Source organism: Nicotiana tabacum, chromosome 17 (assembly GCF_000715075.1).
Source record: "Nicotiana tabacum cultivar K326 chromosome 17, ASM71507v2, whole genome shotgun sequence".
Classification (NCBI taxonomy): domain Eukaryota; kingdom Viridiplantae; phylum Streptophyta; class Magnoliopsida; order Solanales; family Solanaceae; genus Nicotiana; species Nicotiana tabacum.
The window spans coordinates 89,049,923-89,122,011 of NC_134096.1; the positions used below are offsets into that span (position 1 = coordinate 89,049,923).

The window sequence follows — 72,089 nt, forward strand, 5'->3', positions numbered from 1 at the left end:
CTGCATCAAACTTCCGCTGAGTCCGTGGAAGCCCAACAACGAAATCCATAGTGATCCGCTACCATTTCCACTCCGGAATCTCTAACTTCTGAAGTAACCCACCTGGTCGTTGATGCTCATACTTCACCTGCTGGCAATTTAGGCACCGAGCTAAATACTCCACTATGTCCTTCTTCATTCTCCTTCACAAGTAATGCAGTCTCAAGTCCTGTTACATCTTTGTGGCACCCGGATGAATAGAATACCGCGAACTATGAGCCTCCTGGAGAATCAACTCATGCAAACCATCTACATTGGGCACACATAGCCTGCCTTGCATCCTCAATGCACCATCATTCCCAATAGTGACCTCCTTAGCATCACCGTGCTGGACCGTGTCCTTAAGGACAAGCAGATGGGGGTCCTCATACTGACGCTCCCTGATACGATCATAAAGAGAAGACCAAGAGACCATACAAGCCAATATTCGACTCGGCTCAGAAATATCCAATCTAACAAACTTGCTAGCTAAGGCCTGAACATACAATGCCAGTGGCCTCTCTGCTGCTGGAAGATATGCTAAGCTCCCAAACTCTCCGCCCGGCGACTCAAGGCATCAGCCACCACATTGGCCTTCCCGGGATGGTACAAAATGGTGATATCATAGTCCTTAATAAGCTTTAACCACCTCTGCTGACGCAAGTTAAGATCCTTTTGTTTAAACAGATGCTGCAAACTCCGATGATCAGTGTAAATCTCACAATGGACCCCGTACAAATAGTGCCTCCAAATCTTCAAGGCATGAACAATAGCTGCTAACTCAAGGTCATGGGCAGGATAGTTCTTCTTATGAGGCTTCAACTGACGCAAAGCATAAGCAATCACTCTACCCTCCTGCATCAGAACACACCCAATGTCGATCCACGAGGCATCATAATACACTGTGTAAGAACCAGAAACTGATGGTAGAACTAGAACTGGAGCCGTGGTCAAAGCAGTCTTGAGCTTCTGAAAGCTCTCCTCGCACTCCCCTGACCACCTGAAAGGAGCACCTTTTGTGTCAATTTAGTCAAGGGCGATGCAATAGATGAGAAGCCCTCCACGAAACGGCGGTAATAACCAGCCAAAACGAGAAAACTCTGAATCTCCGTGGCTGAGGATGGTCTGGGCCAACTCTGAACCGCCTCTATCTTCTTCGGGTCTACCTGAATACCCTCACTGAACACCACATGTCCCAAGAACGCCATTGAACTGACCCAAAACTCACACTTGGAGAACTTTGCATAAAGCTTCTATTCCCTCAATCGCTGTAACACAATCCTTAGATGCTGAGCATGCTCCTCCTGGCTACGAGATTACACCATGATTCATCAATGAATACAATAACAAACGAGTCAAGATAAGGCTGAAAAACACTGTTCATCAAATGCATGAACGCTGCTGGGGCGTTGGTCAGCCCAAAAGACATCACAAGGAACTCGACCATATCGGGTCCTGAAAGTTGTCTTTAGAATATCTAAGTCACGAATCTTCAGCTGGTGATACCCTGACCTCAAATCAATCTTGGAGAACACCCTCGCACCCTAAAGCTGGTCAAACAGATCATCAATACGCGGCAATGGATACTTGCTCTTGATTGGGACCTTATTCAACTGTCTGTAATCAATGCACATTCTCATAGTACCATCCTTCTTCTTCACAAATAGAACTGGTAAACCCCAAGGTGAACGCTAGGCCGAATAAACCCCTTATTAAGGAGTTCTTGAAGCTGCTCCTTTAATTCTTTCAACTCTATCGGTGCCATACGATATGGAGGAATAGTAATGGGCTGAGTGCCCGACACTAAATCAATACCAAAATCAATATTCCTGTCAAACGGCATGCCCGGCAGGTCTGCAGGAAACACATCCGGGAAATATCGTACCACCGGAATAGAATCAATAGCAGGGGCCTCTGTACTAACATCCCTCACAAAGGCCAGATAAGATAAACAACCTTTCTCAGAGAGAATAGAGGGGGACTCCAAGGTCTGCGGATGCAGCAGATGTACCTTGAAGTCTCCGTACAACAGCAAGCACTCTCAGCTAGTAGCGGGGTTGATAAGAAGTACATGGATCTGCACACAAAAATATATGTAGAAGAGTAGCATGCGTACACCACAATGGTACCCATTAAGTGCCAAGCCTAACCTCGGTCGAGTAGTGATGAGGTCAGGTTAGGCCCATTAGTATATAATAAATAAAGCAGGAGAATATACAGTATAATAAGAGACTAAAATTTAAAAAAAAGAAACACAGCATGGCAATAGTACAACATACATGGGTAAACAGCAGGGGATCTCCCGAGATACCGTCTCGTAGTTCCAAAATAAATATACAGGGAGAACTCCCGAGGTACCACCTCGTAGTCTCAAAAGTAAATATGCAGGGAGAACTCCCGAGGTACCACCTCGTAGTCTCAAAAGTAAATGTGCAGGGAGAACTCCCGAGGAACCGCCTCGTAGTCTCAAAAGTAAATGTGCAGCGAGAAACCCCGAGGAACCGCCTCGTAGTCTCAAAAGTAAATGTGCAGGGAGAACTCCCGAGGAATCGCCTCGTAGTCTCAACAGTAAATGTGCAGGAAAAACTCCCGAGGAAACGCCTCGTAGTCTCAAAAGTAAATGTGCAGGGAGAACTCCATAAACACACAGCTCAAACTGATAAATACAATAGTTAACAGCAAGATTTCTAAAGTTATACTGATAAAGAACAAGGAAAAATATGAATCAACTAGGCATGCTTCACAGAGTTCAAATAAGCAGTTAAAGCACGTAGACATGCGATATTAGACTAAACAAGATAACTACACATATTGGAATAGCTCAATTAAGAATGAAAAAATAGACTAATACTCATTTAAACTGTATAACTCAAATTAAAGGAAAAACAAGTTACTACTCCGTAAAATAAATTTGGTTTTACAACAAATAGCCCGTGTACGTACTTTTCACCTCACGTACACGACACTCACATATCACAACAATACCAAATTCTAAGAGGATTTCCCCCATGCAAGATTAGGTAAGCCACTTACCTCGAACCAAGCTCAATCAATCGGTCACAATGCCTTTTCCACGAATATCCGACTCTGAATGGCCCAAAACTAGCCAAAATCAATTACATTCCATAGATACAACTATAAGAAATTAATCTAATTAATGAAATCAAAGCTAAAGCAAGAATTTTTGAAAGTCGCCCCAAAAAGTCGATCCGGGCCCACGTCTCAGAATTGGGTAAAAGTCACAAAATATGAACACCCATTAGCTCATGAGTCTAACCATATCAAATTTACTAAAATCCAGCACCAAATGGCCCTTCAAATTCCTAAATTCACTCTCCAAATCCCTTGCCTCAAACCCCCAAATTTCACCTCAAAAACACACCAACTAGGTGGAAAATCAGTGGGGAAACATCATTATTGAAGAAAAATGAATACAAGAAGCTTACCTTAGTAATCTCTTCAAAAACCCTCTCAAGAACCTCCAAAGTCCGAGCTCAAAATGATGAAAATGGCCAAAATCTCGAAGTCACGCTTAAGTAGGTTCTGCCCAGGCATTTCCACACCTGCGGAGCCTGGGCTCGCACCTGCGCGTCCGCTTGTGCAAACAAATGAGCGCTTCTGCGCAAACCACTTACTCCCATCTGCCTCCGCACCTGCGACCTATGATCCGCATCTGCGCTATCGCAGGTGCGGGAAAAACATCGCACTTGCGGACTCTGCTGATCCTCCTCACTTCCGCACCTGCGCTCCTCCTTCCGCACATACGGATCCGCACCTGCGGATACCCCACCGTAGGTACGATTACACCAGAAGCTTGAAAGTTTCAGCAACTCACACAAAGTCCAATTTCAATCCGTTAAGCATCCGAAACTCACCCGAGGCCCACGGGACCTCAACCAAACATACCAACAAGTCCTATAACACCATACAAACTTAGTCGAGCCCTCAAATCACATCAAACATGCTAAAAACACGAATCACCCTCCGATTCAAACTTAATGAACTTGAAACTTTAAATTTCTACAACCGATGCCAAAACCTATCAAATCACGTTCGATTGACCTCAAATTTTGTACACAAGTCATAATTGACATTACGGACCTACTCCAACCTCCGGAATTGGAATCTGACCCCGATATCAAAAAGTCCACTACCAGTCAAAATCTCCAAAAATTCGACTTTCGCCAATTCAAGCCTAAATCAGCTACAGACCTCCAATTCACAGTCCGGACACGCTCCTAAGTCCAAAATCACCCAACGGAGCTAACGTAACCGACGAAACTCTATTCCGGAGTCATCTTTGCACAGTTTCGATTACGGTCAAAATCTTAAGACTTAAGTTTCCGTTTTAGGGACTAAGTATCCCAAATCACTATGAAACTACAACAAACCTTCCCGGTAAGACTCATAAGAAGAAAAAGATACGGGGAAGCAGTAAATAGGGGATCGGGGCTAATACACTCAAAAAGACCGGTCGGTTCTTTACATCCTCCCCCTCTTAAAATAATCGTTCGTCCTCGAACGAGCATAGAGACATATCTAAAGTGGTGAAAAGATGAGGATAGCGGCTGCGCATATCATGCTCGGTCTCCCAAGTCGCCTCCTCGACCGGCTGACCCCTCCACTGAACCTTCACGGAAGCAATGTCCTTTGACCTCAGCTTTTGAACCTGCCTGTCAAAAAGAGCCACTAGCTCCTCAACATAAGATAGATATTTGTCCAACTGGACTGAGCTGAAATCCAACACATGAGATGGATCACCGTGATACTTTCGAAGCATAGAAACATAGAATACCGAATGAACTCCTGCTAGACTGGGAGGCAAGGCAAACTCATAAGCAACCTCCCCAACATGTCGCAACACCTCAAATGGGCTGATAAACCTTGGGCTCAACTTGCCCTTCTTTCTGAACCTCATAACACCCTTCATAGGCGAAACCTGGAGCAAGACCCGCTCTCCAACCATGAATGCAACATCGCAAACCTTCCGATCCGCATAACTCGTCTGTTTGGATTGGGTTGTGTGAAGTCGATCCTGAATAACCTTAACCTTTTCCAAAGCATCCTGAACCAAGTCTGTACCCAATAATCTAGCCTCGTCCGGCTCGAACCAACCCACTAGAGACCGACACCGCCTACCATGCAGAGCCTCATACGGTGTCATCTGGATGCTCGACTGATAACTGTTGTTATAAACAAACTCCGTAAGTGGCAAGAACTGATCCCAAGAACCTCCAAAATCTATCACACAAGCGCAGAGCATATCCTCCAGTATCTGAATAGTGCGCTCGGACTGTCCGTCCGTCTGAGGGTGAAATGCTTTGCTCAGCTCAACCCGAGTACCCAACTCTTGCTGTACAACCATCCATAACGGTGATGTAAACTGCGTATCCCGGTCAGAGATGATAGATACCGGTACGCCATGAAGCCTGACAATCTCGCGGATATAAATTCGAGCCAACTGCTCGGAAGAATAGGTAGTCATTATAGGAATGAAATGAGCTGTCTTGGTCAACCTATCCATAATCACCCAAACTGCATCAAACCTCCGCTGAGTCCGTGGGAATCCAACAACGAAATCCAGTGATTCTCTCCTATTTCCACTATGGAATCTCTAACTTCTGAAGCAATCCACCTGGCTGCTAATGCTCATACTTCACCTGCTGGCAATTTAGACAGCGAGCCACATACTCCACTATGTCTTTCTTCATCCTCCTCCACCAGTAATGCTGCCTTAAGTCCTGATACATCTTCGCGGCACCCGGATGAATGGAGTACCGCGAATTATGAGCCTCCTGAAGAATCAACTCTCGCAAAACATCTACATTGGGCACACATAACCTGCCATGCATCCTCAATGCACCATCATCCCCAATAGTGACCTCCTTTGCATCACCGTGCTGGACCGTGTCCTTAAGGACAAGTAGATGGGGGTCATCATACTGACGCTCCCTGATGCGATCATAAAGAGAAGACCGAGAGACCACACAAGCCAATACTCGACTCGGCTCAGAAATATCCAATCTAAACAAATTGGCTGGCTAAGGCCTGAACATCCAACGCCAATGGCCTCTCTGCTACTGATAGATATGCTAAGCTCCCAAAACTCTCCGCCCGGCTACTCAAAGCATTAACCACTATATTGTCCTTCCCGGGATGGTACAAAATGGTGATATCATAATCCTTAAGCAACTCCAACCACCTCCGCTAACGCAAGTTAAGATCCTTCTGTTTGAACAAATGCTGCAAACTCCGGTGATCGGTGTAAATCTCATAAGGGACACCATACAAATAGTACCGCCAAATCTTCAAGGCATGAACAATAGCTGCTAACTCAAGGTCGTGGAAAGGATAGTTCTTTTCATACACCTTCAGCTATCTGGATGCGTAGGCAATCACCCTACCGTCCCACATCAACACTGCACCGAGACCAATCCGTGATGCATTATAATATACAGTATAAGACCCCAAACCTGTAGGCAATACCAATATTAGAGATGTAGTCAAAGCTGTCTTGAGCTTCTGAAAGCTCTCTTCACACTCCTCTGTCCACCTGAACGGAGCACCCTTCTGGGTGAGTCTGGTCATAAGTGCTACAATAGATGAGAATCCCTCTACAAAACGACGGTAATACCCCGCCAAACCAAGAAAACTCCAGATCTCCGTAGCTGATGACGGTCTAGGCCAACTCTACACTACTTCCACCTTCTTCGGATCCACCTGGATCCCATCACTCGATACTATATGACCCAAGAATGCCACTGAGTCTAGCCAAAACTCACACTTTAAAAATTTCACATATAACTTCTTTTCTCTCAGGGTCTGAAGCACAGTCATCAGGTGCTGCTCATGATCCTCCCAAGTCCGGGAGTACACCAGAATGTCGTCAATAAACACAATGACGAACGAGTCAAGATAAGGCCGGAACACACTGTGCATCAAGTGCATAAAAGCTACTGGGGCATTGGTCAGCCCAAAAGACATCACAAGGAACTCGTAGTGACCATACCTAGTCCTGAAGGCAGTCTTCGGGATATCTGGCTCCCGAATCTTCAACAGATGATAGCCTGAATGTAAGTCAATCTTGGAAAATACTCTGGCACCCTATAACTGATCAAACATGCCATCAATACGAGGCAAAGGATACCTGTTCTTCACTGTAACTTTGTTTAACTGGCGATAATCAATGCACATACGCATAGAACCATCCTTTTTCTTCACAAACAAGACATGAGCACCCCAAGGTGACACACTGGGCCGAATGAAGCCCTTATTAAGCAACTCATGTAACTGCTCTTTCAATTCCTTCAATTCAGGAGGAGCCATACGATATGGAGGAATAAAGATGGGCTGAGTGCCCTGCAACAAATCAATGCCAAAATCAATATCTCTATCGGGCGGCATGCCCGGAAGATCAGCTGGAAACACATCTGGAAAATCCCTCACTACCGGGACTGACTCAACTGTAGGGGTATCAATACTGAAATCTCTCACATAAGCTAGATACGCGTCATACCCCTTCTCAACCATTCGTTGAGCTTTAAGAAATGGAATAACTCTATTGGGAGAATATTTTAAGGTACCTCTCCACTCTAATCGCGAAAATCCTAGCATAGCTAGCGTCACAGTTTTAGCGTGACAATCAAGAATAGCATAATAGGGCGACAACCAGTCCATGCCCAAGATAACATCAAAGTCTACCATGCTGAGTAATAATAAATCGGCTCTGGTCTCAAAACCACCTAAAGCAATCAAACACGACCGATACACGCGGTTCACAACAAGAGAATTTCCCACAGGAGTAAACACATAAATAGGGGAACTCAAGGAATCTCGAGATACGCCCAAATACGGGGAAAATAAGAGGACACATAGGAATATATAGAGCCTGAATCAAATAAGACTGACGCGTCTCTATGACAGATCGAAACAATAACTGTAATGACAGAGTCAGAAGCAACTGCATCTGTACGAGCATGAAGAGCATAATATCTGGCCTGGCCTCCCCCTCTAGGGCAACCTCGACCTCCCCGACCTCCACCTCGAGCTGGCTGAGCAGGTGGGGCGGTAGCTGGTGCTGGAATCATAGCTTGAGGACCCGGTGGAGCACGCTGTGCCTGAGAAGTCTGTAGAGGTGCACCCCTCCTAAGTCTGGGAAATCCCTCACCATATGGCGAGTGTTGCCACACTCAAAACAAGCTCTCGGAGGGCGTGACTATTGTGACTGGATCGGGCCAAGTATGCTGGACTGGCCGCTAAAAGCACCCCAAGCAGGAGGCACACTAGATACTGTCGGTGCATAATAAGTCTCCTGGGGCCTAGCAGGGACCGGAATACCACTGGCGGTTGGAAGAGCTGAATGAATAGGGCAACTCCCATAACCCCTACAATGTTGAACTGCAGCTGGGGCACGAGTACCGCTGTAAGTGCCAGACTCTCGAGACCTCTTGGCCTCCCTCTCCTCTCTATCCCGGGCAAGCATGCCCTCCAATCTCCTGTCAATACTCACAACCAACTGGTAAGAAATATCCATCTCCAGCTCCTTGACCATACTAATCCTGATACTGGGGTGGAGTCCCTCAATAAACCGACGAACCCTCTCTCGAACTGTGGAAACCAAGGCTGGTGCATGTCAGGCCAAATCACTGAAGCAAACTGCATACTCTGATACAGTTATAGCACCCTGGCGCAACTGCTCAAACTCCGCGCGCCATGTGTCCCTGAGGCTCTGAGGGACATACTTTCTCAAAAACATGTCAGAGAACTGAGTCCATGTAAGTAAAGCTGCCTCATTCGGACTATTCAACTCATAAGTAAGCCATCACTGATAGGCTGCTCCTCTAAGCTAGAAGGTGGTAAAAGAAACCCCACTCATCTCTGCTATGCCCATAGTACGGAGAATACGATGACACTCCTCCAGAAAACCCTGAGCATTATCTGTAGCCAATCTGCTGAAGGTATGTGGGTGGTACTTCTTGTACCTCTCAAGTCTGAGTTGCTCCGTCTCAGAAATGGCTGTCTTAGTCTCGTGCTTAATCGGAGCTACCGGCTGCATCGGTATAATCTCTGGAACCTGGTCGGCCTGAACCCTCTACTTTGGAGTATCGGCGATGGGAGTCTGTGCTCCTCCCTCGGCCTGAGATATGGCAGGAGCAAGTGGAATCAATACAGCCTGAGCTAAGGTGCTGAACATGCTCAGAAACTGGGCTAGAGTCTCCTGGAGGGCTGGTGCACCAACAGGTACCTCAGGTGCCTGCCCTCTAGCTGGAGCTACGAGGGGCTCCTTTGTAGCAGCTCGTGCGGGTGCTCTGGTTACACTGCGTGGACGTCCTCGGACTCTACCCCAGCCCCGGCCTCTCGCGGCTCTAGCAGGGGGCGCGGGTGCCTGGTAAACAAATCCGCCTGTACATGTCCTCACCATCTGTGAGAGAATAGAATACAGAAGTTTAGAGTTTCGTAGTCAACAATTTCGCACGACAAGGAATCAAAGAAGTAAAAATTTTCCTAATAGTTCCATAGCCTCCCAAAGATAAGTACAGACGTCTCTGTACCGATCCGCGAGACTCTAATAAACCGGCCTGTGATCACAACACCTATGAACCTAGAGCTCTGATACCAACTTGTCACGACCCAAACTCCCTCCGTATAACGTTGTGATGGCACCTAGTCTCTACGACTAGGTAAGCCTAACAAATTGCAAAAAATAACAAAACGAAAGTAAAACATGGCAACTAACAGCAGTGGATAACTAAATAACAAGTAACAATGTCACTCGACATGTACAATAACCAATACTCTATAAATATACATTCTTCCCAAAATCCAGAACATCATAAGTCACAAGCAATGGAAGGAAACTAGTATCTCTATACACCAGAGTCTAACAAAAGATGTACGGAAGGTAAATGACATAGGAGAGTATAGAGGGGGACTCAAAGGTCTGCGGACACGGCAGATATACCTTGAAGTCTCTGTACAACAGCAAGCACTCTCAGCTAGTAGCGGGGCTGATAAGAAGTACCTTGATCTGCACACAAAAACATGTGCAGAAGAGTAGCATGAGTACACCACAACGGTACCCAGTAAGTGCCAAGCCTAACCTCGATCGAGTAGTGACGAGGTCAGGTCAGGCCCACTAGTATATAATAAATAAAGCAGGAGAATATGCAGTATAATAAGAGACTAGAATTTAATAAAAGGAAACACAACAGGGCAACAGTACAACACACATGGGTAAACAGTAGGGGATCTCCCGAGATACCATCTTGTAGTCCCAAAATAAATATACAGGGAGAACTCCCGAGGTTCCGCCTCGTAGTCTCAAAAGTAAATATGCAGGGAGAACTCCCGAGGTACCGCCTCACAGTCTCAAAAGTAAATGTGCAGGGAGAACTCCCGAGGAACCGACTCATACTCTCAAAAGTAAATGTGCAGGAAGAACTCCCAAGGAACCGCCTCATAGTCTCAAAAGTAAATGTGCAGGGAGAACTCCCGAGAAACCGCCTCGTAGTCTCAAAAGTAAACACACAGCTCAAACTGATAAATACAACAGTTAACAACAAGATTTCTACAGTTATACTGATAAAGAACAAGGAAAAACAGGAATCAACTAGACATGCTTCACAGAGTTCAAAAAGGCAGTTAAAGCACGTAAACATGCAATATTAGACTCAATAGGATAACTACGCATATTGGAATAGCTCAATTAAGAATGAAAAACAAACTAAGACTCATTTAAATAGTATAACTCAAATTAAAGGAAAAACAGGTTACTACTCAGTAAAATAAATCGGGTTTTACAACAAATAGCTCGTGTACGTACTCTTCACCTCACGTACATGGCGCTCACATATCACAACAATACAAAATCCTAAGGGGATTTCCCCCACACAAGGTTAGGCAAGCTACTTACCTCGAACCTAGCTATCAATCGGTAACAATGCTTTTTCCACAAATACCCGACTCTGAATGGCCCAAATCTAGCCAAAATCAATTACATACCACAAATACAACTATAAGAAATTAATCTAATTAATGAAATCAAAGCTAAAGTAAGAATTTAGAAAATCATCCCAAAAAGTCAACCCGGGCCCACGTCTCGGAATCGGGTAAAAGTCACAAAATATGAACACACATTCGCTCACGAGTCTAACCATATTAAATTTACTAAAATCCGACACCAAATGGCCCTTCAAATCCCCCAAATTCACTCTCCAAATCCCTAGCCTCAAACTCCCAAATTTCACCTCAAAAACACACCAACAAGGTGGAAAATCAGCGGGGAAATATTATTATTGAAGAAATATGAATACAAGAAGCTTACCTCAGTAATCTCTTCAAAAACCCTCTCAAGAACCTCCAAAGTCCGAGATCAAAATGATGAAAATGGCCAAAATCTCGAAGTATCGCTTAAGTAGGTTCTGCCCAGGCATTTCCGCACCAGCAGAGCCTGGGCTTGCACCTGCGCCTCCGCTTGTGTGGTAAAATGAGCGCTTCTGCACAAACCACTTACTCCCATCTGCCTCCGCACCTGTGACCTATGATCCACATCTGCACTACCGCAGGTGCGAGAAAAATATCGCATCTGCGGACTCTGATGATCCTCCTCACTTCCGCACCTGCGCTCCTCTTTCCGCACATACGGATCCATACCTGCTGACACCCCACCACAGGTGTGATTACACCAGAAGCTTGAAAGCTTCAGCAACTCACACAAGTCCAATTTCGATCCGTTAAGCATCCGAAACTCACCCGAGACCCCCGGGACCTCAACCAAACATATCCAAGTCCTATAACACCATACAAACTTAGTCGAGTCCTCAAATCATATCAAACAATGCTAAAAATACGAATCATCCTCCGATTCAAACTTAATGAACTTGAAACTTTAAATTTCTACAATCGATGCCGAAACCTATGAAATCACGTCCGACTGACCTCAAATTTTGTACACAAGTCATAATTAACATTACGGACCTACTCCAACCTCCAAAATTAGAATCCGACCCCGATATCAAAAAGTACACTGCCGGTCAAAATCTCTAAAAATTCGACTTTCGCCAATTCAAGCCTAAATTAGCTACGGACCTCCAATTCACAGTCCGGATACGCTCCTAAGTCCAAAATCACCCAACGGAGCTAACGGAACTGATGAAACTCTATTCCGAAGTTGTCTTTACATAGTTCTAACTACGGTCAAAATCTTAAGACTTAAGCTTCCGTTTTAGGGACTAAGTGTCCCAAATCACTCTGAAACCACAACAAAACCTCCCGGCAAGTCTCATAAGCAGAAAAAGATAAGGGAGAAGCAGTAAATAGGGGATCGGGACTAATACAATCAAAACGACTGGTCGGGTCATTACAGGTTCGAAAGTTGAGATCAAAGAATATAGCTTTAATGAAAGTACAGAGGAGAGGCCAGCCAGTCGGAGAAGCTACATGGGAGACTGAGCGGGAGATGCAGAGAAAATATCCACACCTATTTGAGGCTCCAGGTATGATTCTAAACCCGTTCGAGGATAAAAATTTGTTTAAGAGGGGAAGAATGTAACGACCCGGCCGGTCGTTTTGAGTATTACAGCCCTGTTTCCCCATTTACTTCTCAATTTATGCTTTATAGTTGTTATATGACTTGCCGGGATCATTGTTTCGGGTCCGGTGAGGTCTTGGAATGAATGGGAACACTTAATTTCAAAGTTTAAAACTTAAGTTGAAAAGGTTGATTGGATGTCGACCTATATGTAAACGATTCCGGAATAATTTTTTGATGATTCCAATAGCTCCGTATAGTAATTTTGAACTTAGAAACGTGCCCGAAATTTTTTTTTGGAAGTCCGTATTTAAATTAGGCTTGAAATGGCTAAAATAGAAATTTAAGTTTGGAAGTTTGACCGGGGAGTTGACTTTTTGATATCGGAGTCAGAATCCAGTTTTGAAAATTTTCATAGCTCCGTTATTTCATATATGACTTATGTGCAAAATTTGAGGTCAATCGAAATTGAATTGATAGGTTTATCGAATGTAGAAGTTGGAATTCATTAGTTTTCGTTAAGATTGAATTGGGGTGTGATTTGTGATTTTAGCGTTGTTTGTTGTGATTTGAGGTTTCGACTAAGTTAGTATGATGTTTTAGGATTTGTTGGTGTATTTTTTTGAGGTCCCCGGGGCCTCGGGTGAGTTTCGGATGGTTAAATCGAAATTTGGACTTAAACAGCTGACGGAATTTTTTGATGCTTGTATCTAGTTTCCTTCATTGCGTTCGCGAGGGGAGTCTCGCATTCACGAAGAGAAAATTTGGTCTGGCCCATTTTTTGCTACGTGTTCGCGACTGAGGGCACGCGCTCGCGAAGGGTCGAGGGGCAAAGCTACGCGTTCGCGATCGAGGCCTCGCGTTCGCGAAAGGGAAAGCCGATTTGGGGGAAATTGGTCTTTGCGTTCGCGAGACCAGGCTCGCGCTCGCGAAGAAGGAAATCCGGGCAACAAAATTTGTGCTTCGCGAAAGCGAGTAAGCCTACGCGTTTTCGAAGAAGAAACGCCTGGACATAATCTTTAAGTTCTAAAAATTGGACTTCGTCCCATTTTTCATTTTTGACAAATTGGAGCTCGGGAAGAGGCGATTTTCTGGAGATTTTCAAGAAAAATAACGGGATAAGTATTCTTAACTCAATATTGATTAAATTACCCGAATCCATGGTTGTTTTTAACATTTAATTGGTGAATTAAGTTGGAAAAGTTAGAAAACCCTCTTGGTTTAATTTGAAGATTTGAGGGTCGAGTTGATGTCAGAATTTAGTAAAATTTATATGGTTGGACTCGTGGTTGAAGGGGCGTTCATATTTTGTAATTTTTGTCGGGTTCCGAGACGTGGGCCCCACGAACGATTTTTGAGTGCAATTTCAGATTTTGTTGGAAAATTAGTATTTTCATATGGAATTAATTCCTATAATTTGTATTGACTTAATCGAATTATTTGTGACTAGATTTGAGGCGTTCGGAGGCTGATTCACGAGGCAAGGGTATAACAGAGTAAAGAATAACACGGTTTGAGGTAAGTAATACTTCTAAACTTGATTCTGAGGGTATGAATCCCCGACTTTGGTGTTATATAAATTGTTTGGAGGTGACGCACACGATAGGTGACGAGTGTGTGGATGTGCTCCATAGAAATTGTGACTTGAATAAATCATGTGAAGTTGTAAAAATTAAAGAATCGTGTTATTATTCGCATATTCTCCACGTGCTAGGAATTGAGCTGAGACTCGTATTAAAGATCGTGGTTAGGCTACATGCCGATATTTTGGGACCCACATGGTGGTGTTGCTGTTAAATTTAATTATTTTAAAAATATATATTTCATACTCAGTCATGTTCATAAATGTGAGGATATTTATGAGATCGGGGTTGTTCGCCTGCAGCCCTGCAGCAGGCCATATTGGCTTTATATATATATATATATATATATATATATATATATATATATATATATATATATATATATATATTATTATTATTATATGGATCGGGGCTGCCCGCCTGCAGTAGGCCTTATAGGCTTTATTATTATATGGATCGGGGCTGCCCGCCTGCAGCAGGCCATATCGGCTTTATATCATGCTTGGGCTGAATGAGCCCCTTCGGAGTCTGTACCCCCCCACAGTGAGCGTAGATGATTTATATACGGGATGGACTTCCCAAGGCATGGACTTGCCTTACTTATTTATATTTGTGATGAATTTTCCTGGACATGGATCTTGTCTGAACCATTTACATTTGGGGATAAATTACCCCACGGCTGGATTAGCCTTATACGTTACTAAGTGACTGACTGTCAGTCAATGTATATATATATATATATATATATATATATATATATATATATATATATATATATATATATATATATATATATATATACACACACACACATACCTGGGCTAGATTGGTCATAAACACTACCGAGTGACTGAATGATTTGTGATCGTGAGTACACAAGGTTTTCTACTGAGATTTTATATTCATCATATCATGCATTATTGATCTATCTTACTTGTACTGAGCTTAACTGTTGAACTTGAAGAATGCCTACATTTCTGTACCGTTATTTCTATACTGGACTGTACCTGCGGAGCTCGTCACTACTTTCAGCCCAAAGGTTAGTCTTTTTACTTATTGAGTTGGTTGTACTCATACTACACACTGCACCTCGTGTGCAGATCCAGGTGCTTACGGACATGACGACTGTTAGATTTTAGAGTGCTATCAATCGGAGACTATCAAGGTAGATGTCTGGCGTCCGCTGACCTTGACTCCCTTCCTTTTTGTTATTGTACTGTTCTATATGTCGGACAATGTTTTTATCAGTCAGACTTTGTATTCATTTAGATGCTTATGTACTCAGTGACACCGGATTTTGGGAGTGTTTTATGTCTGTATTAATGAGATTTTGTATTGAATTTAAATATTATATTTTTAAACTTAAAAGATATTGTGTTTCATTGGCATTGTCGGCTTGCCTAGTATTGAGATAGGCGCCATTACGACAGGTGATATTTTTGGATCGTGACAGGTCTCCACTAGGAACTCTCAAAACATTTGTAATTATCAAAATAAATTAGCATGGAACCTATAGGCCTCACAATATCTATTCTTGAAAATTTGGCAAGTATTGCCCCTTTTTAAACCTCTAATACATGTAACACGTTATTCAATTCACCGATACGCATAAAGCTTTCTATATATTAGAAGAGCTGGTTTTCGACATGGCTGCTTACCTGTCTTTTAATTTTTGTTTAAGGGCATTTTGGACCTTTAACAGAATCTAATAAAACGTATCCTTTAAATCCAAAGCTAAAGGCCACCGCATCAGTTCTCGCACCCAATCACTTTATAACGAAACACGTGTTTGTCATTTTCAGTTAAGATATGTGTAATTTGAGATTGACACTAAGCAATAAGCACGAACAGACTTACCAATGCACTTTACATGCTTACTGTCATGGGCGGCTTTCCAACCATGCCCCATGACCCCTTAGACGCGCCCCGTGGCATCCTGGCCAGCTTTCCAACGCCCGTCGTCACGGTCGGCCCCGTGGTCTCGGCAGCTCCAAGTGACAAGCGCGCACGTGCCTCTGTCGCCCCACTGATAGCCATCGCCAGCGCCCAGCCACAGGCAGATGCCAACAGCGCCGCACGCGCAGACCCTGATGCGAAAGACAAAGTTGCTGCCAACGGACTTGTTTCTGCTTTGTAGAAGACTAAGTCCTTTTCATTGTAAATATAGAGTAGTTTTACTGCATTTTCTTTAAGTGTGATTTTTCAGCTTTTATAGGCCTAGTGATGTAACTTTGGTTTATTTTTTTTAAGCATTATTAAGGGGGACCAAGCAATCAAACTTTCAAGCAAGCAAACAATTCTCTGTACTGGTGTCTCTCCCCCCCGACACCGTATTCTTTTTCTGTAATAGCTTTCATTCAATGCAATCAAGCTTTCTTTCATTCTCAATTCTCTTTTCTGCTCTCTCTTTCAATTGATCACGACATTGGTTTTCCCGTACGGCACTGACAATCTAGTCTAGCGTACGGAGGGGACCTCAGTTAGCGGACAGCAATCGCACTGACATCGGTTGCTTAGCCTTACGTCGCCCTTCCAAGGAACATCAGGAAGGCGCCGCGTAACAGTTGGTATCAGAGCCTAGGCTCGACATCGGACGAGGGATTACATTGCAATTACCACCATTTCTGACCATGGTGAATTATGGGGATCGCATCGCGACCCTTGAGGGAACGGTTGACGCATTACGGCCCATCGTGGAAATGGTGCCCGACCTAAAGACCAGCCTAGTGCAAAGGTTGGACTACCTAGACCGCAGACTGATCCAGGCCAAAGTTGACATAGAAAACATCAGTCGCGACTCTGAAGGAGACCGACAAACGACAGCCACAGAGGCAGCCGAAATATTTGGTAAATTTGAGGTCCTCCAACAGGAGCGCGCCGAGGATTTAGCCAACGGGCACAAGAGGCAGACAGGGTGACTGCCATGCAACAAACTATAGACAACTTGACAGGCCAGCTCAACGTTGTCAATGCTGCTTTACAAGGCCTGCTTCGAGGAGGTGGAAACCAAATCGGGGGTATTGTGAACCTTGCCCCTGTGGCCCAAAAACTGAAAATTCCTGAGCCAAAGCCATACAGTGGAGCTCGAAATGCCAAAGAAGTGGAAAAACTTCATCTTCAACATCGAGCAATACTTCGATGCCGTGGGGGGCCTAGAAGAAGCTAAGAAGGTAGCAACTGCTGCCATGTATCTTCAGGGCGATGCCAAACTCTAGTGGCGGGTGAAATACGAAGCCATCAAAGGCTGGTGAAGATACCCTCGAGACATGGGCAGAACTAAAGGCAGCCATACGCTTACAGTTCTTCCCCGAAAATATTGAGTACAATGCTAGGAGAAAGCTACGGGAGCTCCGCCAGACCAAATCAGTGCGGGATTACGTGCGGGAATTCTCTGCGCTCATGCTGAACATCCGCGACATGGGGGACAAAGACAAAATTTTCACCTTCCTAGAAGGGTTGAAACCTTATGCCCGTATGGAGTTTCAAAGACAAAGGGTAGACACGTTACCTAAGGCAATCCAAGCAGCAGAGTGCCTTGGGGATTATCAAGTGGAAGCCCGGAAGGGCAGGCCTCAACAGCCTGTCCGAGGAGGATACAAAGGAGGCCAGCCAAACACTGGTGGCCCTAATAGAAGTAGAGGAGACCGGAGTGCAACCAAATCTAAGGCTCCCTCCTCAAGCAGTACTAGTGTTGTATCTAATAACAATGATCGGGGGAGGAAACCCCCCTCAGGATGCCGTCATTGCGGTGGACCACATTGGAACAATGAATGCCCACATGCACAAATGAACGCCCATCAAGCTTTTGAGGATGGGACGGATGACGATGCCGATGATGCGGACCAGACCGAACCAGTTGGTGCATTCAATGCCATTGTTGGCTCTATTTCTGAGCCTCTAGCGGGAACCAGTGCTGGTATCCGTAAGAAGAAGGACCACTGTCCAATCGCCAAGAAAGGGAAAAAGAAGGCGAACGAAAGGACTCCTCCTCATCAAGAGAGGACCTTAATGTTCGTTGACATGAAGGTAAATGGCAAGCCTATTCGGGCGATGATAGACACGGGTGCTACCCACAACTACTTAGCCTCGACTCAGGTGGAGCGCCTTGGCCTAGTTGTAGAAAAGGGGAAAGGTCATGTCAAGGCTATCAACTCACCACCTCAGCCAGTGGGTGGAATAGCCAAAGAAGTACCGGTAAAACTTGGCCCTTATGAAGGAAAGTTCAACCTGCGCGTGGTGATTATAAATGACTTCGAGTTGATAGTGGGGTTGGAATTCCTAAGACAAACCAATACCATGCCCGCACCATATACAGACTTGCTACTGATGATGGGAGAAAACGGAGCTAAGCCCTGCATTATTCCGTGTATTCCCATGAAGATGGCCGCCGAGAACATCTCGGCCTTGCAGTTGAAGAAGGGGGTAAAAAGACATGAACCCACATTCCTGGCTACCCTCTGCATGGAAGATATAGAACGCTCCTCGGGTCCTATTCCTGCACCCGTGAAGGAGCTGCTTCTGAAATTTGAAGACATCATGCCACAAGACATGACAAAGCATCTTTCGCCTAGGAGAACTGTGGACCATGAGATTGAGTTGGTGCCGGGTGCGAAGCCACCTGCCCGGGCGTCATACAGAATGTCACAACCCGAACTCACCGAGCTTCAGAGATAATTGACGGAAATGCTAGACACAGGGATCATCGTGCCCTCTAAGTCCCCATACGGGTCCCCTGTGCTATTCCAAAAGAAACATGATGGTAGTTTATGACTCTGCGTGGATTACCGGGCTCTAAACAAAATCACTGTGAAAAACAAGTACCCTATCCCGCTAATGGCAGACTTGTTTGATAGACTGGGTGGTGCGACGGTATTCACCAAAATAGACCTGAGGACAGGTTATTGGCAAGTTCGTATTGCAGAGGGTGATGAGCACAAGACGACTTGTGTGACAAGATATGCGTCGTACGACTTCCTGGTTATGCCCTTTGGCTTGACTAACGCGCCAGCCACATTTTTCACCTTGATGAATCAAGTCTTCCGAGAATACATTGATGAATTCGTCGTGGTTTATTTGGATGACATTGTGGTATATAGCCAGACACTGGAAGAACACCTGGAGCATTTACGGAAGGTCCTAGCCCGATTGCGGGAGCACGAATTATATGCGAAGCTATCCAAGTGCTCCTTTGCTCAGAAATAAATTGACTTCCTCGGACATGTCATCGAGGAAGGGCAGATCAAGATGGACAAGCAGAAGATTCAGGCCATCACAGAATGGCCGCCTCCTAAGGATATCCACGCCTTGAGGTCGTTCCTTGGCCTATGCAACTTCTATCGGTGTTTTGTGAAAAGTTACTTCCTCATTGCAGTGCCGCTGACAGAACTTCTCAAGAAGGTCACACCGTGGGATTGGGGCCCCAAGCGGGCAGAGGCTTTCGACGCATTGAAGATGGCTATGTCTAGTAGCCCAGTCTTGGCCCTCCCTGACTTGGCCAAGCCATTCGAAGTACATACGGATGCCTCCGACTATGCACTTGGTGGAGTATTGCTACAAGAAGGGCATCCCGTAGCATACGAGAGCCGGAAGCTGAAGGATGCAGAGCGGCGCTATGCCGCCCATGAGAAAGAATTATTGGCTGTCGTTCATTGCTTATGCCTTTGGAGGCATTATCTACTGGGATCCCCATTCGTGGTCAAGATAGACAACACAGTGGTTAGCCATTTCATGACCCAACCAAAGCTGAATGGTCAACAGGTAAGATGGCAGGAACTCCTAGCGGAATTTTACTTCAACCTAGAGTACCGAAGTGGGAGGACCAATCATGTTGCTGATGCACTCAGCCAGAGAGCTGATCTAGCATCGGTGTGTCTACTCGCAGCCCTAAAGGGAAGCGAAGTAACCACCACCATAAAAGACCAAATACAGGATCTACTCATCAAGGATCCTGCTGCACAATATTTGGTTGATTTGGTAGAACAGGGCAAGACTCGCCAGTTCTACACCGAAGATGGTTTCCTGAAAGTGAAAGAGAACCGACTTTATGTTCCTAAAGGAGGAGATCTGCGAAGGGCCCTTCTGGCGGAATGCCACGATAGTTTGTGGGCCGGTCATCCCGGTGAGGAACGCACCATGGCATTGCTTCGCCGTGCATATTATTGGCCTCAAATGGTCGATGGCGTCGCTCAGTATGTGAAGACTTGTCTAGTATGCCAGAAGGATAAGTCAGACCGTTTGACGCAGGCAGGGCTCTTGGAACCACTAGCTATCCCAAAAAGACCTTGGGAAAGCGTTTCCCTGGACTTCATCACCGGATTGCCCAAGGTCGGAGATCTCACAACTATCTTGGTTGTGGTGGATCGGTTTTCCAAGTATGCTACCTTTATAGCAACCCCACAATATATATCAGCAGAAGATACAGCTCGACTAGAGGAATATCTCCGGCACTTTGTGACCGGATCGCAGAAGAACTGGGTGAAGCTTCTGGATGCTGCTCAACTGTGTTTCAATTCACAAAAAAGCTCAAGTACCAACAAAAGCGCTTTTGAAATTGTTACCGGATAGCAACCGCTACTCCCACACTCAGTGAACGCCCCAAATATGTCAAAATCTCCTTGAGCTGCTAGCTTCTCAAAAGAATGGAAGCAAAATTTGGAGATAGTACTGAGCTATCTTGTCAAAGCCCAAAAGCGGATGAAGAGGCATGCTGATCAGAATCGCCGCTTTGTTGAATACCAAGTGGGAGACAAAGTGATGGTCAAAATCCCAAAGCGGTACTTGTTTGCAGGGGTTCATGACCCCCGCCTATTGCAAAAATATATTGGACCCTTATCCATTGAAAAGCGCATTGGAAAAGTTGCATACCGGGTGGATACCCCAGCTTGGTGGAAAATCCATCCTGTTTTCCATGTCAGTCTCCTGAAACCTTTTCCGGAAGATAAGGAGGATCCTTCATGAAGCCAACTCACAATACCAAGTATTCGAGGTTCCAATTCAACCGGGAAAAGGCGTGCTAAAGCTATTCTGGATGATCGAGTGATTCACGCCTCAAGAAAAGATCACCAGGAGTTCTTGGTGAAATGGCAGGGATGTGATGCAGAGGAGAATACTTGGGAGAGGGGAACAAACCTCAAAGCCTAAAAGAGCCTGATTGATGATTACCTTGCAAGGAAGACGCCGAGGACGTCACCAACTCAGGTGGGGGAGAATGTCATGGGCGGCTTTCTAACCATGCCCCATGACCCCTTGGACGCGCCCCGTGGCGTCCTGGCCAGCTTCCCAACGCTTGTCGCCACGGTCGGCCCCGTAGTCTCGGCAGCTCCAAGTGATAAGCGCGCATGTGCCTCTGTCGCCCCACCGATAGCCATCGCCAGCGCCCAGCCACAGGCAGATGCCAACAGCGCCGCACGTGCAGACCTGATGCTAAAGACAAAGTTGCTGCCAACGGACTTGTTTCTGCTTTGTAGAAGACTAAGTCCTTTTCATTGTAAATATAGAGTAGTTTTACTGCATTTTCTTTAAGTGTGATTTTCCAGCTTTTATAGGCCTAGTGATGTAACTTTGGTTTATTTTTTTTTAAGCATTATTAAGGGGGATCAAGCAATCAAACTTTCAAGCAAGCAAACAATTCTCTGTACTGGTATCTTTCCCCTCCGATACCGTGTTCTTTTTCTGTAATAGCTTTCATTCAATGCAATCAAGCTTTCTTTCATTCTCAATTCTCTTTTCCGCTCTCTCTTTCAATTGATCACGACATTGGTTTTTCCGTATGACACTGACAATCTAGTCTAGCGTACGGAGGGGACCTCAGTTGGCGGACAGCAATCGCACTGATATCGGTTGCTTAGCCTTACGTCGCCCTTCCAAGAAATATCATGAAGGCGCCGTGTAACAGCTTACCAATGCACTTTTGCCCTGAAAAGAGTACGTGTCTCTTCCATTTGCTTCTAAAGCATGCTGATTCCACGTGTCTTTAATCCAACACAGACAATATATTACCTTTACCTAATATTGCAACTTTTTCCTGCTTTCTCTGGTTCATCGCTTTCTTGCTATCTCTCTTGGGTCCATTTCTATTATTTTGCTGGAATTTTTTTTGAGTATCTGATTTGCGTTTATCGGCATATTTTGCATGTCTTCTTCGACTTCTTTTTCTAGGTTTTGTGAGTTTGCTTCTGCAATTTCCTTTTGGTGTAATTGCTATCTCTTTGGTGCGTATTATATTTATTTGTTATCACAATATTTTGTGACTGTAAAACTTTCGTAGGTCTAGCCTGATATACAGATCACTTTATGTGTTTTTTATTTCTGAATTATTTTATATGTGGAAATATTAATTTTGAATGTCTGATTTTGATTCTGAACCGTATCTATCTGCTTTAAGGTTCCAAGAGATTTCAAAAATTATGTTCAGGTGGTGGGACCAATTGTTTCAACGAGGAAGTATCAGGTGAATGAAAAAAACGTTTTCAATTACGTTCTGTCAATATGTAAGTTCATACATGGCAGAGTATGATAAATTGAAAATACCTCCTAATGTGTTTTAACATCTTTTTTCCCAGGGGCAAATTCTTAGAGGCAGGCTAAGGTTCTAAAGTGGATTGAAGCTCATATTACAGTTGTCCACATAAGCTATCAAAACTTTATGAAATCAGAATTGTGTTATAGAAAGAATTTAGCTTTGAACTCTTTCTTCCTTTTGCAGGAATATTATGGCTAAAGATGGACCAAGATGGAGAAAGGCATGTAAATTTGCTCTTTGTTATTGTATGTTTGACTGTTGTTATATGTAAATTTTCACATTCAGATTCAGGGTTAGGATATAATACTTTATCTATGAACTTCCTTGCATTTGGAGTTTATATATGAGATTGCAATATGTTCTTGGATATTATAAAATTAGCAAAATCTAGCTATTGATATGAATTTTCCTTTTCCTCTAACAGAGATGCATAATATCCAGTTCCTTTTGGACTGTTAATGCATCATCTAAGATACGTGTCCTCTGACCTTAAAAAGGAAAAGGCACGTATCAATGCCTTATCTTTCTCTGAAATATTCTACATCGTTTTAATCTTCTTGCTTTCATTGCCTTCTGGATTTATTCATCCTCTTCTGTAGCTGATTCATAAAAGATCTTGAGGATTAACCTGGTGCTTCTGAATCTGTAGTGAAAAATGACTGAAGACCCTTTCTCTTCAGGTATTCCTTTCTCTATCAAAAAATTCCCCATACAGATTATGATTATTATACCCACAAGGGAAAAAGGGCGTTTTCTTATAAATTATTTGCTCTTAATCGTTTTAATAGCATTTACTCTCGCTATATATTTGAATCCCCTTTTAATTTTTGGTTTAGACATGGAAATGTGAGGAGGGAGGGGGAGGAAGGCAAATATGTTTCTATGAAGTTATGGCCATTTAATCCAGTTGCCTATTTTGGTATTTTATTTTGTGTCTAATCTCCATGTGTAAAGAAACATGTTAATTAACATTAAGTGTTTAATTGGATCACAGTATCACCCTGATAAACCTTTTGGTTTCCAATATCATCGCGTGTGATTCAAAATAACCTTTCTAATATGCTCTATTGCAATTTAGGTATTATTTTTGAATGGTCGTAGTTTCAGGAAATTGATGCAATATGTGCATTTGGACAGATGCGCCTTGAGATATAATTTTTGAAGCCAATGTTGTTACACGTCCGCTTAAGCCCTAAAGCTCGGAAAAGATCAAGTTGTGTGCTTTGCCTCGATATTTATAGAAACATTAACTGTTTAATTATTGGCAATGTTAAATATTGCTTAGTTAAACTCAACCAGCATATTACCAGCATATTGATACTAAGTGAAATATCGTGGGGTTTACCTTTTAAAACAATAAGGGTGGTGGTATTATGCATTAGCTGTTTATATCCTATATTTTTTTTACTTAAAATGTGTGTAGCATATGTTACTTACTTCTTAGAAGTACTTTGTATCTTTTTGAAATAAGTTTAGAAGGTAGAGGAAAGCTAACTGCTTCAAGGGCTAAGAATTGGAATTTTACAGAAAACGATGATGCATCTAATGCAGGTTGTTGTTGGTGGATTCTTGGGATTGCAACAGTAGCAATTGCTTGGCGATTAGGGGCTCCGGATATCAAGCATGAAGTTAGATAAGCTTTTGCATTCTACTGTTGCAACCATACAAATAATCAAAGTAGTCGACAGATATCACCAATTTTCTCATTATTTTGTCTCACTTCTGAATTCCTCTTCAAGACACTATATGCAGTTACGCGATAATCAGATCAAGTGACACTTATGCAAGAGGACTAATATTGATGAAAGTCCCTTCCTCTAATACATGTAATCTATCTTCATTCTCTACCACCACTTTTCCTATATTAAGTGTTTTTACGTGTGGGACGTTATAAAATATATTGTCAACAGAAGCTTTTTGCCTTTCTTCTTTCTCCACAATTTAGGACTCTCTTTCTCCTCTGTTTATGTAACTACAAAAATATCTTCCACGTTGTCCTAATTTACTTCTTACTGATGTGCATGATGTGTAGGCATATAGGAGTTGGAGACAAGAATTTGTTACTTCCTATTTACTGGTAATATGGTGGTTGAGTTTATATTGTGGTCATGCAATATTGTCCTTATGTGGCTATTCCCTTTGTAAACAGAAAATTACTTAACATGGTTCTTTTTATGTCGTCATTTATGAAATATCGAGCATTATAGTTGTCTTTCTTACTTGACTCTAGGTGCTTTTATCCTCAAGTACTAAGGTAGTTACCTTTCCTATACTAGAAGTTTGAGGAGCAAACGAGTATTTGATAGTTTCTACGGAAATTTTGATTTGTCTTACAAGTTGTGATCAAAGAATCTCAAGATGAATTTTGGTCTTTTTGGATGAAACGTAATTCGTTAGTTAATTCTTCATTGGAAATTGCTCACCTTATCCAACTTCAAATAATTCTGAAATGTTATTGGTTCTGCTGTTGATGATGCTCTTCCAGTAGAGTTTATTTTGGTTCATCTCTAGCTTACTGGTTCCTTTTGCAATCAATTGTGCTCACAATCAACTGTTGATGATGCTCTTCAAGTAGAGTTTACCAACATTTTGAGTCATCTCTTGCACTCTGGTGATGGTTATGCTTTGTTCGATGTCATTCTTCGACCAAAATGATAACTTCATGATGACTCTCAGTTGTATGAAAATGTAAAATCTCCTCCTAGAGGAAGTTGTTGTACTCTATAGGGTAGTAGTTCTGGACAACCGACTCCTACGAACGTTTTTGGAGTGTTTTCTTGTGATATCTCATTAGTGGAGCAGCTAAGAAGAGGGGGGAGGGGGTATAAGTATAAAAGAATGAAAGGAGTCTTATTTTATTCATAAGATATTTCGCGTGATAGAATATCATTCTCATGCTTTATATAACTATATATATATATATGACATAAACCCAAACATCACAACAAATACCATTTAATCTATACTTCTCGGTCACTGAATGTAGTTAAAGAACCCAAGGTAAGTTGACCAAATCCGATATGGGTCACACATCCACATGGCCACACCCATGTGTTGACATGGGTGCGGCAGAAATTTTGAAGAGTTCGCATAACATAGTTGATGGTTACACTTTGAGGAGCAGTAAACTTTTGTAAATTAGTCTAACCAACAATAAATAACATACAGTTATTTATTGTTTTAGCATCTTTAGATCTACTGAATGTTATATAAGTTTAAATGCTTAACTGACAATCATTTAGCAATTGCGACCGTGAGTATACAATATTTTCTACGAATTAAAACATTGTTCCATAATATGAGGATCACCGAGGTTTATATTAGAAAGAAATGAGACAACATTTCATAAGTATTCCTAAAAAGCTAAAACAGAACAATAATTAACAATATGGTTCGCAGGTTTAAAGTATTATGTTATACTTATGTATTATATTTATTCAATACTATCAGTTAGTAAATATTCCATTGTTTGCAGGGTTTTGAAAGATCAAGTGAGTGGCTTCTCATTGGAGTGAGCCAAAAAGGACTATAAGATCTTTGACCGAGAATAAATATGAGTGCATGTCAATATCACACTTACCGTACATGTTTGTTTGGCATCTGAACTCCTAAATCTTGCAATGTACCGTGAGTTTGGGTACGTAGAGGAAGAAAACCTGAATGACTACTAACCAATTATCAAATTGTAGATTCGAAAGCTGTTTATGCAGGGCGTGCTGGTTTAATTTGAAACAGGGAAGTTTTGAACAGGAAAGAATCAAAACTGAAAAGTCTGTTCCAAATCCCAAATACAGTAGGTAAATCATTAGAAGACTTGTGGCAGTGCTGAGCACCAAGTGCCATTTATAGTTGTTTTGTCAACTAATTCAGGCGGTCATCGGTTCTATTTTTTGGTCCGATGGAGAGGATACAATGCGAAGACAATCCAGCCAACAAATGTATGATTCATACATTTGGATTCATAACAGGTTATCTTGGTGCTGTACTATAGCAAATCTGTTCAAAGGCAGATAAAAGAATGCGCCAGCTACTATTTAATTTACAATGTTGGGCCTGTGCTGCTGGCACGGGTTATCACCACCTAGTTTAAAAATATGAGAACGATCCCATTTCCTTTTTAAACAGTGTTATTTTATACATTTAGCTTTAAGCTTAATTACCATTAAAATATCATTTGATCAAAATAGCACTTCAACATCATACTTTGACGAACAATTTCAAAAATTCCGTTTAAGTCGCATTTCATGCCTTTAACATCAAAATAAGGTTTTAGTAAAACTTATAACATTTTCGCCTCACGTGCCATTTCTCCAATAAATTTCAAAATGGGGATTTTATTCTTAATAATTATTTATAAAACCAAATGACACTTTATATGCATAATAATTTATAACACATGGTGAACCCGTACTCGTTCGTCCCCACAAGCACGAATTCACATTTATAATCAATTTATATGAGGTCATGTATTTAGAGAAAATTCCTCAAACAAGAGTAAGTCTAATAAATTTACCTCAAGTCGCTTTCCAAATCTTACCCAAGAGTTTAACGACGTCAACAATCCATAATCTACATGTCCGAGCTCACATCTATCAATAACACGTCACAACAACACAAACCAAATCAACTAAGTGTCTAACACTTAGGTCAAATTTCAAAAGTTTCACAAAAATCTTTATTTCACCATTCGAAGGTCAATCCTTGAGTTTTAACTCTAATTCATCCGGTAAATCTCGAATGTTAGTCTTTGGTCGCATTTAAGTCCAAAAGTTTATCATCCAAACTTTCCTTTACATATTGAATCTTTAGTCTCTTAAAATTTGACTAACTCTCTATATTTTCAAAAATTTCAACAGAGTTTTTTTTGTTTCTAGGCTTATCGAAAAAAATTTCACGTGCCAGCGAACCAGAAGAATATAATATAAAGGCCCCACATGGATCTACTCACCCGAACTATATCAATAAATATTTTATGACCTTTAATGCCTCAAAATACCACCAAATAACCACTCTCGAAATCACAATACTAAAATCTATTACAATGTAAAGAAAATCTAGCCACCATAGGCAATAAGTGAATCAACTACATTACATAAATGTACTAAATCTCAATTCGTAATCAAGGTAACCAATTTACTTATTCTCTCATGGAATAACATGATCATCACCAAATTTAAAATTCTAGAAAAGGTCATGCGTGCAGTCGCGTGTGGACATCAGATTTTTTTTTTTTGCTATTCATCTTGGCCTCCTAAGTGGCCTCCTCGAAGTCATGATTACACTATAATATTTTAGCTGAAGCAATATATTTAATTTCTAAACTACAAACTTGCATATGAAGAATCCCTATTGATTCTTTCTCGTAATTCAAACCATCATTCTCAAAATCTAAACATTCCTATCTAAAATACAAAATGACATTACTTCTAAGGTTATTACCTCATTCATTGCACGACGTGTCTTGTCGCCCACATATTTTTATAGTTAGGAAAATAGAAGATCAGACCTGCTAAAGGTAGTCCGGTGGCAACATAAATTCACGTATAACCCCACTTTTTCTAATAATGTCACTCACCTCAAGGAGTATGCTTTACCATCTAAGTCTCGTTACACTTTTTCACTATTTCCTTTTAAGAATACCACGTCATAACTCTTAAACTCACATTCTAGGTGACATCCACCCAACAGATCGCCATTTCACCCTCTGCGAGACAAAGATCTCAAAAATTCTATGCTTGAGATGTTACATATGTATTTTCATCCCTACATCCCCTCTATAACTACGAGTTCGCCGTAACACTTAAAGTAATGTTACATAACCCATTCTCCATTTCCAAGCCTTTAACTAAATTCATACTTAAGAATTTTTTTTTCCCGTTTTCTCCCCTCTTTAGGGATTTTATCCCATTAATTTTCCATCCATTCGAGACTCTTAGGTCGTCCACTTTCATTTAAGACTTTTCGTTATTTATTCAAAAGTCTAGCTCGATATTGTCTTATCTTAATACATAGTTTATCTCCTTGTCTTCATGGTGCTTGCAACTAGAGTACCTATTGATTCCACAACTAATAAGTTTAATTCGTGGAAAGATATTCATTCTCCACTATTACCAAATTTGTGACACACACATACCAAAATTTTTTGATTGTCGATATTTGTGTTTCTATCCTCTTACTTTAAGAAGTTATTATTGTTGCAATATTACCTCAACATATAGGCCTTCAACACTTGGTTATTAATGTGATCTAGATGATACTTACATCCTTTAAAAACTTGTACTCCCACAATTATTTTGCCTTTCACTTGGGTACCATGTCCTAACCCATATAATCCACTTCTGGTATAAGAATGCATTTGAAAAAAAATGAAAGAAAGAGAAAAAAAATCTTTTCCTATTTTATCCCGCACCGAGTGTGCGCACATAATATTCATGCTTAAGTACCATACCCTCAAACCGCAACTCATGTTGTTAAGTGTCATCTTTCTCTGCTCTTATAACTAAAGTATGATTAACACATTATTCCTTCTATAATTGTACTATCCTCGTGACTTTCTAACGTCACGCTCCTTTGTCCATGCTCAAATATACATTTGGCAAGTACAACTCTATTGCGCTTTTCATGAGTCCATGTTCACCTACATTTTCTGCAAATACTACTCCATTACGCCTCCGAGTTCGAGCATAAATATATCATCGGAAAGTACGACTTCTTGACGCCCTTGAGTCCATGCTCCACCATTTTGAACAAGTACGACTACTTCACGAGAAATTGGTATACCATCTTCGTGCAAATTTTCACAGTAAATCTTATTTTCACGATAATATATGCAAGCAACTCATGGTTTATCTGCATATACCATATAAATTTTCAAAAAAACATCCACATACACAAATTCTCGGGGCATACCCTTACTACCCATCGAATTCAATACGTGATTACACAATGAGCACCTTCATGTCTTATAAGATATTTTTAGCCTCATTCTCAACACAACACATTTAGGATGCATAAGATAGTGCAAATCTTTGAACTACTTGAAATCCTTCGACTTCTAGAATGTATCATTAGTGCTCTCTAGCTCTTTAGCCTTAAGTCGTTCATGCAGTATTTACAACCCATTCAATTGTCACGACCCAATTTTCCCTCCGTTGGGTATCATGATGGCACCTAGTCTTAGGGACTAGGTAAGCCTAACATTTACTGAATAACAACCATAATAAATAACATCTAACAACTTAAAATGGAATTCTTTATACAAGTTTATAATTTCTAAAACCGGTAGTGCAAGTCATAAGTTCTACAGAGATTTGCTACAAATTTCTAAATACAACTTTTTGAAAATAGGTAAAACAGTGTGAATACAAAATGGGAAGGTGACTCTGAAGCCTGCGAACGCAGCAGCAGGTTTACCTTGAGTCTCCACAGCAACAGTCCGCACAGCTAGCTAATGATCAACTGACTTCGAAAATACCTGGATCTGAACAAAAATGTGCAGAAGTGTAGTATGATTACACCATGAAGGTACCCAACAAGTGTCAAGACTAACCTCAGTGGAGTAGTGACGAGGTATAATCAAGACACCTACTGGACTAAATATCCTGAAGAAGTATAAGTATAGAAATAACAGAGGATGATATCTATATAAAGACTACGCGAAGTGGCAATTAATACGGTAATTGCGATAAGGAAGGAAAACAACAACTATCAGCGGAACACCATAATAATGACATAGAAGAATGAACGAAAACACAGCCTAAGTCCGATAATTACAGATAAAGAAAGGACAAGTAACAACTCAACAGTGCGACAGCTTTCACACCGGGTTTTAGTCAATAAACTCCACGAGGTACCGAACCTCAGACTATCACAACTCACGGGTCTCAATACCTGAACCCTAATACTTGGCATTATGTGCCCTCATTATACCTCATAACCGCACTGACAACTCGCGTGCCAAATAGAGTCATTCTCACATAGAAGGCAAGTAAGCAAGGGTGTGCATTTATATTCAACAATATCAAGAAAACCTCTTATTCGATAAGAGTGCTTAACTACGTGTATGCTTGTGCAAGTATCCTAACATAGTTCATACCAGCTAGTGAGCATAAGGAAAAGAACGGACAACACGTAGACTATTTTCTCACAACTTTCACAAGATAAAGCTCACACAGGTAAGTGTACCACTACACAAATATCAACAACAAGAATGCCCCCAGGCCATCACAAATCATCACAAATCAATCCCTGACATATCCACCTTGTCTCGCCACGTGTGCAATAGTAAAATAAATGCCTGCCTTGTCTCGCCACACGTGCATAATAATGTTCCCACCTTGTCTCGCCACATGCGCAACCCACATATATATATCCCGCCTTGTCATGCCGCATGTGCAAATATCAATAGTAACAATAGCACGACAGAAACCTCGTGCAACCCTATAACAAAGAGATGTCAACAAAGGGCACTCCCGAGATACTGTCTCGTAGTCCCAAAAGTAAATGCTCAACAAGGGATCTCCCGAGGTACCACCTCGTAGTCCCAAAAGTAAATATACAAGACAGGGGGATCTCCCTAGGTACCGCCTCGTAGTCCTAAAGTAAATATGCAAGACATGAGGATCTCCCGAGGTACCTCCTCGTAGTCCCAAAGTAAATATGCAAGAACAACAAGTACAACAGCAACAATAACACTAATACAAGGGTACGACAAATAAATCAACTCAGAAATTGCAGAACTCAAAGGAAATGAGGAATTAATTCACAAGGAGTGGCCACAATAGAGAATGCTAGTCATAATAAGAACAGCTGAACAAGAAAGGAAATTTTATGTAACAACGGTCCACAATGTACAATTCGACAACGAGGGAGCTAACTCAAGGCGAATAATTCCAAATAAGGGCAAGTTAACTAAAATGTAGGATATCTAACTTTTTTTAAGGTTGGCAATTAAGAAAGAGATACAACAAATTCAATTAAGGATGAACAATTACAAAAGAGATAATTATAACTTCAAATAAAGATAAGCAGTTAGAGGAAAGATAACATGGCAATAGAAGAGATAATCATTTCAGTTAAGGCACAAATGACTCAAATAAGCATCAAGGGCGGATCATAAAGCAATTAATTCTAATTAAAGCGGATAGATGTGAAACTAGTAATTAAGATACGTATTCATAACATAACAATTACATAATAAGTGAATACAAGGACCTAAAAACTCTAAAAGGCCAACTTTCCACAAATAAGTTCGAGCACGTACTCGTCACCTCGTTTACACGGACTATAATTAGCATAAAAACTCAAATCATAAGGGGTAGTTCCCCCACATGAAATTAGGCAATATACTTACCTTAAAGAAGATAAACCGATACTCTAAAATGAACTTCTCGGGTGAAATGACCTCCGGACGGCTCAAATCTTACCAAAATAATTTCAAAGTACAAATAAAACTCATAAGAAACTATTCCGGATCATAAAGGCTCAATCTTAATCAAAATCTAAAAATTGACCCCCAGGCCCGTACTTCAGAACCCGATAAATTTCACAAAACCCGAACACCCATTCCGATACGAGTTCAACCATACTAAAATTATCAAATTCCGATACCATTTCGTTCCTCAAATCATGATTTTTCATTTTGGAATTTTTCTTCAAAAACCTCCATTCTCCTCAACTCAAAACACAATTTAAATGATAAAAATGAAGATAAAATCATGGAATATATTAAATTCTAGGTGAAGAACACTTACCCAATCATTTTGTTTGAAAAACCCACAAGGAAACTCCCAAAATCGAAGTCTAAAACTCAAAATATGAAGAAAATGGCCAAACCCTCGACTTAAATGATTCTGCCAGGATTTCCGCATCTGCGGACAAGGACGTGCACCTGCGCACACGCATTTGCGAGAACGAGTCCGCATCTGCGAACTCACCTAGCCAGGCCTGAAACCGCATATGCGGATTTACAGCCGCACCAGCAGCACCGAAGAAGCGCAAGGGGGAAATGCAGAAGCGAGATTCTTCGCAGGTGCGACTGCAGGATCGCAAAAGCGGCCTGGCGGCCTCCCCAGAAGCGAGCGAGCCTCCAGGACACTGTGACCGTAGAAGCGACTAGGCTCACACAGAAGCAGAACTGCAGCTGCTCTCCAAAGCGTCGCAAGTGCGAAAACACCAGAACCAGACATGTTCAAAATCATGAAAAACATCTGAAACTCGTCCGAAACACACCCGGGGCCCCCGGGATCCCGTCCAAGTATACCAACAAGTTCCATACCCTAATACGGACTCGCTCGAGGTCTCAAATCATATCAAACAACGTTAAAAACACGAATCACCCTCCAATTCAAACTTAATGAACTTGAAACTTCAAACTTTAAATTTCTATAACCGATGCCGAAACCTATCAAATCGCGTCCGATTGACCCCAAATTTTGCGCACAAGTCATATTCAACATTAAGGACCTACTCCAACTTCCAGAATCGGAATCTAACCCTGATGTCAAAAATTCCACTTCCGGTCAAAAACTCCAAAAATTCGACTTTCGCCATTTCAAGCCTAAATGAGCTATAGACCTCCAAAACACAATCCGGACACGCCTCTAAGTCAAAAATCACCCAACGGAGCTAACGAAACCGACAAAACTTCATTCCGGAGTCGTCTTCATACAGTTTCGACTACGGTCAAAATTCTAAAGCTTAAGCTTTCGTTTTAGGGACTAAGTGTCCCAAATCACTCTGAATCATCCGATAATTGAATTCAACCATGCACGCAAGTCAATACACATGATACGAAGCTGCTCATTGCCTTATGCTGCCGAACGAGACTTAAATTCTCAAAACGACCGACCGGCTCGTTACATTAACATATTCAACCCCCTTATAACGTAAGGAATTTAATCATTCCGCACTCAACCGCTACATTGGCCCATATAAAAGAGTTTTAGAGCATATTCTCATAAACCTTATCATTTTCGTAATTTATTAACATCAAAATGAGATATATCTTATATCGACAGGTTTGATATTGTCCTTTCATAACGTCTTACCTTCCTAGAAAATCCATGTTACTCCTTTAACCTTCAAGATTATGCTTTTTATATACCTTATGCCTTAACATGTCTTCCACTTATCCATTTAGACGCTGTTACACTGTTTTCATGTATATATGCACTGGTCAGTGGTCATTAACTATTGATGTAGTTCAGGTTGCCTTCTTTATGCATAAACACGCTTTAATACTCCACACGTCGTCACCATATGGCATAGTTTGAATATTCTTGCCTTATGATTATGCATTTTTTCTTTCTTTCTTTCTTTTTTTCCCCTCCTCGTGTCAGTACTAGCTCATGTGACACGACAATCACTACAACTCGTCATGCCGAGTGTCTATTTGGTCCTTAGAAGAATTTGAGGATCATCCTTCTCATTTTGGTATCACAAACTTTCCGCAATTCTCAATGTCATTAAAATAACATTCAACAATATTCAAATCTCATCTTCCTTTAGACAAATTAGTAGCCCTTAGCTAACTGTTCCAATCCACTACTTGCTTATTTGGATTGTACCCTTTTCAATCCATTCGAGACTTTTGCCTTTATATTCACATCAAGGGCCATAATCACCTTCTTCAATACTCCTCCAGCAACTAGTGTTATTACTTGAATAAGCGTTATATTCATCACTTTTCTTTGCTAATCTCGTCGAAAATTTGATACAGATTGAAAATTTTCTTATTGCTTCAAGCTTTAACGCACGATCTAGAAAAAGAAGAGAGAATGAGAATTTCCTATAATGTCCATATAGCCTTCCTGATATAAGTGTGGTGCACAACATACTGGTAAGAAAAATTCTACTAGATACGATTCCATAGACTTCCTAGGACTCGAATTAGAACCTAGTGATCTGATATCAAGTTTGTCACGACCCAAAACTACGTGACCAGCATACTACCCGATCCGAGTGAACCAACCTGTACTAGAATACACATCTATATGCCTAATAGATGCATGCGAAAGTCTTATCATAACACAACTATTTTAAATAATTAAAACTATGCATGAAACAAAAACTTTAAATCAGCCATTTTTAATAAATAGAAATACATAAAGATAACTAGATTTCTTTTATGCATGTCAAAGGAATAACTATCGATTACACCCAAAAAGAATAACTATCGATGGAATCTCTAAGGCACGAGGATAAACTAAACACTTGGAAAAAATCCCTAACTAAAAGAAAATAAGATCAATATGACAACTACCACAAAATAGAAGTGATGCTTCACCATATACTTTAGAAAGAGTCATCCTAGCCTCATCTGCTCATCATGTACCACAACTCATCCTGAAATCATGTAAGTAAGGGAGCCCTGGAGGGCTGAGTATACCGTCACGTACTCAATAAGTGTAATAGACTCTCTCTAACTCAAGTTTCTGGGACAAGACTTTACAAAAATAGTGCAACCAATATTCAGTATAAAATGGTAAATAGTTATATCAACCATGCTCTTTATCATTTTTAAGTAAAATGTAAACCATGATATAAACTTTTAAATCATTCGTATGAACCCTAGATTTTAATAAAAAAGCATACATAACCATTTCAATTGCATTTAGTCGTTGAAATCACTTTCGGCTCCTTAAGCCTAAACATAAGAAAATCCTCTTTTACCTTTCACCGGGAGCACTACACCGACACCGATATAAGAATAATGTCAACTAGGTGATCATCCTAGCGACAAGTATCATATACCCTACTTGCTTAGGTCGTCTCATCGTAGTGCCACACGAATTAACTCAACCATGCTAATAAATCACATTTGCCCCTCTTGGGGGACTTATCCTACAAATCTCGGCTTAACCTTGAAATGTGTCCCTACACCAGCACGTGTAGTTTCATGGTAACAAACTCAACATTCGAACAAATCTCGGTGGTCTCCACCAGTAACTCCCACAATATTTGTAATTATCAAAATAAAATAGCATGGCACCTATAGGCCTCACAATATCTATTCTTAAAAATTTGGCAAGTATTGCCCCTTTTTAAACCTTGAATACATGTAACACGTAATTCAATTCACTGATACGCATAAAGCTTTTAAAACTATGAGAACGATCCCATTTCCTTTTTAAACAAAGTGTTATTTTATACATTTAGCTTTAAGCTTAATTACCATTAAAATATCATTTTCATCAAAATAGCATTTCAACATCATACTTTGACGAACAATTTCGAAAATTCCGTTTAAGTCGCATTTCATGCCTTTAACATCAAAATAAGGTTTTAGTAAAACTTATAACATTTTCATCTCAAGTGCCATTTCTCCAATAAATTTCAAAATGAGGATTTTATTCTTAATAATTTTTTATAAAACCAAATGGCACTTTATAAATTATATGCATAATAATTTATAACACATGGTGAAACCCGTACTCGCTTGTCCCCACAAGCACGAATTCTCATTTACAATCAATTTATATGAGGTCATGTTTTTAGAGAAAATCCCTCGAACAAGAGTAAGTCTAATAAACTTACCTAAAGTTGCTTTCCAAATCTTATCCAAGAGGTCAACGACGTCAACAATCCATAATCTATATGTCCGAGCTCACATATAACAATAACGCGTCAATGTATGGGGCATTTTGCTTTATTTTTGCAAGAATGTAGGATAGTAGCATAATATACCATGCCAGGTACTCCTGAGCAAAATGGTGTGGCTGAAAGACGAAATCGTACTCTCATGGAAATGGTGAGAAGTATGATGTCAAGGACTAGCCTACCTGAGTCTCTTTAGGGGTGAAGCCTTAAAAATAGCTAGCTATATCCTGAATAGAGTTCCTAACAAAATCTGTCTTGAAAACTCTATTTAAACTATATGGACAACCCGAAAACCTAGCTTGAATCATTTTCACATTTGGGGATGTCCATCTGGAGTTCGGATTTATCCACCCACGGAAAAAAAAAAAACTGATCCTTAAACTACCAGTTGTTTCTTTATAAATGATCCTGATCACTCTAAAGGTTTTAGGTTTTTCTGTCATGGGCATGGCACTAGAATCGTTGAGTCTATTAATGCAAAGTTTCTTGAGCATGATATTTGTGATTGTGATTGTTTATATGGTAAGGAAATTTTATTGAAAGAGAAGGAAGTCATTGTCCATGTAGTTGTATATGAAAAGGTGGTAAACCAACCTATTCATGAGGGGCAGAATTGACGAGCGCAAAACACACACTTATATTGTGCTCGCTAGTCAAAGATAGTATAGTATGATATTATCTCTACATGGATTGGATTTAAACAGTATTCTCGTAGTTTGTAGCTTGGTTTTTATCCAGGAGGATCAACAATGAGTTATATAATTAATAAACTAAAATCTACAGTTATTGGCTAATAACAATCGCAACAAAGGTAAGCTAGGAAGTTATCAATGGGAGACAATATAGGTTGATAGGATAGGTGAAAGACAATTAATTCGGGATCTAGCTCTAGATAATTCACTTCTAACGTTCAAGTGAGTCTTTCAAATCCACTTAATTATCAGTACAATTGCTTAGTAGAAACTCCTCTCTCGATTAAGTCTCAACCTCACAATATGAACCAATTTCAGCTCGGTGAAGATATACAAGAATTCGTAATGGATTAGTCTTTAGGACGACCTCTTTCGATTATTCTCCTAACTAGGTTTAATCAAGGATTCAACTAGCCTCTTTCGATTACTTAAAAGAATTTATGAACTCAACCAACAATATAATGCAAATATATCACAAGTTATGCCTCTCTCGATTATAAGAACAAGATAACATAGATGCAACAAATAAATCTTTCCAAAATGATTCAAATACATAAAAATAGAGTTATAATCCAAAAACAACTATCAATACACCAAATCCATCAAAACCCAGTTGGATCTACTCCATAGACATGGAGAAGTTCTTCACAAATGAAATTAAAGTATAGGAAAACATAGATTCAATCCAAACCCAGATCTTGAGTGAGGAAGAAATGATGAAATCCTTGTGCTTGTGTTTTTCCAACTCCTCCTTAGCCTCCTTAGGTCGAAAATATGTCAAAAGTCCAGAAAATGGTATTTTTCCATGTATTTAAGCCATCCCCCAATAATCCCCGGATGAAAATACTATTTTTTAGCGGAAATGGGAAGATACTCTAACATTTTTGTACTATCGCGCCGCGGCATGCGCCGCGCTTGTGGCGAATTCCAGTACGAGTTGCAAAACATTTTCTGGGAACATTTTGCACTGCCGCACCGCCCCATGCGACGCGAAAGTGTAAGTTTCTTAGAGTAATTCATTTTTTTCAGTTTTGACATCCGGACTTGGTACTCAACTACCGAACGCGATCTCGGTTTAATCCCTTAGGTTTCTACTCAGACTTCAAACCTCCAAATAGCTCAGATTTGCTCTGTAACATCTAAATAACTCGGAATCACTCCTACACGGCATAAAATACATAATAAGTATAAAACACTACTAATTAAAGCTCAACATAAGTAAAGTGCAGTAAATTAGAGTGCAATAAGCGACTAAAATGCGGGATTATAGCCTACCATCAATACCCCACACTTAAATCATTGCTCGTCCTCGAGCAATCAAACTACACTTCACATAGACACGACCTTTTTAAATAAGTCTCCTAACTCATCACACCAATAATAATAAAACAGATTAAGCACAATATCGTAACATTCTTGTCTCATGATTTAACTCGAAAGCACCACGTATTTTTCACAACTCGCTCACTTATTCTAACACAGAGGTCAATGACAATACCTTTCCTTCATGAATCAAGTGCCCTTACCCAACAATAGAGAGTAGTTCCATACACAATAAAAGTTAAGAATAATTAGGAACTCAAGATAGAAAGAATTTACTCACTCTCAGAAACAACAACCATATGCCACAAAAGATGCATCATAGGCTTGCCCGTAGTGTACTACTCTACTAATCGAGCTTATTTAGTCAAGGATCAAGTAGGACTTTAATTGATTGTAATGTAGGTTGCGGGACAGGTAGGATACATTTAGATATAAGAGTAACTACACCTCCCTAAGCACTTTTAATACATATACTTAACCTTTGAACCGCACACTTATGTCAAACCATAACTCCACCTTCACATCCGTATATGTCAACTCCCAACTTCTTTAAGCACAAATACATCAAGAGTTACCATTATCAATGAATATAAACTATTTTTTCTTCATTTTCTTTTTCGATTCAAGTGGCTCATACTTTTTCACAATATTGCACCTTTCTCCTTATTTCAATAGTTCCACTCAAAAGCCAAACCAACCACCCCACACTTCAACTTTTACAAAATTCATACCAATTTCACGTGCTCACGAGAGGTAAATGATTCAAATAGATGGTCAATTCAAACAAAAGGTTAAGGCTTGTAATGTGGTTACCAAAAAAAAAGATTACAGGCTCAACGGGGTTAACTACGATACATAATAATTTGGTGGGTAAAATATATAGCTGGCTCAACAAAGAGACGCCTATATCACTTCCAAGACTGAATAAAACTACTATTTCGCTTTGCAAACACACGGGGCAAGTTCTATACACCAAATTCAATGCACATAATACATGAAACCTCATATACACATGGCACATAACTCACTCGGGATCGGATTCATCGAGACACTCTAGTCAAAGCAGTTAAACAAAGTTAAGATCATATAACTTAAGATGCTTATACAAGAGTCAAAAACTAAGGATAAGTATCACAACTACAGCACTTACTATTCTCAAGGCATAATACAGTCAAGAGATATTGCTTTCATTACAAATCACAGCACAAGGTTTCCTAATCCTAAACAAAAAATAAAAACTAACTACATCCGGTTCAAACAAAACCCTTGGAAAAGAACCGCAACACAAAGAAAAACCAAGGAGGAATTCATACGCTACCAAAAAAAAACTTTTGTCTTTTTTTTTTCAACTTAATCCCTCAAGAAACTTGTCGAATGACATTCATCGTCGGGAAAAGTAAAAAACTTTAAAATTTTCAATCAAATGAATTACAAAAACACACAAACACACATACACATAGACATTTATACATTCTATACATATATACATCCTCACCCCACACTTTAAATTATCCATGCAGGTAGCTTCTTCTCGGCCTTCTTGGGGTACACCCCACACTTTTCTTCCTCACTCATTGCAACGTTCTCGTTTTTGCCCTTCACTTTCCATACAACACTAGCAACTAGCTTCTCTCTTTTTACCCCGGTTTGTACATCCATCTCAAAAGTCACAGTCTCCTCGCCCACTCTAAGCATGAGTTTTCTCTCATGTATATCTAATATTGCTCTACCCATTTCTAGGAATGGTCTTCCTAGGATGAGGGGGACCTCCTTGTTATCTTCCATATTAACCACTATGAAATCCACATGAAATACAAACTTATCTACTCGAACTAAGACATCTTCAACTATTCTCTCAGGTATTAGAGTTGTTTGGTGTGCCAGCTGTAAGGATATTGGTGCAGACCTTATCTCTCCAGTCTCCTTCTCCAGTTTCCTATAAATAGATAGAGGCATTAAATTAATTGAGGCACCAGAATCACATAGAGACTTATCAAAATTAGTAGTACCTAAAGAGGAAGGTATGGTAAAACTCCCTGGATCTCCACACTTTTGTGGGAGTTTGTTTTGAAATATTGCACTGCAATACTCTATGAGCTTGACCACTAAGGTCTTTTCTATTTTCCTCTTCTTTGTCAGGATCTCCTTCAAGAACTTGGCATAAGCCGACATTTGTGAGAGCACTTCTGTGAATGGTAGGTTTATATGAACCTGTTTCAGCACATCTAGAAATCTCTCGAATTGCTTGTCCAGCTTTTCTCTACTTAACTTTTGGGGAAAAGGAAGCACAAACATATGCTTGCTCGCCTCAGGTTCCTCCCTTCTCGAGTTTTCTTCCTTCTTCTTTTCAACACCACTTTTTAGCTGCTCCCCGCTTTCTTTTTCATGTTTCATATCTTTGTGGATTGGGGTGAGATCTTTCAACACTTGCCCAATTCTCAAAGTTACAACATTCACTGTTTCTTTGGAATTTTTTTCTGTATCAGCCGGGAGTGTTCCTGGGGCTCTCTCAGACATTAGAGTAGCTAAGTACCTAACCTGTCTTTCTAGGCTTCGAAATAATGTACCCAATTCTTTGATAGCTGCATCATGGGCATCAAGCCTCTCATCCGTCTTGATAATAAAGGTTTTCATAAGATCTTCCATGCTGGGTTGATTTGACTATGGAGGTTGATACTGCTGCCTCTACTGCTTTTGAAAATCTGGAGCTCCTTGTTCCTTGAATCTGGGGTTGTTTTGTTGCCATGCATTTGCAGTACCCCAGGTGAACTCCATGAAAAACCGGGGTGCCTCTGACCCATTGCATTAAAATTATAGTTTTCTACAACATTCACTTCCTCAGTTGAGGCTTGACACTCATGAGTAGGGTGTCATCTTCCACATATATCACAAGCTGCGTGGTGTACATTTTGCATCGAAGCTACAACTAGATTTCATATTTCTTTAGCCATAGCATCAAGGTATACTTGCACAGATGTAGTAGCATCAACTTGGTGAACACCAGTTGATTTTCTTTTATCCACACTATCAGAGGGCAACTGATTAGCATCTTCAGATAACTCATCCAGAATATTAACTATATCCTCTGGAGTCTTCTTCATAAAGGGGCCTTCAACTGCATTGCTCAATGTTCTACGCGAGGTCGGTGTCAATCCATCCCAAAAATCCTGGAGTTGCATCCAGAGTTCAATTCCGCTATGTTGACACCTTCTAACTATTTCCTTAAACCTCTCCCATGCTTCAAAAATAGTTTCATTCTCTTTTTGGCAGAAGTTATGGATTTCTCTTCTAAGCTTGCCCGTCTTAGCTGAGGAGAAATATTTATCAAGAAATTGTATGGTCATTTCCTCCCATATTCTAATTGACCCATTTGGCAAGCTTCGAAGCCACTGCTTCGCATCATCCTTAAGTGAAAAGGGGAATGTCCTTTAAGACACTACATCTTGTGACACCCCATTGTATTGAAATATGTTCATAATCTCCTCGAAGTCCATCAGATACGTGTTTAGGTCTTCATTCATCTTCCCTCTAAAAACGCAGCTGTTTTGAATGGTTTGAAGCAAACCTTGCTTCAACTCGAAATTATTGGCTGCAATTGGAGGTGGTCTAACACTTAACAATCCTTGATTGTAGACTAGTCTTGCATAGTCACCCAATTCTCTACCAAGTCTTGGTACCGCATTCTCGAACTGGTCATCAATCAAGGGTCGATTTAGATTGAATCTTCGACCCCTATTGTCTTCGACAGTTTCCTCAGCAGCTCTATGGGCTGCCTCAACAACTATCCTTGCATCCGCCTCTACCTCATTATCATCGTTATTAACCATGTGTTCTTGGGTTAAAGTTTTCCCCAAGAACCTTACGGTGAACTCTTTCTCCTTCCTCAGTTGCCGCAGGTGTTTTTCCAATTCTGGGTTGTAAGGTATTACTTCTTTACAAGAAGATCGTGTCATACACTACGGACTTAATCTGTTGCCCTGCACACGGAGGAGAAACCCGTGAAGAACAAAATAAAAGTATAAAAAAATATATAAAATAAATTCCTGAATTAGTACTACAAACTAGTTCAAACACTATTGATTGCCAATCCCCGGCAACGACGCCAAATTTGATGAGCGCAAAACACACACTTAAATTGTGCTCGCTAGTCAAAGATAGTATAGTATGATATTGTCTCCACAGAGATTGGATTTAAATAATATTCTCGTAGTTTGTAGCTAGGTTGCTATCCAGAAGGATCAACAATGGGGATTTATATAATTAAAAAACTAAAATCTACAACAATTGGCTAATGACAATCACAACAAAGGTAAGGAAGGAAGTTATCAATTGGAAAAATATGGGTTGATAGGATAGGTGCATGATAATATTCGGGATCTAACTCTAGATAATTCACTTCTAATATTCAAGTGAGTTTCTCGAATTCACTTAATTATCAGTACAATTGCTTAGTAGAAACTCCTCTCTCGAATATGAACCAATTTCAGCTTGGTGAAGATATGCAAGAATTCGTAATGGATTGGTCTTTAGGAGGACCTCTTTCGATTATCCTCCTAAATAGGTTTAATCAAGGATTCAACTAGCCTATTTTGATTACTTAGAAGAATCTATGAACTCAACCAACAATATAATACCAATATATCACAAGTTATGCCTCTCTCGATTACAAGAATAAGTGAACATAGATGCAACAATTAAATCTTCCAAAATAATTCAAAAACATAAAAATAGAGTTATAATCCAGAAACAACTATCAATATACCAAATCCATCAAAACTCAGTTGGATCTACTCCATAGACATGGAGAAGTTCTTCACAAATAAAGTTAAAGTATAGGAAAATATAGATTCAATCCAAACCCAGATCTTGAGTGAGGAAGAAATGATGAAATCCTTGTGCTTGTATTTTTTCAACTCCTCCTTAGCCTCCTTGGCCTCCTTAGGTCGAAAATATGTCAAAAGTCCAGAAAATGGTATTTTTCCGTGTATTTAAGCCATCCCCCAATAATCCCCGGACGAAAATACTATTTTTAGCAAAAATGAGAAGATACTCTAACATATTTGTACTACCGCGCCGCGGCATGCACCGCGCTTGTGGTAAATTCCAGTACGAGTTGTAAAATATTTTCTGGGAACATTTTGCACTATCGCGCCGCCCCATGCGGCGCGACAGTGTAAGTTTCTTAGAGTAATTCGTTTCATTCCAGTTTTGACATTCAGACTTGGTACTCGACCCCCGAACGCGATCCCGGTTTAATCCTTTGGGATTCTACTCAGACTTCAAAGCTCCAAATAGCTCGAATTTACTCCGTAATATCTAAATAACTTGGAATCACTCCTACACGGTATAAAACACATAATAAGTATAAAACACTACTAATTAAAGCTCAACATAAGTAAAGTGCAGTAAATTAGAGTGCAATAAGCGACTAAAATACGAGATTATAGCCTACCATCAAGAATCAAGGGAACAACGACGCAGATCCCATAGTTTCTGAGCAAAATGTACACAATGAACCACTTCGCAGGTCACAAAGAGAAAGAAGGTCTGCCATCTATGATGATTTTATCGTGTATGTGACTGAAAATCTTAGTGATACTGGAGAGCTGACTGATCCTTTATCATATGCTCAAGCTATTTCCTCTCCATTTGTTGATAAATAGCGTGAGGCAATGAAAGATGAAATGCACTCCATAGAACACAATATAGTGTGGGAGTTAGTTGAATTGCCTGTAGGTTTTAGGCCTATTGGTTGCAAATGGGTGTTTAAAAGTAAAAGAGACTCCAAGAAAAACATAGATCGTTATAAAGCAAGGTTGGTTACTAAGGGTTACACACAGAAAGAAGGTATTGATTATAAAGAAATATTTTCTCCTGTTTCATCTAAGGATGCATTTAGAGTTATGATGGCTCTTGTGGCTCATTTTGATTTGGATTTGAACCAGATGTATATTAAAACTGCTTTCCTGAATGGGAGTCTACTTGAAGAAATTTACATGGTTTGACCTGAAGGGTTTAAAGAAGCTAGTAAAGAACATATAGTGTGCAAGCTTAACAAATTCATATATGGGCTTAAACAAGCCTCCAGGCAGTGGTACTTGAAATTCGATGAAATTATTACAAAATTTGAATTTGTGAAAAATAAGCTTGATGAATGTGTTTATCTGAAAATAGCTAATGAAAATTTCATTATTATCGCTCTCTATGTTGATGACATTCTGCTTGCCACAAATGATTTGGACTTGATGAATGAGACCAAACAATTTTGTCTAGGTCTTTTGATATGAAAGATCTTGGTGAATCCTCTTTTGTTATTGGGATAGAAATTAAAAGGGATAGGTCTCGTGATTTGCTGGGTTTATCACAATATGCCTATATTGAGGGTGTTCTTAAAATATTGAATATGTAAGATTGCAAATCTGGTGTTGCACCTGTGGTAAAAGGAAACAAACTTAGCAAGGATCAATGTCCGAAAAATAATGTTGAAAAGTGAACTATGAGAGATGTGCCATATGCAAGTATTGTTGGCTGTTTGATGTACATACAGGTTTGTACAATGCCTAATATATCATTTGCTGTTAATATGTTGGAAAAATTTTCTTCTAATCCCGAGTGGGCACATTGGGTGGCTGCAAAGAAACTAATGAGATATCTACAACGCACCAAAGACTTCATGCTTGTGTACAAAAAAAGTTGATAATCTGGACCTGCTGGCATATTCAGATTCTGATTTTACAGGTTGTCAAGACACTATGAAATTAACTTCTGGGTATATTTTTATGTTGGTTGGAGGTGTTATTTCTTTGAAAAGTGAGAAACAAAGCATCACTGCTACATCTACAATGGAAGCTGAGTTTATTGCTTATTTTGAGACTGTTTCACATGTTGTCTGGATGAAGAATTTTCTTATTAAATTACAAATTATGAATTTTATATTTAAGCCGGTGACTATTTTCTGTGACAACAATGCAGCTGTATTCTTCTCTAGGAATAACAAGAGAACAAGATTCTCTAAGCATATTAATCTTAAGTTTCTTAAGGTTAGAGACATGGTAAAAGAAGATGATATATGTATTGAGCATATTAACAGAGAATCTATGTTGGCTGATCCTTTGACTAAAGGTCTTAGGCATGTAGTGTTTAATGAACATGCTAAAAATATAGGTATTTTAGAGTCTTTTGATGTGCTTTAGTTAGTGGGAGTTACTTATTAATTACTGACTGAGAGATTGCTTTTAATAAATTCTATTTTTATGCAAGCTTGTGTTAATTTATATTTGTTATGCTTATCGACTAACATGATAATTTATTTATTTTTTATTTTTGATCGGATATTGCATAAACTCATGGTATCTTTGAGTTTTTCTAGCTTGTTGCCTTGATTATCCTAGGTAAGGCACAAGGGAAACCTCTTGAGATGATATGATTTTAGTGTCATTTGGAGGCTCCTGAGGTGGTACGATTATTATATCACTTGGAGGACTATTTCTTTCTATGAGGTGTGGCTCTATTCAGCTTGATTAGAAAGATAATATACTTAGCACACATGTTTGATCCATGTTGATGGAAATTCTATCACATGTGATCATAGATATAACTCATATCTTGAAATGGTGTGATGCCTGCTATGATTCATTGTTAGTGTTCTCCGTTGAGACTGGATGGATTGTTATATGGGTTATTCTATCCTTGGCTATGTGAGTAGTGTGGCCACTATAGAGTCTAAAATTCTTTTTAAAATATTTTTCTCAAAACTCATAAGTTTTAAAATTATTTTATTGTCCTCAATTAACGTTGGCATCCAAATGGGAGAATGTTGGAATTTGGACTTACGTTAATTGTTGATAGCCTGAAAGGATAGTGACATAACCCAAGTGATGGATAAATAAAAGGCCTAATATTAAATACCGTGTGTGTGGATAAGTGAGGCCCAATAACAATTGGCATGCGATTGGTATAAATAGAGGCCAACCCCTCTTTTCCTAGCTATTTTAATCGCCGTTTGCTATCGCTGCTGAATCCATGGAGTTTAACGGTACGCTTCCTTAGACTCTAACTCAAGATTATGATTTTATATCTGTAAGATTGCGTCTTAATTTCTGTTATGACTGTGAATTAATAATCTAACAGAGTTCACATCGTCTGATCAAGTTCCATATTATTGGAAATTCATAATGCAACTTATGCCTTGGAGAGAATCATACAGATCATGCCTCGAGGATTTGGACTTAAAACGACCCAAAATTACGTCTTCATTCTTCAGGAGGATATCAAATTATTATTATGGGCCACTTCAATTGCCCAATGCCCCAAAATCTTAACAATTGACTGGCATAGCCACTTTTTGGGTCGAGTATTAGAATTTAACCAGTATTTCTTTAATGCAGATAAAAATTGGACAAAAATACCGCTTCTTAAAATACAGAAGAATTCCAGTAAACAATTCCTGGACTAAAAATCAGTAGTTGAAACTCCACGAATAATTACTGGAGTTTTTCAGTTTAAATTCCAGGAACAATCTTGGGAGTTTTTGAGTTCACATGTGTGCTGGATAACATTCAAGGTTTTCATGGTAGGATGCTCAAATTTACTTGGTGTTGGTGTTTGAAATTCGATTGATTTTGAATTGTGGAGCTAAGATCGAGTTTGTATTCTGATTTGAACAACTTGTGGACAAAATTTTGGGATTTCATTGCTGGGTCTTTCGAAGATCGAACCTGGTGTTCGCAAAACTTTAAGGGTGTTTGGTACAATGGTGGATGTCTCATGGGATTGATTATTCCACATTTTATATGAGATAATTAATCACATTATTTTAGTGTAAAAATTATCTCGAGATTAGTTAATACCCCAAACCAAACATAGGATAAAGTTAATTTTAAATTTTATCCGAAAATTATATATTATCCTTATCCTATGTAACAAAGGACCCGTAAGTTGCTGCTTAGTTGAAGCTAAAATCAGCTGGGTATTGACAAATTGTAATGAAAGACGATTAGGTATTTCTAGGGTGTCAAATGGGGGTTGAGCTGATTTTGAGCGGGTTAAAATGGATTGGGTCAATAAATAGGACGGGTCAATAATCTACCCAAAAGTAACTTGGGCTGAGATATGTTGGGTCAAGTTGAACTAAAATCTAGATCATAGCCCAATCTATCAAACTCTTACCAAACTTTAATTAATGTGTATTATTTTTTTAATGAATTGTTCAATTATCAAATAAGACTTTTTGTCTTTTGTTATGGTCATATATAACATATTAAATAAAAAATAATATATTTAAAAAAATATTTTAGCAAAGTTACTCATGGATCAATTTGGGCTAAAAATCAATCCAACTTTAGATGGGAAAAAAAAAATAGAAATAGCCATATTTACAATTGGTAATTGAAAAATATCCACAATTTCAAAAGTAATCGAAATGTAGCCACTTTTCATATAAAGATAAAATTTGAACAAAACATTTTTAAAAATCCGGAGGAGTTCGAATTTTTTACATATGAGCTTCCAGCATAATATGCTGGAAGCTTATATGCAGGAGCTCCATAATCCCGCATATTATGCTGAAACTTTCCATGTTTCGGCAAAAAATAATAGCTAATTTTTGTTGGTCTTCACGTAGTGAATGTGCTAATGCATTCCTTGGTGTCGGAATCTTAATTGCTGGTCTTCAACTATTATAGCTACTGAAATCAAGGTAAATTTACCCAAGATCATCTCCTCATTGTGGTCCATTAAAATTGCTGTGGCCCTATCAGATCAGTATGCATGTTTCCTGAATTTTACCAACATAAGAAGAAACTCAAATAAAAATCAAAGTGAATGTTAAACCTCCCTAGCTCTCTTATACTTGGATAAAAGGGGGACTTGGAATAATTAATCTTATCATTTCTTGGATTGTAGTTGCAAATTTTCAATCATTTTATGTTTTTCAATTTCAAAATTTGGTATGTTTGCATATGGTTTAATAAAAGTAATTGGAAGCATGTTTTCTCTACACAAACGACTTTATTCGTATCCTGTATTGGCGACATTCATTGTCTTTCACTTACTTATAAACATGAGAGCATGAAATTTCAAGAAAAAAGAAAAAGAAACTCAAACATTGGAAAAGGGACCTATAATTGATGATAAAATAGAATGCATCCTTGCCCTACGCATATATAGAACCAATGATGTTTTCGTTAAGTGGTGAAGTTGGTCAGATTTCTAATCGGGCATAGTCAAAACAGTGAGTAAAACGAGTTTGGTGCACAAGATATTTTGTGTTCGTGCAGGGTCCGGTGAAGGGCTGGCGCATCGTAAAGGGTGTGATGTAGAAAATCTAATCTAATGCAAACATTAGTGGCTGCTTCCACGGCTCAAACCGATGACCTGTAGGTCACATGAAAATAATTTTACTGTTCAAAGGCTTCCCTTCAAGTCAGAACAGTAAGTAAATACAATTATTACTCGTCACTAATGCCCAATTAATCCCCACTTGTCTCATTTTATTCTTAATAATATGATTTGTAACTACCTAAATACCTGTAGCTTGTTTAAGATTACTTGTTTCAAAAATCTTTTTCATAAATTTCATGCCCTGCATATATAAAATATGAAGGCGGGAATAATAATTAGGCCTTTAATTTCCTCAGTCTTTTTAATATATAGTATATACTTACATTTCAACTGACCGACTAAACATAGTTAAAAACTTAGATACCCTCATCTTTTTTTCCAAGATAGTTAAAAACATATACTCTGACATTTGTTATCCAGAACAACTACAAAATAAGAGGTCTTAATTATTCATTTGAATATAGTTTAGGATAGCATCAGGAAGAGAATAACCAACTGGCAGGCAGGTGCGGAGCTACAGTAGTGGGTGCGGGTTCGGGCGAACTCAGTGACTTTTTCCGGAACTCTGCATTTGTATTGAAATATTTACCAAATCTATATAAATATATACTGCCGAATCCAGTAACAAAAGGGGTCTTGGTTCAATGGTAAGGGTTGTGGGTTCGTTGGAAAAGATGAGGTTTCGATTCTCCTTGGAAGCAATGTTTTATTTTAAAATTTAGAACCCACACACTTAAATCCCTGGCTCCGCCTCTGATTACTGGTTAGTCTGATGTTACCCATTCTGAAGTATTATAGCATCAGGAAGAGAAAACACAAGGAGGTGGTTAACCAACTAGTCTATGGCTAAAATGTTTTAGTTGCCTTTGATACACGTAACCTTGTGGACAATTCCTCTTCCTTTGTCTATGTGCAATGGAGTCAGTTGTATTCCAAGGAAAATATCACACACGACAGTGCCATTTTGCCAATTTGCAAGTGCCATTTGCTTCTTACTTCCATTGAACAATTAGCATTATTTGCTCTCCCATGGTAGGAAAATTTGCATATTTTGTTTTCATGCGCACAGCTCTCTTCTTTTGTACCAACAAAAAGGGGAATTACCCATGTTTTCTTGTACGCGTAGTTTAGCTGAAAATGAGAATCCTTTGTTGTCATTCTCGAGTGAGCCATCTTACAACTTGTTTTTTCACTGCTTTTGGCCCAATCTTGTATCACTATTTTTATTGTTACAATTATTGACCACGACAGTTGACATGCAGGTCGAGAAGAACACTGTTTTCTTCCCAAAACAGCAATTGTTATTCTCACCTGGTGCCTCGTGCTTGCAAGGAATAGAGATAGAAGCTCAGATACAGGTTGAATCAAATCCAAGAACTTTTGTTCCAGCGATATATCTATGTACAGAAACTTATTAAATATATACACATATTAAAGTTAAAATTCAGTTATTAGCACTTGAAATCGCCCTAATAAAATCCTGAACCTTTAAAGTTTGAAATCTTAACTCCGTCAATGGACTGTGTGCCGAGTGACGAGGGAGAAAGAAGTAATACCCACTTGTCTTTGTAATCAATGTAGAATCTTTTGGTTTAGTTGGCTTAGAGCAGTTGACAGGCATAACTGCCCAAAACTACTTTTTAAGTGCTAAAAAAGCAATTACACTAACAATGATACTGCATATTAACAAATTTTAAAGTATCTTTGTACGAAAGGGATGTTATAGTAATAAACAATTAAACTTTCTGAAAAAACAAAACAGAAAGTTAGTAATAATAGTTTAACGAAATAAATTCTGGAAAAACAAAATAGGAATAAATCGAGCCTACTGAATACACAGTGTGTCCTTAAGGAAATTATTCCCCTCAAGTACCCGAGGTGCTGGAATATATCCTCCCAGGATAGAACGATTTAACTCACCAGTGTATTGGTACCAAAAACTCTGATGAACTGCGAACCACTCAATGGCCGTAAAACACACTGGAAAATATTGTGCAGAAGAAGAAGAAGAAGAAGAAGCTCAGAAAATTTCGTAAGGAAAGATTCTGGGATTCAAACTCTATTTATAGAGTTGCTAACATTGTTTCTGAAAAGGTTTGCAACCTTTCAGAAACAGCCATGGCTGTTGGAAAAGGGGTGTTTGAAATATTACGGGAAAAATATACTTAAAATAATCCGGAAAAGAAAACGTGCCTGACCGAATCGGGTCGCGGGTCATGGGTTATTCCGGATTGAATTTTTCGTTAATTAATTAATTAAATAATTGAAAGAAATTTTGTCCAAAAAGATTAATCAATCAATCTTTGATCAAATCCAAATCCAAATCCAAATCCGAAGCCGAAGCCGAAGCCGAAGCCGAACCGAGCGAGCGAGCGACGACGGCGCGAGGCTTGCCTTTTTCTTAACTCTTTAAGAGTTAGAAGAAGAGCAATAATATATATACCCATCAAAAGCCTTTTCTTCCTCCGATATGGGACAATGTCCCTTTCCCAAGGGAAACTCAAATATTTTATTTTTTCTCCATTTCTCATTCACCCTCTTTAAGCTACACATGCTTAAAATCCCAACAATCCCCCACATGAATGGGGAATGGCTATAAAATAAAGGAATGCACGGACGCGTGTGTGTTTTACATGCAAGAATTAATTGCATCTGGATAAGTAGGTTTCCCTTTGAACTTTCCGTAGTGAACTTATATCGGATATATTCGGTCAATCGGTAGATTTGATATCTTTGAACCGTCGAGCTTTGTTGTATACCTAGACAACATAAGTCACACAATCAATCCTTAACCATCTATGGTTCTCACGGTTGTGTTCGTTTCAGCCATGAACACCGCCTGGTTTCATGAGTGCTTAGAGAATGGGCCTTTACTTTCATTCCCCTTGAAGCGGCTTACACTTCACACTCACATAGGTGATTTCTAAACGTGTAATCCTATAGACACACTATCTGGTCATATCCTGCCAGACTTAGCAAATCATTAAAAAACCTTTAAGCTTTGTTGACTCATCAAAAAGCCTTAATGCTTTACCTCGATTTCTGAAAATTGTCTTCATCACGAGAATGGGTTGAGTTATTTGACAATGTTGAACCGTCATTCTTAACTTTGTTTGATCTCTTTGAACCTAGCTCGTGGGATCTCCAGTCTGCTAGATAGAGTTATTGTCATGATGACTTGTCCTAGACCTTAACCCCATTCCCTTTGATGATTTTTCAACTGCCTCTCTAGATAGGCCTTTTGTAAATGGATCCGACACGTTATCTCTTGACTTTATGTAGTCAATTGTGATAACACCACTAGAGAGTAGTTGTCTAACGGTATTGTGTCTCCGTCGTATATGACGAGATTTTTCGTTATACATAACGCTCCATGCCCTGCCTATTGCCGCTTGACTATCACAATGTATACAAATAGGTGCCAAAGGTTTGGGCCAAAATGGAATATCTTCCAAGAAATTTCGGAGCCATTCAGCTTCTTCACCGGCCTTATCTAAAGCTATGAATTCAGATTCCATTGTAGAACGGGCGATGCACGTTTGTTTGGATGATTTCCAAGACACTGCTCCACCCCCAATTGTGAAAACATATCCACTCGTGGATTTAACTTCAGATGATCCAGTGATCCAATTTGCATCACTATATCCCTCGATCACGGAGGGATATTTGTTATAATGCAAAGCGTAATTTTGGGTATGTTTGAGATACCCCAAAACTCGTTTCATTGCCATCCAATGTATGTGATTGGGATTACTTGTAAACCGACTCAGTTTACTAATAGCACATGCTATATCTGGTCGTGTACAATTCATGATATACATCAAACTTCCCAATACTCTTGCATAATCCAATTGTGAGTCACTTTCACCTTCATTCTTTTGAAGTGCATAACTCACGTCAATTGGAGTCTTGGCAATTTTGAAATCCAAATACTTGAACTTGTCAAGTACCTTTTCAATGTAGTGAGACTGTGATAATGCTAGACCTTGTGGAGTCTTGTGAATTCTGATTCCTAAGATCACATCAGCAACTCCTAAGTCTTTCATATCGAATTTGCTAGCCAACATGCGCTTAGTAGCATTTATATCTGCCATGTTTTTGCTCATTATCAACATGTCATCAACATATAAACAAACAATGACTTCATGACCTAGAGTGTTTTTAATGTAAACACATTTGTCGCACTCGTTGATTTTAAACCCACTTGCCAACATTGTTTGGTCAAATTTGGCATGCCATTGTTTGGGTGCTTGTTTAAGTCCATAAAGCGACTTAACAAGTTTGCACACTTTCTTTTCTTTACCAGTTACCACAAAACCCTCAGGTTGTTTCATGTAAATCTTTTCCTCTAATTCTCCATTTAAGAAAGTTGTTTTAACATCCATTTGATGGATTTCAAGACCATACACGGCCGCTAGTGCCACTAACACCCTAATAGATGTTATCCTCGTTACTGGCGAGTAAGTGTCAAAGTAATCAAGGCCTTCCTTTTGTCTATAACCTTTGACAACAAGTCTTGCCTTATATTTGTCAATAGTGCCATCAGCTTTCACTTTCCGTTTAAAGATCCATTTCGAACCTAAAGGCTTATTTCCCGGAGGAAGATCTACCAATTCCCATGTATGGTTATCCAAAATTGATTGAATCTCACTATTGACTGCCTCTTTCCAAAACGCTGAATCAGAAGATGACATAGCTGCTTTAAAAGTTTGAGGCTCATTTTCAAGCAAGAATGTCACAAAATCTGGTCCAAAGGAAGTAGATGTTCTTTGACGTTTGCTACGCCTTGGATCTTCTATACTTGGAGTATTTTCCTTTGGTTCTTCCCGAGGTCGTTTAGGTCTTTCACTTAACGACTCACATTCAGTTTTATACGGATAGATGCTTTCAAAGAATTCAGCATTATCTGATTCCATTACCGTATTAATGTGAATTTCGGGATTATCGGATTTATGAACCAAAAACCGACATGCTTTACTGTTTGTAGCATATCCAATGAAAATGCAATCAACAGTTTTTGGTCCGATTTTAACCCTTTTAGGTAAAGGAACTTGTACCTTTGCTAGACACCCCCACACTTTGAAATATTTCAAGTTGGGTTTTCTTCCTTTCCATTTTTCATATGGAATAGATTGCATTTTGTTGTGGGGTACTCTGTTGAGTATTCGGTTAGCTGTAAGGATAGCTTCGCCCCACAAATTCTACGGTAATTCGGAACTTATTAATAAAGAATTCATCATTTCCTTTAATGTACGTTTTTTTCTTTCCGCAATTCCGTTGGATTGAGGTGTGTAAAGTGCAGTAGTTTGATGGATAATTCCATATTCCGAACATATTTCTACAAATGGAAATTCATATTCTCCACCCCTATCACTTCTAATCATTTTGATCTTTTTATTCAATTGATTCTCCACTTTATTCTTGTATTGCTTAAATGCTTCAAATGCTTCATCCTTACTATTAAGCAAATAAACATAGCAATATCGAGTGCAGCCGTCAATAAAAGTAATAAAATACTTTTTCCCACCTCGAGATGGTGTCGACTTCATATCACAAATGTCAGTATGAATTAAGTCTAAATGATTTGAATTCCTTTCAATAGACTTATAAGGATGTTTTACAAACTTAGACTCAACACATATTTGACATTTTGATTTATTACACTCGAATTTAGGCAACACTTCTAAATTAATTAACTTCCGCAAGGTTTTGTAATTGACATGTCCTAAACGAATATGCCATAAATCATTTGACTCCAATAAATAAGAAGAAGCTGCAATTTTATTCATACTGTCAACAACCATTACATTTAGTTTGAAGAGGCCCTCTGTGAGGTAGCCCTTTCCAACATACATTTCATTCTTGCTTACAACAACTTTATCAGAAACAAATACACATTTGAATCCGTTCTTAACAAGCAAAGAAGTAGAAACTAAATTCTTCCTAATAGTAGGAACATGAAGAACGTTGTTGAGCGTTAACACCTTGCTGGAAGTCATCTTCAGGAATATCTTCCCATAACCTTCAATCTTGGCTGTTGCAGTATTTCCCATGGAAAGCTCTTCTTCGGGACCAGCAGTAGAGTAAGTCGCAAATGCTTCCTTGATAGCACAAACATGTCGAATGGCTCCAGAGTCAATCTACCACTCCTTCGGATTTTCAACTATGTTGCATTCCGAAAGCATTGCACACAGATCATCAATGTCATCATTCTTCTCCACTATGTTGGCCTGTCCCTTCTTCTTATACTTTTTCGGGAGACGACAATCAGGGGCTTTGTGACCGATTTTTCCACAATTGTAGCAGCTGCCCTTGAATTTCTTTTTGTTCTGCTCCTTAGTCTGTCCAGAAGACCTCTTTCTCTTCTTACTTTTTGGAGCAGTCTCCTCAACGATATTAGCTCCCATGATCGTTGAATTTCCACGAGACTTCTTCTCGGCTGTTTTGTTGTCTTCCTCAATCTTGAGACGAATCACAAGATCTTCCAACTTCATTTCTTTGCGCTTGTGCTTAAGATAGTTCTTGAAATCTCTCCACGAAGGAGGCAATTTTTCAATCATTATAGCCACTTGAAATGCTTCATTCACGACCATACCTTCAGCAATAAGGTCATGAAAAATAAGTTGAAACTCCTGAACTTGAGTTCCAACAGTTTTACTGTCTATCATTTTATAGTCTAGAAACTTGGCAACCACGAACTTCTTCAAGCATGCATCTTCAGTCTTGTACTTCTTCTCAAGTGCGTCCCATAATTCTTTCGAAGTATTCATCGCACTGTACACATTGTACAAGTCATCCTCTAAAGCGCTTAAGATATAGCCTTTGCAAAGAAAATCTGCCTGCTTCCACGCCTCAACAATCATGAATTTCTCGTTGTCCGGCATGTCCGCAGCAGGCACTGGAGGTTCTTCACTAGTGAATTTCTGCATACCAAGTGTGGTAAGCCAGAAGAACACCCTTTGCTGCCATCCTTTGAAGTTGGCTCCAGAAAATTTCTCCGGTTTCTCTGCCGGTGGAACAGCAGTCCGGCTTGACGAGGCTATCGTCGTTGCCGTAATAGTCGCAGAAGAATTTCCGTTATCAATTGCCATTTCTCACTGTAAACAACAGAAGAGTTCAATTAATGGCAAAATCAGAACAGTAAACAATACTGTTATTAACAAAAACAGTATGTATAATAAATAAAATCGAAGTTGTTATATACTGTTTCACAGAAAATCGATGAAGTTTTTATATTTTTCAAATCGTTTTACGAATTTTAATACTCTGATGAAGTTTTTATGTCTTCAAATCAGAATAGTAAAATTCAGAAGGAGTAAAAAATCACACAGGTTTTAATCTCCACAAATAAAATACAGAATATAAATAAAAAAAATTTCCTTAAGAATGTTATAGTTCTGTATTGATGTAATAAACAATTAAATTTTCTGGAAAAACAAAACAAAACAGAAAGTTAGTAATACTTGTTTAATGAAATAAATTCTGAATAAATAAAATAGGAATAAATCGAGCCCACTGAATACACAGTGTGTCCTTAAGAAAATTATTCTCCTCAAGTACCCGAGGAGCTGGAATATATCCTCCCGGGATAGAACGATTTAACTCACCAATGTTTGCAACCTTTCAGAAACAGCCATGGCTGTTGGAAAAAGGGGTGTTTGAATATATTTAAAATAATTCGAGAAAGAAAACGGGCATGACCGAACCGGATCGCGGGTCATGGGTTATTCTGGATTGAATTTTTCGTTAATTATTTAATTAATTAAATAAATAATTGAAAGAAATTTTGTCCAAAAAGATTAATCAATCAATCTTTGACCAAATCCAAATTCGAATCCGAAGCCGAGCGAGCGACGACGATGAATCTAAAAAGATTAATCAATCAATCTTTGACCGAAGCCGAAGCCGAGCAAGCGACGACGACGGCGGCGCAAGGCTTGCCTTTTTCTTAACTCTTTAAGAGCTAGAAGAAGAGCAATTATATATATATATACCCATCAAAAGCCTTTTCTTCCTCTGATATGGGACAATGTCCCTTTCTCAAGGGAAACTCAAATATTTCATTTTTCCTCCATTTCTCATTCACTCTCTTTAAGCTACACAAGCTTAAAATCCCAACAAGGGACAATAGGGAAAATGGAATAGAAAGTGACTCAAAGAGTTTTATTTTGGAAATAAGAGAAAATTTTAAAAACATTTGTCAAATCAAAAGTTCTAAAACGATGAAAAATAATAAATTAGGGGTAACCAACCTATGACATTTTGTTGATTTTAACTTATAAGACACGTTTTTAGTTAATCATTAGAGAAGTCAAAATGTGGCTGATACTAATGTATAAATTTAGCCAAACACCCCGTTATGGCGCCCTTTTTTTTTCATAGCAATTTAGCAACCCTTTCACCTATCCATATAAAGCGTCTCTAGCCCCAACAGGGTCATAATCCTCCAAAATCAGTTATGTTCTCCTTTTAATATAATAACACAAGTATTTCCAGTTCAAACAATTCCAATTATGATGTCAAACTCAAGGTAATGCAACACAGACATGATCAACAACGTCTTAACTACCAGAACATTACATATATTAATTGTTCGTCTGCATCTTTGCATAATATCCAAAAGCATTGTCCAGATCATAATATGCAGCATAGTTTCCATCAAACCCCCTAAGATCAGATGTAATCTTTTGAAGACCAGTGATGATATGACCGAGAAATCTCCACACAGATATGTACATAAGTGTTAGAGGTTTTATTTTTAAGATGAAATATTCTTAAAATGAGGGTGAATGGGAAATGGAGGGAAAATGAAATTTTGAGTAAAATTTTAAGTTTCCCCCTCTTGACAATGAGACATTGTCCCATATTGGAAGAGGAAGACATTTTTGGTGGGTATATATATAATTGCTTTCTTGTAGCTCTTAAAGAGTTAAGAAGAAAGCAAGCCTCGCGTCGTCGTTGTCGTCGCTCGCTCGGCTCGGCTACGGCTACGGCTACGGCTACGGCTACGGCTACGGCTACGGCTACGGCTTCGGATTTGTTAATTTTTTAGACCAAATTTATTTCTTAATAGTAAATATTAACGTAAGATTATCCGCATTTGTAACGGATATTTTCCAATCCGTGTATTGACCATTTGGCAGCCGCCTAATGCTCTTCCCACCATGAATGTGCTTGCTCCACAAACATGAAGTGCTTGCTCCACAAACAAGCTAATGCTTGCTCCACCATGGAGGGTGGACGTTTGGTCTTCTTCAACACTGGCTGCTATATATATGTGCAGCAGATGTTGAAGAAAGACACTCAACACACAACACACAATTCGCTCAACAGATTGGCTATACATTGCACTCCTTCCTCTCAGCATTTCCATACTATTTTTTGAGTTTCTACTCCTTCGTCCTGCATTATTTTTAACTTCAAACAAAGCAACTGTAAGTGTGATTTGCTACCGAACTTTGTGTTCGCTGAAACACTGGGGTTTGAAGTACCGCTACACCAGTGTGTTATTCGTTCTATCCTGGGAGGAAATAATCCATTACCTTGGGTACTAGGAGGGGATTAAATTCCTTAAGGAAACACTGTGAATTCAGTGGGCTCGAATTTATTACTGTTTCATTACGTTAACTTATATTTTGCAGAATTATTATTTATAAATACAACAATATTGGCGGGGATAACAATCTTAAGGAATTTAATATTTATTTCTGTATTTGTGTTATTCTTATTATTCTGCAAACTAAAACCTTTGTGGTTTGTGTACTCCCATTTTGGAGAGTTAAGCCTTCGTGGCGTTTTGTTGGATATTAAAATCTACGTGATTTTTACTCCAGTTTGAAAACGTATATTAAACGTTTGTTTGTGTCATTCTTTTACAGAAAAAATGATGACTGAAAGCGAAAACCAAGCTGTTCCGATGGTAACTGCCAACGCATCGACAAGCCGAACACCGGCGTTGGCACCGGCAGAAAAATTCGAAAAATTTTTCGGGATTGATTTCAAGCGCTGGCAGCAGAAGATGTTCTTCTATCTAACTACGTTATGTCTACAGAAGTTCATCAATGAAGATGTTCCTGATCTGCCAGATAAAACTCCAGAGAATGAACGCTTTCTCGTGATTGAAGCGTGGAAGCATTCTGATTTTTTATGAAAGAATTATATTCTTAGCGGACTGGATGATAATCTGTATAATGTATATAGTAGCATGGAGACGTCAAAAGAATTGTGAAATGCGCTTGAAAAGAAATATAAAACTGAAGATGTCGGGATGAAGAAACTTGTTGCCGCAAAATTTTTGGACTACAAAATGGTAGATAGCAAGTCTGTTATTACCCAAGTCTAGGAATTGCAAGTGATTATTCATGATCTACTTGCTGAAGGTCTTGTCATCAACGAAGCATTCCAAGTAGCAGCAATGATTGAGAAGTTGCCTCCGTTGTGGAAGGACTTCAAAAATTATTTGAAACACAAACGAAAGGAAATGTCCCTTGAAGATCTCATTGTTCGGTTGAGAATCGAAGAGGATAATAAAGCTGCTGAAAGGAGAGGCCGTGGAAATTCAACAATAATGGGAGCAAATATTGTTGAAGCTAACAAAAAGAGGAAGAAGGCTTCTGGTCCGAAATACAACCCAAGCAAGAAGCGGTTCAGTGGAAACTGCTACAACTGTGGGAAAACTGGATACAAGTCTACAGAGTGTCGTGCTCCGAAGAAAGACAAGAAAAGAGGTCAAGCAAACATGGTAGTAAACCATGATGATGTTGATAACTTGTGTGCCATGATTTCTGAATGTAACTTGGTGGGAAATCCTAAACTGTGGTGGTTTGATACAGGAGCCACTCGCCATGTTTGTGCAGTTAGAGAGGCTTTTGCTACTTATGCTCTTGCTGAACCCGGAGAGACAGTTTATATGGAAAATGCTTCAACAGCAAAAGTTGAAGGATATGTGAAGATATTTCTGAAAATGACTTCTGGCAAGGTCATGACTTTGAACAATGTCCTTCATGTTCCCGAAATGAGAAAGAATTTAGTCTCTACTGGACTTCTTGTTAAGCACGGTTTTAAGTGCATTTTTGTGTCCAACAAGGTTGTCATTAGTAAGAATGAAATATTTGTAGGAAAAGGTTACCTCACCGAGGGCCTTTTCAATCTAAATATAATGGTTGTGAAAAATAATAATAATATTTCAGCTTCTTCTTACTTACTTGAGTCAAATGATTTATGGCATGTACGTTTGGGTCATGTCAATTATAAAACCTTGCGGAAAATGATTAACTTAGAAGTACTGCCCAAGTTTGAATGCGAAAAATCAAAATGTCAAACATGTGTGGAATCTAAGTATGTTAAACATCCTTATAAGTCAGTTGAAAGGAATTCAAATCCTTTAGACTTAATTCACACAGATATTTGTGACATGAAGTCAATACCATCTCGCGGTGGAAAGAAGTATTTCATAACTTTTATTGACGATGATACTCGATATTGCTATGTTTACTTACTGAATAGTAAAGATGAAGCAATAGACGCATTCAGGCAATACAAAAATGAAGTTGAAACGCAACTTAACAAGAAAGTAAAAATGATAAGAAGTGATAGGGGTGGTGAATATGAATCTCCTTTTGAAGAAATATGTTTAGAATATGGAATTATTCATCAAACAACAGCCCCTTACACGCCCCAATCTAATGGGATTGCGGAAAGAAAGAATCGCACATTAAAGGAAATGATGAATACGTTGTTGATAAGTTCTGGTTTGCCACAGAACTTGTGGGGGAAGCCATTCTTACGGCTAATCGAATATTAAATCGAGTGCCCCATAGCAAAACACAATTTATTCCATATGAAAAATGGAAAGGAAGGAAGCCCAACTTGAATTACTTTAAAGTGTGGGGGTGTTTGGCAAAAGTGCAAGTTTCTAAACCCAAAAGGGTAAAGATAGGACCGAAAACCGTTGATTGTGTTTTCATAGGATATGCGACAAATAGTAAAGCATATCGATTTCTGGTTCATAAATCAGAAAATCCCGACATTCATAATAATACGGTTATAGAATCAGATAATGCTGAGTTTTTTGAAAATATATATCCGTATAAAAAGGAATATGAGTCGTTTGGTGAAGGATCTAAACGACCTCGGGAAGAAACAAAAGAAAGTACATGTAATCAGGAGAATCCAAGACGTAGTAAACGTCAAAGAACGTCTACTTCATTTGGACCAGATTTTGTGACTTTCTTATTGGAGAATGAGCCTCAAACATTTAAAGAAGCTATGACTTCTTCGGAATCATTGTTTTGGAAAGAGGTAGTCAATAGTGAAATAGAATCCATATTGAACAACCATACATGGGAATTGGTTGATCTTCTTCCTGGAAATAAACCTTTGGGTTCTAAATGGATTTTTAAGAGAAAAATCAAAGATGATGGCACTATTGATAAATTCAAGGCAAGACTCGTAGTCAAAGGGTATAGACAACGAGAAGGTCTAGACTACTTTGATACATACTCTCCAGTTACAAGAATTACGTCCATACGAATGTTAGTAGCATTAGCTGCAGTGTATGGTCTTGAAATTCATCAAATGGATATTAAGACGGCCTTCTTAAATGGAGAGTTGGAGGAAGAAATTTACATGGAACAACCTGAAGGGTTTGTGGTTCCAGGTAAAGAAAAGAAGGTATGTAGACTTGTTAAGTCTCTTTACGGACTAAAACAATCACCCAAACAATGGCATGCGAAATTTGACCAAACAATGTTGTCAAATGATTTTAAGATAAATGAATGTGATAAATGTGTGTACATTAAAAATGTTCCAAATCACATAGTCATTGTTTGCCTATATGTGGATAATATGCTGATAATGAGTAATGACATTGCCAACATAAATGCTACTAAGCGTATGCTCAATAGCAAGTTTGATATGAAAGACTTGGGAGTTGCTGATTTAATTCTGGGAATTAAGATCCATAAGACTCCTCAAGGTCTGGCATTGTCACAATCTCATTATATTAAGACAGTACTTGAAAAATTCAAGCACTTGGGCTTTAAAGTTGCAAAGACTCCAATTGACGTGAATCTTGCATTAGCAAAGAACAAAGGCCAAAGCATATCACAATTGGATTATGCTCGTATGTTGGGATGCTTAATGTATATCATGAATTGTACACGACCAGATATAGCTTGTGCTATAAGTAAACTGAGTTGATATACGAGCAATCCAGGCCAATCTCATTGGATGGCAATGAAACGAGTTTTGGGATATTTAGAACATACCTAGAACTTTGAATTGCACTACAGTAATTTCCCTGCGGTGATTGAGGGATACTGTGATGCAAATTGGATCACCGGTTCAACTGATTCTAAGTCCACGAGTGGATATGTATTCACTATTGGTGGAGGAGCGGTATCTTGGAAGTCGTCCAAACAAACATGTATTGCCCGCTCTACAATGGAGGCTGAATTCACAACCTTAGATAAAGCCGGTGAAGAAGCTGAATGGCTCCGGAATTTCTTGGAAGACATTCCATTTTGGCCCAAACCGTTGGCACCAATATGCATACATTGTGATAGTCAAGCGGCAATTGGAAGGGCTGGGAGCGTTATGTATAACGGTAAATCTCGTCATATACGACGAAGACATAAAACCGTTAGGCAATTACTCTCTAGAGGAATTATCACGATTGACTATGTAAAGTCAAGTGATAATGTGTCGGATCTACTTACAAAAGGCCTAACTAGAGAGGTAGTTGAGAAATCATCAAGGGGAATGGGGCTATGGCCGAGAACAAGTCATTGTGGCGGTAACTCTACCTAGAAGACTGGAGATCCCAAGATCTAGGTTCAAGGAGATCAAACAAAGTCATTAATGACGGTTCAATATTGTCAAATAAAATTTTAGTCCGTTCTCGTGATGAGACAATGTTCAGTACCAAGGATAAAGCATTAAGGCTTTTTAATGATTTCTAAATTTGATACGGGGTATATCAAATAGTGTATCTACAGGATGACACGTTTAGGAATCACCTATGTAAGTGTAAAGTGTTAGCCGCTTCAAGGAGAACTTTGTAAGGCTAGTTCTCTACGCACTTATGAAACCAGGCGGTGTTCATGGCTGAAACGAACACAACAATGAGAACCAAAGACGGTTAAGGGTTGATTGTGTGACTTATGATTGTCTAGGTATACACCAAAGATCGACGGTTCAAAGATATCAAATCTACCGATTGACCGAGTATATCCGACATAAGTTTACTACGAAAAGTTCAAAGGGAAACCTACTTATCCAGATGCGATTAATCCTTACTTGTAAATCATACAGTTTTTCCATGCATACTTCCGTGATATAGCCATTCCCCATTCATGTGGGGGATTGTTGAGGTTTTATTTTTAATATAAAATATTCTTAAAATGAGGGTGAATGGGAAATGGAGGGAAAATGAAATTTTGAGTAAAATTTTAAGTTTCCCCCTCTTGACAATGAGACATTGTCCCATATTGAAAGAGGAAGATTTTTTTGGTGGGTATATATATAATTTCTCTTCTTGTAGCTCTTAAAGAGTTAAGAAGAAAGCAAGCCTCGCGTCGTCGTCATCGTCGCTCGCTCGGCTCGGCTACGGCTTCGGCTTCTGCTTCGGCTTTGGATTTGGATTTGGATTTGGATTTGGTCAAATGATCGATTGATTGATTAATTTTTTGGACCAAATTTATTTGTTAATAGTAAATATTAACGTAAGATTATCCGCATTTGTAACGGATATTTTCCAATCCGTGTATTGACCATTTGGCAGCCGCCTAATGTTCTTCCCACCATGAATGTGCTTGCTCCACAAACATGAAGTGCTTGCTCCACAAACAAGCTAATGCTTGCTCCACCATGGAGGGTGGACGTTTGGTCTTCTTCAACACTGGCTGCTATATATATGTGCAGCAGATGTTGAAGAAAGACACTCAACACACAACACACAATTCGCTCAACAGATTGGCTATACATTGCACTCCTTCCTCTCAGCATTTCCATATGATTTTTTGAGTTTCTACTCCTTCGTCCTGCATTGTTTTTAACTTCAAACAAAGCAACTGTAAGTGTGATTTGCTACTTTGTGTTCGCTGAAACACTGGGGTTTGAAGTACTGCTACACCAGTGTGTTATTCGTTCTATCCTGGGAGGAAATAATCCATTACCTTGGGTACTAGGAGGGGATTAAATTCCTTAAGGAAACACTGTGAATTCAGTGGGCTCGAATTTATTACTGTTTCATAACGTTAACTTATATTTTGCAGAATTATTATTTATAAATACAGCAATATTGGCGGGGATAACAATAAGAACGTAGCAAAACGTGATTTTTTAAGCATATTTGATAATCACCATTTTTACTGACGATATTAAGATGTAAGCAAATCTCTTAATCTGGCTGCTTCACAGGAAAATTAGAAGCATCGTATACCCAACTCAGGGAAACAAACAAGAAAGCAAATACTACTCAAATAGTAGCGGAGGCAGGATTTTCACCTGGGGTTTATATCTACTATATATACATAAAAAAACTTGACTTGAGTCTCCGGACCTCATATCGTCGATTAATGAGGCTTCTATACATAATTAAAACTAGTTCCAACCCTGCATTACAGGTCCTCGATTAATGAGGCTTCTATACATAATTAAATCACAGAGATCACTTGCAATCAGGTATTGAATACTTAATACATATTGAGAAGCCAATTCATTAGGGTAATTAGTTTCCATCACTCGATAGGCTAAAGGTAATCAATTTACTAACCCCAAAAGCTAAAGTTAGAGTTTCCTTAGCATTTCCTACATATCAAAGTAGTCCAATTAACATATAGTGTCAGTCAATAGATTATGCTTGTTTATCCTGATACTTACAATACCAGATACCAGAACAAAAGTTCAGACATTGTATTGAGACTGCTGTATCCGGCTATTTACACGGTTTAATATTGTAATATGGCCAAATTTTTATGACATTTGTCATGACATAATATCCATTATAACAAATTTGTGGTTCATGACATTTGCCATGACATAATATCCATTATAACAAATTTGTGGATCATGACATTTGTCATGACATAATATCCATTATTAGGCCAAGGATTTCTTGCTATAAATAGAGAAGTTTCTCCTCATTTGCAAACACACCAATTCAAGAGCTTTTTACTCTTGTCTTTCTTTCTCCTCCTTTATTTTATTATAGAGTATTTTGTAAGAGAGTGAGTGTTGGGAAACACTTGTGTGAACCCTTTCTTTGGAGTGATCTTGTGAGGTTATTCTCTTGGGGTATTTGGGATTAATTAGAGTATTTACTCTAATTTTGTACTCTCTTTTGTACTCTTGTTGGTATAGTGAAATTTCTCCTCTCTGCTTGTGGACGTAGGTCACCTTGACTGAACCACGTTAAATTTGTGTCTTCTTTATATTCTTTAATTGCCGTTATTATCAACTTCCATTGTCTTTGTTATTGTCATTATACCGTTGTTTGGCTAAATTCCGCACTACCCGGGTTCCCCGATTCTAACAAATTGGTATCAGAGCCAGATCTAACCGGGTTAGTTTAAATAGCCAAAATGACTCTAACAAAGTCTTATGTTGAGAAATTTGACCGAAGTGCAAACTTCGGAATGTGGCAATTAAAGATGGAAGCTATCCTAATTCAGGATGGCTTAGATTTGGCACTGCAAGGAAAGAAGAAGATGCCGGATAAAATGACGGACGAGGAGTTTGCCGTCATAGACAAAAAGGCAAAAACATGTATTATTTTAAATCTTTCAAATGAGGTTTTGCGTGAAGTTGCAGCAGAAAGCTCAGCCAAAGGCATATGGGAAAAGCTTAAAACCCTATATATGAAAAGAACAGTAGAAAATAGGCTTTACTTAAAGCAAAAACTCTACACTTTTCGTATGGCTGAAGGTACCTCTATACTTACTCATCTTGATACTTTTGATTCTCTTCTTATGGATTTAAGTAACATAGATGCTGAAATAAAAGATGAGGATCAAGCTGTGTTATTGCTTGTTTCCTTACCCTAGTCGTTTAAATATATAAGAGATACTATGCTTTATGGAAAGGATAATATCTCTTATAAAGATATCAAATCTATTTTGAAATCAAAAGAACAAATAGATAGAAATATTACTGGGGAAACTAATGGGAACCAAGGGGAAGACTTATTCATAAGAGGTAGATCCAATAAGAAAGATTTAAGTAGTGAGAAACCTAAATCAAGGTCAAAATCCAGATACAAAAATGTAATGTGCAAATATTGTCACAAGAAAGGTCACATTATTTCTGAATGCTTTAAATTGAAAAACAAAGAAAAGCATACAGAAAAGAAAAATAAGCACAAAAATACTGACACTGCCAAAGCAAGTGTAGCTGATGATGAGACTGAGGGAACTATTTTTTTAGCAACTAATAATAGTTTCAAATCTAACAATGAGTAGATTTTAGATACGGGTTGTTCTTATCATATGTGTCCCAGTCGGAATTTATTTACCACATATGAATCTATTGGAGGTGGAGTTATCTTGATGGGCAACAATGCTGCCTGCAAAGTTGTTGGAAAAGGTACAGTCCGAATCAAAATGTACGATGGTGTGGTGAGAACTCTCACCGATGTTAGACATATTCCTGACTTGAAGAAAAATCTCATCTCTTTGGGCACTTTAGAATCTCTTGGGTGCAAGTACACAAGTGAAGGTGGAGTTCTGAAAATTTCTCATGGTGCTCTTGTGATCATGAAAGCACGCAGATCTGGTACGTTGTATACTCTTTTGGGATCTACTGTTACAGGTGCTGCTGCAGTTTCAATATCAGATAAATCAGATTCTGACATCACCAAATTGTGGCATATGCGATTGGGGCATATGAGTGAAAAAGGTCTTTCCATCCTTAGTAAAAGAGGTCTCTTATGTGGCCAAAGTACCAGAAATATGGAGTTCTGTGAACATTGTGTGTTCGGGAAGCAGAAAAGAGTCAGCTTCAAATCTCCAGCGATTCATAGAACAAAAGATACTTTAGATTACATTCATTCAGATCTTTAGGGTCCTTCACGTACCCCATCAAAAGGTGGTGCCAGGTATATGTTAACTTTCATTGATGATTATTCAAGAAAAGTTTGGGTTTATTTCCTGAAAAATAAAAGTGATGTTTTCTTAAATTTCAAACAATGGAAAGTTTTGATTGAGAAGCAAACAGGAAAACAGGTTAAGCGACTTAGAACAGATAATGGGTTGGAATTTTGTAATGATGAATTCAACGAATTTTGTAAGAATGAAGGAATTGCTCGACATCGTACTGTGAGAATGACACCTCAGCAAAATGGTGTGGCAGAAAGGATGAATAGAACTCTTTTGGAAAGGGCTCGTTGCATGATTTCAAATGCTGGGTTGACAAACGCCTTTTGGGCAGAAGCTATCTCTACAGCTTGTTATATTGTCAACCGAGCTCCTTCTGCACCTTTGAACTTTAAGACTCCAGAGGAAATGTGGTCAGGTACTCCTGCTAATTATTCTGATTTAAAGATATTTGGTTGCCCTGCATACATGCATGTAAATGATGGAAAATTAGAGCCAAGGGCTAAAAAGTGCATTTTCCTTGGGTATGCATCTGGGGTGAAAGGATGCCGACTATGGTATCCTAATCCCACGGCACCAAAATTTATAATTAGCAGAGATGTAACCTTTGATGAATCCTCTATGTTACATTCTAGAAAAGAGTCTTCTAGTTCTTGTAATACAGATAAAGGAAAGAGTACACAGAACCAGGTGGAGATTGAGATTGGCATTCCTTCTGAGCCAAGCTCATCAACTTTGGAGCAAAATACAGTTGAAACTCCTGAAGTTGAGACAGAAGCTGAAATTCCTGAAGTTGAGACTCCTGAAGTTGAACCAGAAGAAGAGGAGTATTCTATAGCCAAACATAGACCAAGAAAAGAAGGTAAACAACCATTAAGGTTTGGAGATTATGTTGCATTTGCTTTTTCAGTTGCACAGGAAACTGAAGAAATTGGAGAACCATCAAAATATTCAAAAGCAGTTTCTGGTGCTGACTCAGCCAAGTGGCTGATTGCAATGAATGAAGAAATTGAGTCTCTCCACAAGAATGATACTTGGTCTCTTGTGAAGCTGCCATCAGGAAAAAGAATTGTTGGTTGCAAATGGGTCTTGAAGAAAAAGGATGGCATTCCAGGGGTTGAAGATGCGAGGTATAAGGCACGATTAGTTGCAAAGGGTTATAGTCAGGTACAAGGAGTTGATTTTAATGATATTTTCTCACCTGTTGTTAAACATAGCTCTATTCGTGTCTTACTTGCCTTCGTTGCCATGTATGATTTGGAATTAGAACAACTTGATGTTAAGACAGCTTTTTTTCATGGCAAACTTGAGGAACAAATATACATGCATTAACCCGAAGGATTTGAAATTGAAGGAAAAGAAGATCATATTTGCTTGTTGAAGAAATTCTTGTACGGATTAAAGCAATCTCCAAGACAATGGTATAAAAGGTTTGATTCCTTTATGTTGGATCATGGTTATTCGAAGAGCATGTATGATAGTTGTGTTTACTTCCGGAAGTTAAATGATGGTTCATTTGTGTACCTATTATTATATGTTGATGACATACTCATTGCTGCTAAGGATTTAACAGAAATTCACAATTTGAAAAGTCAGCTGAAAAGTAAATTTGAGATGAAAGATTTGGGAGCAGCTAAGAAAATCCTTGGCATGGAGATCAAAAGAGATCGAAAAGCCAACAGGCTATTTCTGACCCAGAAGAAGTACTTGGAGAAAGTCTTGGAGAGGTTTGTCATGAAAGATGCTAAATCAGTTAGTACCCCTCTTGCTGCTCATTTTAAGTTATCAGCTGCTCAGTCCCCGCAGTCAGAGGAAGAAGAGAGGTACATGACATAGTTTCCTTATTCCAGTGCAGTCGGCAGTATTATGTATGCAATGGTTTGTACACGTCCAGACATTTCACAAGTAGTGAGTGTGGTAAGCCGGTATATGGCTTGTCCTGGTAAAGCACATTGGCATGCTGTGAAATGGATTCTCAGATACTTGCGAGGTACTCCAAACACATGTTTGGAGTTTGGGAGAAATACTAACACTTTGGTTGGTTTTGTAGACTCAGATTATGCAGGTGATCTTGACAAAAGAAGATCACTGACAGGCTATGTATTTTGCATCGGTGGTTTCGCTATTAGTTGAAAAGCTACATTACAACATGTAGTAGCTTTATCTACTACCGAAGCAGAATATATGACAGTGACCGAGGCGATCAAAGAAGCTTTATAGTTGAAGGGTCTATTTGCGGAGCTCAGTTTACACCAAAGTGGTATTATCATTTTCTGTGATAGTCAAAGTGCTATTCACTTGACTAAAGATCAAATGTATCATGAGAGGACGAAGCACATTGATATAAAGTATCATTTCATCCGAGAAACCATTGCTGAAAGAAAAGTTTATGTTCAGAAGATCAACACTAAAGACAATCCTGCTGACATGTTCACAAAACCTCTTCCAGTGTCCAAGTTCAAGCTTTGCCTGAACTTGATTGGTATTTATGAAGAATGATTTTTCCCATTGGGGTTTTTGCAGAGAAGGTGGAGCAAATTTACTATATATAAGCCGAAATTAGGCCAATGTGGAGATTTGTAATATGGCCAAATTTTCATGACATTTGCCATGACATAATATCCATTATAACAAATTTGTGGTTCATGACATTTGCCATGACATAATATCCATTATAACAAATTTGTGGATCATGACATTTGCCATGATATAATATTCATTATTAGGCCAAGGATTTCTTGCTATAAATAGAGGAGTTTTTTCTCATTTGCAAACACACCAATTCAAGAGCTTTTCACTCGTCTTTCTTTCTCCTCCTTTATTTCATTATAGAGTATTTTGTAAGAGAGTGAGTGTTGGGAAATACTTGTGTGAACCCTTTCTTTGGATTGATCTTGTGAGGTTATTCTCTTGGGGTATTTGGGATTAATTAGAGTATTTACTCTAATTTTGTACTCTCTTTTGTACTCTTGTTGGTATAGTGAAATTGCTCCTCTCCGCTTGTGGACGTAGGTCACCTTGACCGAACCACGTTAAATTTGTATCTTCTTTATATTCTTTAATTGCCGTTATTATCAACTTCCATTGTCTTTGTTATTGTCATTATACCGTTATTTGGCTAAATTCCGCACTACCTGGGTTCCCGATCCTAACAGATACACGTGTGCCCCATGTCACAATGTACCATCTCCAACGTGTGGGTCTCAAGCCCAACTTCTCAACTTGTTCTACTCACTACAGTCTTGACAAAAAAAGACAACCATTGTCCTTTGTAATTTTCTCTATGTACTTTCTCTTCTCAGCCTACCTGAAACCCCTTCTTCTGATCCAGCTTCCCATTCAGGAAAGATAAGTAGTCCATTATTTTTTTGATTTCTTAGTCCAATACCATCTTTCATCAATATTAAACCCTTCTTTTACACGTACAAGTTCCATAAAAATCTGTTCTCTGATAACTGAACTGCTTTGATTAAAATATCTCCAGATAATTCAACATGAAAGTGAGTTCAAATATTATTTTCTATATGTGGAGACTTATATAGTAACCTTCTAATTTCATCTTCTTGCAGTTACTAGGTTGGATGCACTCTAAACTAAAGCAAAAAGGCAATGAACCAGCAAATAATACTCCCATAGTAGGTAATTTTACACTTCTCTAGTTTTCAGTTCTTCTGAATTTCCTCTGCTATTCTCTGTTCTCTTTTTTCAGTTCCACACAAAAGCTGATAAATAAGTCTCCTTTGTTATGATCTCCACTTTCAGAAAATTCCATTACATCTTTCTCAGTTTTCAAGGAATTTAAAAGCAATGGAGCAGAAATGGAACCATTTGATGAACTCTTTCCTGGCTTTTTGGCAATTGGTACTCTGGGAAATTATCAGACAACTAATACTGATCCTCCAGCTCCAACTTTTCCAATGCCCTTTGATCATGGTGAAACAGACATAACAGAGAAAGAACTGAAATTCATAAATGATGAGCTTGAGAAGTATCTGGAAGAGAAAGTGAATAAATATGAGTCATCAGAAAGTATCATTGCTCTCAGTGACAATCACATTGAAATAGGAGCTACTGAATGCTATAGCAATATTGAAGAATACTCTCTCCAGAAATATCTCTTAGGCTCTTCAATTGAATTGCCGAAGATAGAAGTAGAGGTAATGCTTGAATTGTGCTACCATCTTATCTAAAAGCTTAAATGGTTAGAAAGTATACACTTTTATTTACTTAGTTATGTCTTTAACAGGTACAACAACAAAAACGATTCATAGAAGAGCTCTTTAACATAGTCCAAGAAGGTCATGTGGGAAATCATGATGGAAAAGAGAAAAAACAAGCCAAGAGAAAACATCCCGTGGATTTCATGAAGAAGATGCTGCAGAACCTGCAGCGCAAATCAAAGAGCTCTACTACAGCTCATTCTAAAGATAATGTCAATGGATCTGTTTCAAGCAAGAGAAAACTCCCTCAGGTTAGTACTGATTTTAAGGTCAGGAGCTATAAAAAAAAATTACTTTTCAAAATTATGTTAATCGGAAAGGCTTGTAACCAATCATATGCATTACTTGAGTCACATGTCATGTGTATTCTTTAAGGCACTTCTAAAGTATATTTGTATAGCCTTCTCTTATGTTAGGTATATGAGTTGATACCAAACTGTGATATTGATCTACTATACATGTGCAGTTCATTAAAATGTTCAAAAGGAAAGTTCATCCTGAGGGATTAATGAATGAGAACATACTACAAGATAATGAGATTAGCAATATTTCATGCAAGACTGATAATCTGGGAGCAAATAGTGAAGTGAACAAAAAGAATTCTCCTGCTGCCACTCCAAAGAAGTAACTGAATGCTTTAACAGTAAACAGAGAGCACTGGATTAGAACAGAGAGTGACTGTAAGTAAAACGGCATTACACTCAATTATTTCTTCTGTTGTCTGGTTAAATACAGTTATGTACTATTATCTCACTCTTTCCTTATTTTGAAAATTCAGATTTGGTGCTGGAGCTGTAGAAGGCAAAACGTTCAAGAAAGATTATATAATACAGATGCTCTGTGTAATGAGTTGTCAAGTGTGTGCAATGTTAATATAAAGAGTAAATGAGTATTTCCTTCTTTCTAAGTGTGCTATTGAAGTATGGAACAAATGAGCTTTATTCATTAACTTTGGTGAATTGTTGTCATGCAAAGAATTGTTGAGATAGTATTGTCTGCTAAGGTTTTTTTTTCTTTCTTTTCAAAGCACTCATATTCTTAAATGATGTGTGAAGATCCAATGTTTGACCCTGCAGTTTCGTGATGTTAAAACTTCCTATCGAGTAGAAACTTTAATAAATTAGTCATATGGATAATTTCACAGCACTCCATCACACTTACCTCCCTTTCT

General features: G+C 39.0%; 1 protein-coding gene, 1 long non-coding RNA gene and 1 other non-coding gene across 6 annotated transcripts; all 3 read left to right on the forward strand.

Annotated features, from left to right (window-relative positions):
* The first annotated feature begins 22,138 nt into the window (after positions 1-22,138).
* On the forward strand, positions 22,139-26,713 carry LOC107797001 (uncharacterized). 4 transcript variants are annotated; one of them, XR_012701319.1, is made up of 5 exons: positions 22,139-22,340; positions 22,514-22,579; positions 22,692-22,747; positions 22,835-23,331; positions 24,203-24,576. It is a non-coding gene; the product is annotated as an uncharacterized LOC107797001 (long non-coding RNA). The 4 variants fall into 4 exon arrangements; XR_012701317.1 differs by adding an exon at positions 26,127-26,713 and having other exon boundaries at positions 22,140-22,340; positions 22,692-23,331; positions 24,203-24,477; XR_012701318.1 differs by adding an exon at positions 24,684-25,035 and having other exon boundaries at positions 22,140-22,340; positions 22,692-23,331; positions 24,203-24,477.
* Positions 26,714-41,454: 14,741 nt separating this feature from the next.
* LOC142172340 (small nucleolar RNA R71) lies at positions 41,455-41,561 on the forward strand. Its single transcript, XR_012701701.1, has one exon. It is a non-coding gene; the product is annotated as a small nucleolar RNA R71 (small nucleolar RNA).
* Positions 41,562-69,936: 28,375 nt separating this feature from the next.
* On the forward strand, positions 69,937-71,877 carry LOC107769440 (protein LAZY 1-like). Its single transcript, XM_016588656.2, has 6 exons — positions 69,937-70,198; positions 70,268-70,337; positions 70,461-70,855; positions 70,945-71,169; positions 71,385-71,598; positions 71,697-71,877. Exons 1-5 carry the CDS (start codon positions 70,193-70,195, stop codon positions 71,544-71,546), a joined length of 858 nt encoding a protein of 285 aa, XP_016444142.1. The 5' UTR covers positions 69,937-70,192; the 3' UTR covers positions 71,547-71,598; positions 71,697-71,877.
* Positions 71,878-72,089: the final 212 nt, after the last annotated feature.

Excerpts from the sequence above, each read along its gene's own strand:
- LOC107769440 (XM_016588656.2), top strand. Across the intron at positions 70,338-70,460 it reads AAATAATACTCCCATAGTAG|AAAATTCCATTACATCTTTC; the intron begins GTAATTTTACAC and ends CTCCACTTTCAG. Across the intron at positions 70,856-70,944 it reads TGCCGAAGATAGAAGTAGAG|GTACAACAACAAAAACGATT; the intron begins GTAATGCTTGAA and ends TGTCTTTAACAG.